Source organism: Micromys minutus, assembly GCF_963924665.1.
Source record: "Micromys minutus genome assembly, chromosome: 13".
NCBI classification, from domain to species: domain Eukaryota; kingdom Metazoa; phylum Chordata; class Mammalia; order Rodentia; family Muridae; genus Micromys; species Micromys minutus.
Genome location: NC_137982.1, coordinates 59,356,329 through 59,428,417, shown reverse-complemented (window position 1 = coordinate 59,428,417; position 72,089 = coordinate 59,356,329). Strand labels below are relative to the sequence as shown.

At 35.2% G+C, this 72,089-nt stretch overlaps 1 protein-coding gene across 2 annotated transcripts; it reads left to right on the top strand.

Annotated features, from left to right (window-relative positions):
• Positions 1-35,655: 35,655 nt before the first annotated feature.
• On the top strand, positions 35,656-63,337 carry LOC308429025 (olfactory receptor 4C15-like; the record flags this gene model as incomplete). Of its 2 annotated transcripts, XM_080927672.1 has the most annotated exons (2): positions 35,656-35,938; positions 62,685-63,337. In XM_080927672.1, 2 exons carry the CDS (start codon positions 35,656-35,658, stop codon positions 63,335-63,337), a joined length of 936 nt encoding a protein of 311 aa, XP_080783798.1. The 2 variants fall into 2 exon arrangements, with proteins under 2 accessions (XP_080783798.1, XP_080783797.1); XM_080927671.1 differs by lacking the exon at positions 62,685-63,337 and having other exon boundaries at positions 35,656-36,591.
• Positions 63,338-72,089: the final 8,752 nt, after the last annotated feature.

Here is a 72,089-nt window from a genome sequence, read left to right as displayed (position 1 = left end):
ACCAAGCTCAACTGCTAGTGGATCAAAGACATTCACATTAAACCAGATACACTAAAACTATTAGATGACAATTTAGGAAAACCTTAGAACTCATAGGCACAGGAGAAAATTTCCTGAATAGAACACCAATGGCTGAAGCTCTAAGGTCAAAAGTTGACAAATGGGAATTAATGAGACTGCAAAGTTTATGTAAGGCTAAAGACACTGCCAAGAAAACAAAAGGGCAGCCAACAGAGTGGGAAAAGATCTTTACCAACCCCAGATCTGATAGAGGATCTAATATCTAAGCTATATAAATAACTCAAAACGCTAGACACCTTAGAATTAAACAACCCTATTAAAAATTGTGTACAGGGCTAAACAAAACGTTCTCAATTGAGGAATATCGAATGGCTGAGAAACATCTAAGGAACTGCTCAACATTCTTAGCCATCAGGGAAATGCAAATCAAAACAACCCTGTGATTCCACTTCTCACGAGTCAGATTGGCCAAGATCCAAAACTCAGGTCACAACAGATGCTGGAGAGGATGTGGAGAAAGAAGTACACTTCTCCACTGCTAGTTGGGTTGTAAACTGATACAACTACTCTGGAAATCAGTCTGTCAGTTCCTCAGAGAAATGAACATGGTACTATCTGAAGACCCACTTCTTCCACTTTTTGGCATTTGTCCCAGAGACGCTCCTATATACAACAAAGATACATGCACCACAATATTTATTGCAGCTCTATTTTTAATAGCCAGAAGCTGGAAAGAAACCAGATGTCCTTCAGTAGATGAATGGATACAAACATTGTGGTACATTTACACAATGGAGTATACCCAGCTATCAGAAACAATGTCTTTACAAAATTCTTAAGAAAATGGATGCATCTAGAGAATATCATCCTGAGTGAGATAACCCAGTCTCAAAAGAACAGACATAATATGCAATCATTGATAATGGGATACTAAACCCAGAAAGCTCTGAACACCACAGAAACAACTCACAGACTATGTAAAGTTCAACAAAAAGAAAAGAATATATTTTAATTAAAATAGAACTGTATCACATCCCCCTTTCCTCCCTACAGCCCCTCCTAGTCTCTGTCTTATCCCCTAAAGTAATAGCCTCTTTTCCTATATTATTGTTACATATATACATATGTGTATTTATATGTACCCACATATACTTAATTACAACCTTAAAAATGTATTTGAAAAAAAAATTAAAAAAAGGAGCCCAACCTATCCAGAGACAACACTTCCTATCTTCAAGGAAGCAAATTCTAGTCAGAGATATCCAGACCAGTTAACAACAAAGATAACCAGATGGCTAGTGGCAAACAGAATACCAGAAGCAACAGAACCAATGCAATCGGTACCACCACAACCTAGTTTTCCCACTACAGGAAGTCCAGGATACACAAACATTTCTGAAAAGCAAGATTATGACCTTAATTTGCAACTCGTGAGGATGATAGAGGCCATTTAGGAAGATATAAAGAACTCCCTCAAAGAAACACAGTACAATACATGTAAACAGGTAGAAGCCCTGAAAGAGGAAACAAACCCCTTAAACAAATACCAGAAAACACAACAAAGCAGGTGAAAGACTTGAACAAAATGGTCCAAGAATTAAAAAATGGAAATAAAAACAAAACAAAAAAACAAAAACAAAGGGAGAATATCACAGAAATAGATATCCTAGGAAGGAAATCAAGAGCTACAGAAGTAGGTATCACCAATACAAGAGATGGAAGGGAGAATCTCAGGCATAGAAGATACCAGAGAAAATATTGACACATCAGTCAAAGGAAATACAAAGTACAAAAACACGCTTACCCAAAATATACAAGAAATTTAAGATACAATCAAAAGATCAAACCCAAGAATAATAGGAAGAGAAGAGGTGGAGTATCCCAGATCAAAGGGACAGAAAACATCTTCAATAGAATCATAGAAGAAAACTTACCGAACTCAAAAAAAAGATGGTCATCAATGTATAAAAGTCTACAGAATCTTAAGTGGAGTGTACCAGAAATAAAACCCTCCCATCACACAGTAATCAAAACACTAAATATGCAGAACAAAGAATGAATGTTAAAGGCTGTATTATGAATGAAAAAGGCCAAGTATTATATGAAGACAGACCTATCAGAGTTACAGTAGACTTCTCATCAGAGACTCAAAAAGGCAAAAGAACCTGGGCAGATGTCATTCAGACTTTAAGAGAACACAAACACTAGCCCAGGATACTAATTCCACCAAAACTCACAATCATTGCAGATGGAGAAACCAAGATATTCCATGACATTAAAGTTAAACACTATCTTTTTACTAATTCAGGTACTAATTTATATAAAAGATACGGGAATAAAATCTCTAATACAAGAAGTGTAACTACAGCCAAGAAAACAGGAAATAAAGCATCTTATAACAAACAAAAAAAGAGATAATAATACACATATACTAACATCTCCAACAACAAACCTAACAGAAAATAACAATCATCTGTCTTTACTATCTCTCAACATAAATGCACCCAATTCCCTAATAAAAAGACATAAGCTAAAAGAATGGACACACAAGCAGGATACAACATTTGCTGTATACAGTAACATACTTCAATGGCATAGATAGATACTACCTTAAAGGAAAAGATGGAAAAAAAGCATCACCGAGCAAAGAGTAGAAAGAAACAAATAAGAGTTGCCATTCTAATGCACAATAAATATATTTTCAACCAAAAGTTATCAAACAAATGGGGAAGGACACTTTATATTCATTAAAGGAAAAAAAAATTACCAGAAGGAACTCTGGATTCTGAACATCTATGTTCCAAGTACAAGGGCACCTACATTCATAAAAGAAACTTTACTAAGGCTCAGAACACACATTGAACCTCACAAAATAATAGTGGGTAACCTCAACACCACAATGTCATAAAAGAAAAGATATTGGAAACAGAAACTAAACAGAAACACAGTGAAAGAAATAGAAGTTTGAAACAAAATGATTTAACAGATATATGCAGAAAATTCCAAACTAAAACAAAAGAATGTACCTTCTTCTCAGCACCTCATGGTACCTTCTTTAAAATTGATTGTTTAATCAGTAACAAAATAAGTCTCAACAGACTCAAGAAGATTAAAATAATTCCATGAATTCTATAAGATCATCATGAACCAAGGCTAGACTTCATCAACAACAAAAATCCAAGAAATCTCAATTATGTACCCATGGAAACTCAACAACTCTCTTTTCATTGATAGATTTGTCAAAAAAGAAATTAATAACTACTTATAATTCAGTGAAAATGAAGACAGTGCATACTCAACTTATGAGACACAACAAAGTAGTGCTAGGTTCTAATTCATAGCAGCATGTAACCATGTAAACAAATGGTAAAGATTCTACCCAAGCAACTGAACAATACAACTGAAAGCACTAGAATAAAAAGAAGCAAACATACCCAGGAGGAGTAGGGGGCAGAAATTAATCAGAATCACTGTGGAAATTATAATTATGGATCATGGAATGATACAAGAAATCAACAAAACTAAAAGCTTATTCTTTGAGAAAATAAAAAAAAATAGGTAAGCCCTTAGACAAAATAACTAAGGCTCACAGAGACAAAATCCATATTTAAAAAGTCAGAAATGCAAAGGAAGAAATAACAATAGAAACTGAGAAAATTAAAAAAACAAAAAATCAGATCAAACAACAAAGACCTATGCTCCACAAAACTGGAAAATATGGATGAAATTGATATCTTTCTAGACAGATTCCTTATACCAACGTTAAATCAAAGACAGATAATATATCTAAACTGTTCCATATTCCCTAAGGAAAAAGAAGTCATTAAAAATATCACAACCAGAAAAAGCCCAGATCCAGATGACTTTAGTGCAGAATTCTACCAGACCTTCTAAGAAATGATGAGACCAATACTATTTAAACTATCCCACATTATACAAATCAAAGAAAAACTTTGTAAAGCCACTCTGACCACACAAAGAACCAACAATATAAATAATTTCAGACCAATTTTGGTTATGAATATTGTTAAAAACATAAGTAAAAATTTTAGCAAACTGAATCCAAGAATCACTCAGAACAATCATTCACCCTGATCACATAGGCTGCATCTTAGGGATGCAGGGATGGTTCAATATAGAAAAATTCATTACAAGGAATAGCGGAGATCCAGGCACACAGTCCTGGTGAGACTGCATTATGAGTAGCCCGGCTAAGAGATCTCTGGGTCGAACATCCTAAATAAACAACACACTCTGATTGGTTCAGGGGAGCAGGAACCCTGCCGTAAGGTCTCAGTTTTCACACGGGGGGGGGGCATGCATGCAGAACAGGCACTCAGGTGATCTGCCACCAGGAACAGAAGAGATTCAGGGACATGGGACAGGTACACAGGAGAGAAGGGAACCAGTCACAGAGAACCAGACCACATATAATCACAGACAACAAGATGGCTAAAGGAAAGCAAAAAACTTATCCCAGGGAAACCAAGACATTCTGGCAACAGAATAAAACAGCTCTCCCATCACAGCAAAGAGCAGAAAGCCAAACACTCCAGAAAAAGAAGACTCAGACCCGAAATCATACATTAAGATGATAATAGAGATCCTTAAACAAGAACTGGAGGAAAAGCATAAAGAAATAGGAGCTGTTAAAGAGGAAACAAGAAAAACACTCAAAGAACTCAAAGAACTAGAGAAAAACAGAAACAAAGCGATGAAGGAATGGAAGAAGGAATTTAAAATGAAAATGGAAACAATAAAAAAAAAAACACGAAAAGAGAAATCCCTACAGGTAGAAAACCTAAAAAATAAATCAGGAGTCACAGATGCAAGCTATTCAAACAGACTAAAAGCAATGGAAGAGAGAATCTCAGCGGTCCAAAGAAAACATTGAAAACATAGACAAAACAGTCAGAGAAAATGCAAATACCAAAAAGATCTTAACCCAAAATGTCCAGGAGATTCAGGACACAATGAGAAGATCAAATCTAAGGATAATAGGAATAGAAAAGGGCAAAGAATTTCAACTAAGTGGCACAATAAATAACTTCAACAAAATTGTAGAAGAAAATTTCCCTACACTTAAGGAGGAGATGACCATGAACATTAAAGAAGCCTACAGAACTCCACATAGGTTGGATCAGAAAAGAAATTTCTCCTGACACATAATAGTCAAAACACCAAGTGCCCAAAGCAAAGAAAGAATATTAAAAACAGTAAGGGAGAAAGATTATGTAACATATAAAGGCAGACCAATCAGAATCACACCTGATTTCTCAACAGAGACTATGAAACCTAGAAGAGCCTGGACAGATATCATGCTGACACTAAGAGAACACAAGTGTGCACCCAAGCTGCTATACTCAGCAAAACTCTCAATTACCATAAATGGAGAGACCAAGATATTCCAAGAAAACACTAAATTTACACAATATCTGACCACAAACACAGTACTACAAAGAACTATGGGTAGAAAACCCATTACAAGGAGGGAAAATACAGTCTTGTAAGAACAAGAAAACTCCTAAGCAAGAAAACCAAAAGAAGAAAGACACAAGAGACCATCTGCTACCTGGAATAGTGGAGATCCAGGGACACAGGCCTGGTGAGAAGGTATTCTGAGCCCCTGGGGTGCAGAGAGATCTCTGCCAAGCACATAGAAAGTTCCCCTCCCACCCCACCCCCCACTTGGTTCAGGGAACCTGTAACCTGGCATTGGGCTGTTCCCAGCTGAGTACTGTGAGTGCAGAACAGGTGCTCAGACTATCCATCACCAGGAACAGAGGAAATCCAGGGACACAGGCCTGGTGAAAAGGCGTTCTGAGTAGCCAGGGTACAGAGAGATCTCTGCTGACATGCGGAAAGTGACCCCCCCCCCCACTGTTTGGATCAGGGAACCAGTAACCCAGCATTGGACTGTTCCCAGCTGCAGTACTGTGAGTGCAGAATGGGCACTCAGATCATCTGCCACCAGGAAGAGCAGAGATCCAAGGACATAGGCATGGTGAGAAGGTGTTCCGACTAGCCAGGGAGCAGGTGATCCAGGAACACAGGCCTGGTACAAGGGAGAGGGGAGAAACAATCAGTGACAACAAGACCATGTATAAACACTGACAACAGGATAGCAAGGGGAAAGTGAAAGAACTTATCCAAGGGTAACCAAGATACCCTTACAACACCAGAACCTACCTATTCGATCACAGCAAACAGATGAAAGCCAAACACTCCAGAAAAAGAAGAGTCAGACCTGAAATCATACCACAAGATGATGCTTGAAATCTTTAAACAAGGACAGAAAGAAAAGCATAAAAATTAGAAGCTTTTAAAGAGGTAAAAGAAAAACACTCAAAGCATTCAAAGAACTAGAAGAAAACAGAACCAAAGAGATGAAGGAAGGGAAGAAGGAATTTGAAACGTAAATGGACACAATAAAGAAAACACTAAAAGAGACAACCCTAAAGGTAGAAAACCTAAAAAGGAAATCAGGAGTCACAGATGCAAGCAATTCCAACAGACTACAAGCTATGCAAGAGAGAATCTCAGGGTTCAAAGACAAGATTGAAAACATAGACAAAACAGTCAGAGAAGATGCAAAAACCAAAAAGCTCCTAACCCAAAATGGCCAGGAGATCCAGGACACAATGAGAAGATCAAACCGAAGGATAATAGGAATAGAAGAGGGCGAAGAATATCAACTAAGAGGCACAATAAAGAACTTCAACAAAATTGTAGAAGAAAACTTCCCTACCCTTTAGAAGGAGATGACTATGAGATTAAACAAGCCTACAGAACTCCAAATAGGTTGAATCAGAAAAGAAATTCCTCCCGACACTTAATAGTCAAAACACCAACTGCCCAAAGCAAAGAAAGAGTACTATAAGCAGAAAAGGAGAAAGGTCATGTAACATATAAAGGTAGATCAATCAGAGTCATACCCAATTTCTCAACAGAGAATATGAAATCTAAAAGAGTCTGGAACAGACATTATGCAGACCCTAAGAGAGCACAAGTGTCAGGCCAAGCTGCTATACCCAGCAAAACTCTCAATTACCATAGATGGAGAGACTAAGATATTCCAACACAAAATTAAATTTACACAATATCTGAACACAAACACAGCAGTACAATGAATTATAGATGGAAAACCCAATAGAACGAGGGTAACTACATCCTAATAAAAACAAGAAAACTTCTAAGCAAGAAAACCAAAAGAAGAAAGACATACAGGCAATATTCAACTTCCAAAAACAAAAATAGCAGGAAAAAACAACCACTATTCATTGATATCTGTTAAAATAAATGGACTCAATTCCCCAATAAAAATATATAGGCTATCAGACTGGATACATAAACAAAACCTAGCATTTTGCTGCATACAGGATTCATCTCAGAGAAAAAGTCAGACCATATATCAGAGGAAAAGGTTGGGAAAAAAACTTGCAAGCAAATGGTCCCCAAATCAATCTAAGTGGCCATTCTAATATCAAATAACATAGATTTTCAACCAAATGTTATCAAAAAATATATATAAGGAAGGATACTTTTTTTACTCATTACAGGAGAAATTTGTCAGAAGGAACTCTCAATCCTTAACATATATGCTACAAATACAAAATCAACCATATTCATTAAATAAATGCTAGTTAAGCTCAAAAAATACATTGTTACCTACACAATAAGAGTTCGAGACCTCAATAACCCACTCTCATCAATAGACAGATCATGGAAACAAAAACTGAACAAGGACACTGTAAAACTAGCAGAAGTTATGAACCAACAGGAATTACTAGATATCTACAGACCATATCATCCTAAAGCAAAATAATACATATTCTTCTCAGCACCTCATGGCACCTTCTGAAAATTTGACAAAATAATTCGTCCAAAATGAGCCTCAATAGATATAAGAATATTGAAATACTTCCAGGCATCCTTTCAGTTCACGATGGGCTAAGGCTGGTCCTTAATAACAACAAAAGCAATAAAAAGCCCATATGCACATGGAAACTAAACAATGTTCTATTAACTAATAGCAGGGTCAAATAAGACATAAAGAAAGAAATTAAGGATTTTCTAGAATTCAATGAAAACAAAAACAAAATTCCCATACTTATGAGATGCAAAGAAAGCAGTACTGAGAGGAAAACTCATAGCTCTGAATGCTTCAAAAAGAAACTGGACAGATCATACACCAGTAACTTGACAGCACAGCTAAAAGCTCTAGAACAAAGGAAGCAAATACAACCAAGAGGAGTAGATGGCAAGAAATAATCAAACTTAGGGCAGAAATAGACCAAATAAAAACAAAACGAACAATTTCAGACATCTATTGATAACTTAATACCAATACTCTCCAAACTATTGCACAAAATAGCATCAGATGGAACACTACCTATCTCTTTCTTTGAGGCTACAATAACCCTCCTTCCTAAACAACTCAATGACCCTACAAGGAAAGAGAACTTAAGACCAATATCACTTATGAACATTGGTGCAAAAATACTCAACAAAATCCTTGCAAACCAATTCCAAGAACATATCAAAACAATCATTCACCATGATCAAGTAGGCTTCATCCCTTGGATGCAGGGATGGTTTAATATATGGAAATCCATCAATGTAATCCACCATAAAAGCAAACTCAAAGAAAAAAAAAACCCATGGTCATCTCACTCGATGCTGAGAAAGCATTTGACAAAATTCAACATGCCTTCATGTTAAAAGTTTAGGAAAGACAAATTATCCAAGACCCATACCTATACATAATCAAAGGAATATACAGAAAACAAACAGGCTTCATAAAACTTAATGGTGAAAAGTTTAAAGCAATACACTAAAATTAGAGACTCAACAAGACTTCCCACTATCCCCTTACCTATGCAAGATAGTACTGGAAATCCTGGCTAGAGAAATTAGACAGCAAAAGAAAATCAGAGGGATACAAATTGGAAAAGAAGAAGTAAAATATCACTATTTGCTGAAGACTTTATACTGTACTTAAGTGACCCCACAAATTACACCAGTGACCTCCGACAATTAATAAACAAGTTAAGCAAAGTAGCTGGATATAAATTAATTCAAACAAATCAGTAGCCTTCCTCCACTCAAAGGACAAACATGTGGAGAAAGAAATTAGAGAAAAGATACCCTACACAATAGTCACAAAAAATATTTAATTCCTTGTTGTGACTCTAAGCAAGTGAAGGACCTGTATGTCAAGAACTTCAATCCTCCAAAGAAGGAAATCAAGGAAGATCTCAGAAAATGGAAAGATCTCCCATGCTTATGGATTTGAAGGATCAACATGTTAAAAATACCAAAAGCAATCTACTGATTCAATGCAATTCCCATCAAAATTCCAACAAAGTTCTTCATTGAGTTGGAAAGATCAATGTGCAATTTCATCAGGAATAAAAAAAGACCTAGAATAGAGAAATCCCTCCTTAACAACAAGAAAATGTCTTCAGAAATGTCTATTCCTGACCTAAAACAAGGCAATATTACAAGCCAATTTTGCTAAAATCTGCATGATACTGGTACACAAATAGGCATGTGGATCAATGGAATATAATAGAAGATCCAGAAATGAACCCTCACAGATATGGTCACCTGAATTTTGACAAAGGAGCTATAAACATTTAATGGAAAAAGAACAGTCTGTTCAACCAATGATGTTGGTCCAACTGGCAATCAGCATGCAAAAGAATGAAAATAGAACCTTTCTTATCTCCTTGTACTAAGCTCAACTACTAGTGGATCAAAGATCTCCACATTAAACCAGGGACACTGAAACTACTATATAAGAAATTAGGGAAAATGTTAGAACACATAGGCACCGGAGAAAAATTTCTGAACAGAACACCAATTGCTCCTGCTCTAAGGTCAAAGGATGACAAATGGGAATAATGAGGATGCAAAGCTTCGGTAAGGCTAAGGACACTGTCAAAAAAACAGAATGGCAGCCTTGAGACTTGTAGAATATCTTTATTAACCCCACATCAAATCGAGGCCTAATATTCAAGGTATACAATGGACTCAAAAAGCTAGACACCAGAGAACCAAACAAACCTATTAAGAATGGGGTACACACCTAAACAAAATATGCTCAATTGAGGAATATCAAATGTTTGGGAAGGTTCTAGTAAGTGCTCAAGATCCTGATGGTTACATCAGGAAAATGCAATTCAAAACAACCCTGAAATTCCAACTCACACCAGTCTAATTGGCCAAGATCAAAAATTCAGAAGACAGCAGATGCTGACAAGAATGTGGAGAAAGATGAATACTACTGCATTGTTGGTGGTGTTTTAAACTAGTACAACCACTCTGGAAATCACTCTGGCGATTCCTCAGAAAATTTGATATAGTACAACCTGAAGACCAAGTTATTCCATTTCTGGCCATTAACCCCAGAGACGCTTCAACAAACAACAAAGACACATCCACCACAATGTTCATAGCAGCTCTATTTATTGTAGCTAGAAGCTGGACCGAACCCAGATATCCTTCAGTAGATGAATGGATACAAAAATTGTGGTACATTTATACAATGGAGTACTACCATTGAAACAATGACTTAACCAAATGCTTAAGAAAATGGTTGCATCTAGAGAATATCATCCTGAAGGAGATAACCCTGTCACAAAAGAACAGAAATAAAATGCAGTCACTAATTATTGGATACTAACCCTAAAAAGCTCTGAACAGTCTAGAAACAACTCACAGACTATGTAAAGTTAAAAAAGAAAAGAAAAGAAATGAAAAAACCATTAAGTTTAGTCCTTACACACCAATAAAACACTAATTCCAGGTTACTTCTTGTTTTACATGTACTTTATGCTCTTTGAAACTAGTAAGATCTTAATGCACAGTATCAAACCTTAAAAAAGAAGAAAAAGCCAAACAATGACAAAAATGTATTTGTATACTTTCATGCAAAAATGCTTAAGATTTGTAAATTTATGTTTTTTTAAAAAATAAAGTTCTTCAATATAAAAAAGAGTAAAACAAAAATAGAAAAAGAAGAAAGACACAGGGGCATAATTCTACCTCTAAAAGCAAAAATAGCAGGAAACAGCAACCACTATTCCTTAATATCTTTTAACATAAATAGACTCAATTCCCCACTATAAAGATATAGGATAACATACTAAATACATAAACAGAATTCAGAATTTTGCTGTATACAGGAAACTCATCTCAGAGACAAGACAGACACTATCTCAGAGTGGAAGTTTGGGAAAAATTCTTCCAAGCAAATGGCCCCAAGAAGCAAGCTTTAGTGGCCATTCTAATATTGAAAAAAAGTAGTTTCAACAAAAAGTTATTAAAAAAGATAAGGAAGGTCACATTTTACACATTATAGGAAAAATTTGTTAGGAGGAATACTGAATCCTTAATATATATTCTCCAAATACATGAGCACCAATATTCATTTAAAAAAACCCTACTAAAGCTCAAAAAATGCATTGCACAGCACACAATAATAGTGGGAAACCAGAACAACCCAATCTCATCAGTGGACCTATCTTGGAAACAGAAACAGAACAAGGACATAGTGTAACTAGCAGAGGTTATGAAACAATTGGAAGTAATAGATATCTAGATAACACATCATCCTAAAACAAATGAGTATACCTTCTTCTCAGCACCTCATTCCACCTTCTACAAAACTGACCATATAATTGGTCACAAATCAAGCCTCAATATATATAAGAAGATTCAAATACTCCAATGTATCCTTTCATATCATAGTGTTCTAATGCTGGTCTTTAATAACAGCAAAGACAGCAAAAAGCTCATATACACATGGAAACTAAGCAATGCTCTATTAAACTATAGCATGATCAAGGAAGAAATATAAAAATAAATTAAGGATTTTTTAGAAATTAATGAAAATGAAAGCACAACATACCCAAACCTATGGGATGCAATGAATGCAGTACTGAGAGGAAAACTCATAGCTCTAAGTGCTTCCAAAGAGAAACTAGAGAGAGCATACTCTAGCAACTTAACAGCACAATTGAAAGCTCTAGAACAAAAGGAAGCAGATACACCTAAGGAGAGTAGAAGGCAAGAACTAATCAAACTCAGAGTAGAATTGACAAAATATCAACAGAAACAACCATGCAAAGAATCAACAAAACCAAAAGCTGGTTTTTTGAGAATAATAACAAGATTGATATAACCTTAGCCAGAATAGCTACAGGGCAAAGAGAGAGTATCTAAATTAACAAAATCAGAAATGAATGCATAGACATTACAACTGAAACTGAGGTAATTCAAGAAATCATGAGATCCTGCTACAAAAGCCTATACTCAACAAAGCTGGAAAATCTGGAGGAAATGGATGAATTCCTATAGAGATACAAGATACTAAATTTAAACCTGTATCAGGTAAACCATCTAAATAATCCCATAACACATAAAGAAATAGAAGCAGTCATCAAAACCTTTCAACCAAAAAAGCCTAGGTCCAGAAAGGTTCAGTGCAGAATTCTATCAGACATTTATTACCGACCTAATAACAATACTCTCCAAAGTATTCCACAAAATAGAACCAGTGTTATTAAACCACACAAAGACACTACAAGGAAAGAGAACCTCAGACCAATTTCACTTATGAATATTGATGCCAAAATACTCAACAAATTCCTTGCAAACAGATTCTAAGAACACATCAAAACGACCATTCACCATGATCAAGTAGGCTTCATCCCTTGGGATCCAGGGATGGTTTAATATTGGAAAATCCATCAAAGTAATCCAACATATAAATTACCTGAAAGAAAAAAACCACATGGTCGTATCACTAGATGCTGAAAAAGCATTTGACAAAATTTAACCCTCTCATGTTGAAACTCTTGGAAAGAACAGAAATCCAAGGCCCATACCTAAACATTAAAAAGCAATATACAGCAAATCAATAGCCAACATCAAACTTGGGAAACTTCAAGCAATCTCACAAAATCAGGGATTAGACAAGGCTGCCCACTCTCCCCCTACCTAATCAACATAGTACTAGAAGTCCTGGCCTGAGCAATTAGACAACAAAAGGAAATCAAAGGGGCACAAACTGGAAAGGAAGAAGTAAAAACATCACTGTTTACAGGTGAAATGATACTGTTCATAACTGACCCCAATAATTCCACCAGAAGACTTCTAGAGCTGATAAACAAGTTTAGCAAAGTGGCTGGATATAAAATTACCTCAAACAAATCAGTAGCCTTCCTCTACTCAAAGAACAGACATGTAGAGAAATTAGGGAAATTATGGCCTTTACATTAGTCAGAAAAACTATGAAATACCTTGGTGTGACTCTAACTAAGGAAGTGAAAGACTTGTATTACAAGAACTTCAAATCTTTAAAGAAGGAGACCTGCCACCCGGAACGGCAGCTTGTAGAGGCTGAGCAACTGGTGAGTGGGAGACCTAGGCTGCTGGGGAGCAGAGGGATCACTGCGGAGTGCACACAGAAAGGGCACCTCCTGCCTTGATCTGCCCTGTCCTCCCCGATCCAGTGACTGGGAACAGATCTTAGAAACTTCTGTTCCCACCCGGAGGCGACTTCAGGACGCAGAGCATAGCCTGGCCCACCTGCCAGCCGGAAAGGCAGCTCGTAGAGGCTGAGCAACTGGTGGGTGGGAGACCTGAGCTGCTAGGGAGCAGAGAGATCTCTGCGGAGTGCACACATAAAGTGCACCCCCTGCCTTGCCCTTCCCCATCCTGTCTGATCCAGCGACCAGGAACAGAACTTTAGAACTTCTGTTCCTACCCGGCGACTCTGAGGCATAGAACAGGGCTCGATCCATCTGCCACCTGGACCAGTGGAGATCCAGGGACACAGACCAGATACAAGGGAAAGGCAAGAACATATCACTCACAACAAAATGGCAAGAGGAAAGTGAAAGAGTATATGCCAAGGAAACCAAGACAACCTGGCAACACCAAACCCAGCTCTCCCATAACAGCGAACATCTGAATTCCAAACACTCCAGAAAAGGAAGACACAGACCTGAAATCATACCTCAAGACACTGAAAGAGATACTTAAACAAGAATGGGAGGAAAAGCAAAAAGATTCAGAAGCTTTTAAAGAGCAAACAAGAAAAACAATCAAAGAACTCAACGAACTAGAGGAAAACAGAATCAAAGAGATGAAGGAATGGAAGAGGGAATTTAAAACGGAAATTGACACAATAAAGAAAACACAAAAAGAGATAACCCTAGAGGAAGAACACCTGAAAAAAAATCAGGAATCACAGAAGCAACCATTTCCAATAGATTACAAGAGATGGAAGAGAGAATCTCGGGGGCAGAAGACAACATTGTAAACATAGACAAAACAGCCAGAGAAGATGAAAAAAACAAAAAGTAACTAACCCAAAATGTCTAGGAAATCTTGGACACAATGAGAAGACCGAACCTAAGGATAATAGGAATAGAAGAGGGAGAAGAGTATCAACTAAGAGGCACAGTAAATATCTTCAACAAAATCATAGAAGAAAACTTCCCTACCCTCAAGAATGAGATGACCACGAGCATAAAAGAAGTCTTCAGAACTCCAAATAGGTTGGACCAGAAAAGAAATACCTCCCGACACATAATAGTAAAAACATCAAGTTCCCAAAGCAAAGAACGAATATTAAAAGCAGTAAGGGAAAAAGGTCTGGTAACATATAAAGGCAGGCCAATCAGACTCACATCCGATTTCTCAACAGAGACTATGAAAGCTAGAAGAGCCTGGACAGACATCATGCACACCCTAAGAGAACACAAGTTCCAGGCGAAGCTGCTATATGCAGCAAAACTATCAATAACCATCGATGGAGAAATGAAGATATTTCAAGACAAATCAAAATTCACACAATATCTGACCACAAACCCAGCACTACAACGAATTATAGGTGGAAAACCCAATACAATGAGGGAAAATACAGCCAAGTGAAAACAAGAAAACTCCTAAACAAGAAAACTAAAAGAAGAAAAAGACACAGACACAACTCAACCTACAAAAGCAATAATGGCAGGAAACAGAAACAACTATTCCTTGATATCTATTAACATAAATGGACTCAACTCCCCAATAAAGAGACATAGACTATCAGACTGGATACAAAAACAAAATCCAGGCTTTTGCTGCATACAGGAAACTCATCTCAGAGACAAAGCCAGACACTATCTCAGAGTTAAAGGGTGGGAACAAAACTTCCAAGCAAACAGCTCCAAGAAGCAAGCTGGAGTGGCTATTCTAATATTGAATAAAGTAAATTTCCAACCAAAAGTTATCAAAAAAGATAAGGAAGGACACTTTTTACTCATTACCGGGGAAATCTGTCAGGAGAAACTCTCAATCCTTAACATATATGCTCCAAATAAAAAGCACCCAAATTCATAAAAGAAATACCACTAAAGCTCAAAAAATACATTTCACCCCACACAATAATAGTGGGAGACTTAAATAACCCAATCTCACCAATGGACAGATCATGGAAACATAAACTGAACAAGGACACTGCAAAACTAGAATAGACTTTGAACCAACTAGAATTAATAGATATATTCAGAACATATTATCCTAAAGTAAAAGAATAAACTTTCTTCTTACCACCCCATGACACCTTCTCGAAAATTGACCACATAATTGGACACAGAGCAAGCCTCCATCGTTATAAGAAGATTGAAATACTTCCATGCATCCTCTCAGATCACCATGGTCTACTGCTGGTCTTTAACAACAACAAAGACAACAAAAAGCCCACATACACATGGAAACTAAACAACGCTCTGTTAAACGATAGCAGGGTCAAAGAAGAAATAAAAAAAGGAATTAAGGATTTTCAAAAATTCAATGAAAACGAAAACACAATATACCCAAACCTATGGGATGCATAGAAAGCAGTACTGAGAGGAAAACTCATAGCCCTAAGTGCTTCCAAAAAGAAACTGGAGAGAGCTTACATCAGTATCCTGACAGCACAGGTAAAAGCCCTAGAACAGAAGGAACCAGATATACCCAAAAAGAGTAGACGGCAAGAAATAATCAAAATTAGGGCAGAAATAGACCAAATAGAATCAAAAAGAACAATTGAAAAAATCAACAAAACCAAGAGTTGGTTCTTTGAGAAAATCAACAAGATTGATAAACCCCTAGCAAGACTAAGTAGAGGGCAAAGAGAGAGTATACAAATTAACAAGATCAGAAATGAAAGTGGGAGACATAACAACTGAAACTGAGGAAATTCAAGAAATCATAACATCCTACTACAAATCTTAAACTCCACAAAATTGGAAAATCTGGAGGAAATGGATGAATTCCTAGACAGATACAACATCCTAAAGTTAAACCAGGACCAAGTAAACCATCTAAATAACCCTATAACACCTAAAGAAATAGAAGAAGCCATCAAAAGTCTCCCAACCAAAAATAGTCCAGGTCCAGACGGGTTCAGTGAAGAATTTTACCAGACATTTTTGGGGATATAACACCAATACTCTACAAACTATTTCAAAAGATAGAATCAGATGGAATAATACCTAACTCATTTTTTGAGGCTATAATAACCCTCGTACATAAACCACACAAAGACCCTACAAAAAAAGAGAACTTTAGACCAATCTCACTTATGAGCATTTATACAAAAATACTCAACAAAATCCTTGCAAACCAAATCCAAGAACACATTAAAATGATCATTCATCATGACGAAGTAGGCTTCATCCCTGGAATGCAGGGATGGTTTAATATAAGGAAATCCATCAATGTAATCCACCATATAAACAAACTCAAAGATCAAAATCACATGGTCATCTCACTAGATGCTGAAAAAGCATTTGACAAAATCCAACACCCCTTCATGTTAAAAGTCCTGGAAAGAACAGGAATCCAACGTGCATACCTAAACATAATAAAATCAATATACAGCAAACCAACAGCCAACATCAACCTTAACGGCAAGAAACTTGAAGCAATCCCACTAAAATCAGGGACTCGAAAAGGCTGCCCAGTCTCCGCCTACCTATTCAACATAGTACTGGAAGTCCTGGCTTGAGCAATTAGACAGCAAAAGGAGATCAAGGGGATACAAATCGGAAAGGAAGTGATAAAATCATCACTCTTTGCCGACGACATGATAGTTTACTTAAGTGACCCCAAAAATTCCACCAGCGAACTCCTACAGCTGATAAACAAGTTCAGCAAAGTGGCTGGATACAAAATTAACTCAAACAAATCAGTAGCCTTCCTATACTCAAAAGACAAACATGTGGAGAAAGAAATTAGGGAAAAGGTACCCTTCACAATCGTCACAAAAACTATGAAATACCTTGGTGTGACACTAACTAAGCAAGTGAAGGACCTGTATGACAAGAACTTCAAACCTCTAAAGAAGGAAATTGAGGAGGATCTCAGAAAATGGAAAAATCTTCCATGCTCATGGATTGGAAAGATCAACATCTTAAAAATGGCCATCCTACCAAATGCAATCTACAGATTCAATGCAATCCCCATCAAAATTCCAACCCAGTTCTTTAAGGAATTGGAAAGATCAATGTGCAATTATATATGGAATAACAAAAGACCTAGAATAGCGAAATCCATCCTCAACAACAAAAACATCTGCGGGAATCACTATTCCTGACCTCAAGCTATATTACAAGGCAATTGTGTTGAAAACTGCATGGTACTGGTACAGAAATAGGCATGTGGATCAATGGAATAGAATAGAAGATCCAGAATTGAGCCCTCATATATATGGTCACCTGATTTTTGACAAAGGAGCCATAAACATTCAATGAAAATAGGACAGCTTATTCAATAAATGGTGATGGTCCAACTGGCACTCAGCATGCAAAAGAATGAAAATAGACCCTTTCTTATCACCTTATACCAAACTCTAGTATAAGTGGATCAAAGATCTCCAGATTAAACCAGATACACTGAAATCATTAGATGAGAAAGTAGGGAAAACCTTAGAACACATAGGCACAGGAGAAAATTTCCTGAACAAAACACCAATGGCTCAAGCTCTAAGGTCAAAGATTAACAAATGGGACTTAATGAGATTGCAAAGTATCTGTAATACTAAGGAAATTGTCAAGAAAACAAAAAGTCAACCAACAGAATGTGAAAATATCTTTACCAACACCACATCAGATAGAGGCCTAATATCCAAAGTATAGAAGGAACTCAAAAAGCTAGACACCAGAGAATCAAATAACCCTGTTAAAAAATGTGGTACAGAGCTAACCAAACCTTCTCAGTTGAGAAACACCAAATACCCGAGAAACATCTGAGGAAATGCTCAACATCCTTAGCCATCAGAGAAATGCAAATCGAAACAACCCTGAGATTCCACCTCACACCAATCAGATTGGCCAAGATCTAAAACTCTGATGACAGCAGATGCTGGGGAGGCTGCGGAGAAAGAGGAACATTTCTCCACTGTTGGTGGGGTTGCAAACTAATACAACCACTCTGGAAATCAGTCTGGCGATACCTCAGATAATTGGATATAGTACTACCTGAAGACCCAGCTATTCCACTTCTGGGCATATACCCCAGAGACACTTTAATACACAACAAAGATATATGCACCACAATGTTCATAGCAGCTCTATTTATAATAGCCAGAAGCTGTAAAGAACCCAGATGTCCGTCAGAAGATGAATGGATACAAAAATTGTGGTACATTTACACAATGAAATACTACTCAGCCACTAGAAACAATGACTTAACCAAATTCTTAAGAAAATGGCTGCATCTAGAGAATATCATCCTGAGTGAGATAACCCAGTCACAAAAGAACAGACATAATATGCAGTCACTGATATTGGGATGCTAACCCCAGAGGCTTGCACTCACCCCAGAAACAACTCACAGACTGTATGAATTCCAAAAAATAAAGAAAACAAATATATATATATATATATATATATATATATATATATATATATATATATACAAAACAAGAAGACTTTGATTATTTCCATGTTGTGTTTTGTTTTGCATGTACTTTACGCTCATTGTAACTAGTAGGTTTTCAATGCATACTGTCAAGCCCTTGAAAAAATCAAGTACTGACTAAAAATATATATTCACAGTGTTTTATGTAAAAATTATTTTAATATCTGAAAAAACAGTACGGACAAATTGTATAATTTTAAGCAAAAAATGTTTAAAATTTGTACATTTATCTTGTTTTGTAAAATAAAGTCATTAAAAAATAAAATAAAGAAGGAAATAGAGGAAGATATCAAAAAATTGAAAGATCCCATGCTCAATATTGAAAGGATCAACACTGTAAAAATGGCCATCTTACCAAAAGAAATCTACAGATTCAATGCAATCCCCAACAAAATTCTAACCCAATTCTTCATAGAGTTGGAAAGAGTAATGTTCAATATACATTTCGCATAAAAAAAGATCTAGAATATCGAAATCCATCCTCAGTAACAAAAAAACACCCACGGGATCACTATCCCTGTCCTCAAGCTATATTGTAAGGCAAGTGTCCTAAAAAACTGCATGGTACTGATACAGAGATAGGCATGTGAATTAATAGAATAAAATAGAAGATCCAGAAATGAGCCTTGAAATTCCACCTCATGCCAACCAGAATGGCTAAGATAAAAAATTCAGATGACAGCCAATGCTGGTGAGGATGCAGAGAAAGAGGAATACTACTCCACTGTTAGTGGGGTTGTAACTGGTACAACCACTCTGAAAATCAGTCTGGTGATTCCTCTGAAAATTGGACATAGTACTACCTGAAGACCCAGTTATTCCACTTCTGGGCATATACCCCGAGAAGCTCCATCATACAACAAAGACACATACACCATAATGTTCATAGCAGCACTATTTTTAATAGGTAGAAGCTGGAAAGAACCCAGATGTTTTTCAGTAGATGAATGGATACAAAAATTGTGGTATATTTTCTCAATGGAGTACTCTTCAGCTATCAGAAACAATGATTTTGTGAAATTCTTAGGAAAATGGATGTATCTAGAGAATATCATCCTGAGGGATATTCTACAGTCACAAAATAACAGACATAATATGCAATCACTGATAATTGGATGCTAACTCCAGAAAGCTCTGAACACTTCAGAAACAACTCACAGACTATATTGAAGTTCAATTAAAAACAAAGGACAAAATAAAAAGAAAATTGAAATTAAAAAAACATAATGCTTAATCTTTTCACAGCAAGAAAAGTTTGACTATTTTCAGGTAACATCTTCTTTTAAATGTACTTTATGCTCATTATAATTAGTAAGATTTTAATGCATACTATCAAAACTTTAAAAAAAATCAAGTACTGAAAATGTATTCATATACTTTTATGCAAAAATGCTTAAAATCTGTACATTCATTTTTGTATTTTAAAATAAAATTGTTCAATTCAAAAAAATAGAATAAAAAATAAAATTGGAAATCAAAAAAGAAATAAATTTTATTAATATAATCCACTATATCAATAAACCCAAAGTACAAAAATTACAGAATCATATCATTAGATGTTACCAAAATCACTAGACAAATTACAACAATCTTCTATGTTAAAAGTATTGGAGTCATCACTTATTCATGGTCCATACCTAAACATAATAAAAAGCATCATACAACAAACCTTCAGCCATTATCAAATCAAATGGAAAGATAGTTGAAGCAATCCCACTAAAATCAGGAACAAATAACAATGCCCTCTTTTAATACCTATTCAATCTAATACTCAAGGTTCTAACAAGAGCAATAAGACAACAAAATAAGGGCAAAGAGATACACATTACAAAAATGAAGTCAAAGCATCACTTTTTACATATACTACAATAGTATACATAAGTGACCACAACATTTCTCACAAAGAACTTGCAGAGTTGATAAATAACTTGAGCAAAGTGGCTAGATAGAAAATTAAGTCAACCAAATCAGTAGCCTTCTTTTATACAAATGATAAATGATGGTTTGAGAAAGAAAGATGGGCAATAGGATCCTTAACAATTTTCTCAAATGATATAAAATATCTTTGGGTAACTATAAGCAAAGAAGTAAAAGATCTCTATGACAAGAACATTAAGTCTCCTAAAAAAAAAAAAAAGAAATAAAAAGACCGCAGAAAAAATGAGAAATCTCCTGTAGTAATGGGTTGGTAAGATTAACATTGTTAAAATGGTTATCCTAACAAAAGGAATTTATACATACAAAGTAATCCCCATCAAAATCCCAACATAATTCTTCTAAGACATTGAGAAAATCTAAATTTCATATAGAACATAAAAAAATCTTAGTATAGCAAAAACAATTCTTAACAATGCAAGAACTACTGGGAGAGACACCATCCCTGACCTTAAGTCATACAACAGAGCTATAGTGATAAAATCTCTATGATATTAGTACAGGGACAGGTTGATCAATGGAATAGAATTGAAAACACAGAATAAAACCCACATACGTATGAACACTTAATCTTTGAAAAAGATGCAAAAAATATACAATGAAAAGAAAGTATCTCCAATAAATGATGTTAGTCTAATAGGCAGATTACATGTAGAAAAATTAAAATATATCCATATTTATCACTTTGCACAAAGCTCATGTCCAAGTACATTAAGGACCTCAATGTAAGACCAGATACATGGAATCTTACAGAAAAGGAAGTGGGTAAGAGATTCAATCTAATTAGCACAGGGGGAATATCCTAGGCAGATTTGCAATGGCTTAGATTCTATGATCAACAACTGAAAAATGGGAACACATGAAACCAAAAAGTTTCTGAAAGAAAAATTGCATTCAATGGGACAAATTGGCAACCTACAGATTGGGGAAAAATAAACAAACAACTTAACTCCACATCATATATATATATATATATATATATATATATATATATATATATATATATATACATATATATATATATATATATATATATATATATATATGCCAACCTCCAAGAAATAATCATTCTCTAGTAAAAGTAAGAAAGAAGCTATCAGAATATAGAAATGTCAATTAAAAATAACCTTGAATGGCTGAGAAGCACTTAAAGAAACGTTCAAAGTCCTTAGCCATCAGGGAAATGAAAATCAAAATGATCCAAATATTCTGCCTCACATCAATTAGAATGGCTAAAATTATAAATTCCAGGAACAACACACCATGGTGAGGATGTGGAGGTAGAACATCTCTCCATTGCTGATGGGATTACAAAGTGAAACAACCACTCTGGATGTTCCTCAGATAATTGGAAATATATTTACCTGATGACCCAGCTAGGTCACTCTTGGAGGTATACCCAAAAGATGCCCCATCATGCCATAGAAACACACGTTCATAGCAGCCTTACTTGTAATTACCAGAAGCTGAAAACAACCCAGAAGTCCCACAATGAAAGAATGGATACAGAAAAATATGTTTACTTACACAATAGGATACTATTCAGCTATTAAAAACAAGAACATTATGAATTTTCAGGCAAATGGATAGAAATAGAAACTATCATCCTGAGTGAAGTAACCCAGATCTAAAATGTCATGCCATGGTTTATAACCACTAGGATGTGGATATTATACAAAAAATATAGAATATCTAGGATACATCCCACAGAACTTAAGAGGTTTAATAAGCAGAAAGACCCAAGTAAGGATGCTTGGGCCTTACTTAGAAAGAGGAAAAAAATTATGTGAGGAAGATGGAGGGAGGGATCTGTAAGAGAGAAGTAGGAGAAGGAAAAGGGAACAGGACTAGTTAATAGAGGCAAGCAAGAGATAAGCCCAGATATCCAGCAGAATGAATGGAAATATGCAGCCTTGTTTGTGTGTGAGAGGTCCTTCTGCACAAGAGACCTTAGAGGTGAGAGACACCTAGGACTCCAAGAAAGTGACCCTAGATGAAATGCCCAACACTGGGGAGAAGAAACTCAGAGTGTCCACCTCCAATAGGTATACAAAGCCTCAAGTAGAGGGATGAGGTGCCAACTGATAGTCAAAATTTCTGACCCAGAATTTTTCCTGTGTAAAAGAACTACAGGAACTAAAATGAAGAAGAGACTCAAGGAATGGCAATCCAGTAACTTGCCCAACTTAGGATCCCTATCATGGGGAGTCACCAAGACCTAAGACTATTACTTATGCCAACTATAGTGTGCTTGCAGACAGGAACCTAGGATAGCTGTACTCTGAGAGACCTAATTAGCAGCTGACTGAAACTGAAGCAGATAATTACACCCAACCATTGGACTGAAGTTGGGGACCCCTTTAGTTTAATTAAGGGAAACATAGAAGAACTGAATAGGATTGTGACCCCATCCACCCAGGCAGCCTCTACAAGTGGTGTGACACCCCCTTTCTACAGGGCTGAGGCCTGCCTCGGCTTGCCTTTTTTCTTGCCTGGGAAAAGATGTGGCTAATCCTGTAGATTATGAAGCCCCAGGGAGTTGTGAGGCCTGGTTGGGGTGTGCAACTTCTTTGAGACAGGGAAGAGAGGAGTGGAATGAGGAATTGGGAAAGGTGTGACTGGTAAATGGGGCAATGGCTGGATTGAAAATACATAAAACATGATAACAATAATAACCTAATAACAATAACAACAGCAACAACAACAAAATCAAAACAAAACAAAACAAAACAAAACAAAGGCCTATTTGATTACCAAAGCAACAACCAAACAAGAAATACTTTATACTGCATTTTAATAACAGCGGGTATGATTCAATGACAAAACTCAACCAATCAAAGAATTCAATTTGTGATATGTGAAGTTATCCAAATGGATAAAAATGTTAACTTAAAATGAAATAGAAGGAAAAGTATAAGTTTATCTCATTGGAAACAACTGCTAGAAACGAGCTAAAGGTGGTTACAACCCCATAGTAAGAACAACAGTATCAACCAAGTAGATCCCTGGAGCTCCCAAGGACTAAACCACTAACCAAAGAGTACACATAGAGGGACCCAAGACTCCAGTGGCATATATAGCAGAGGATGGTCTCATTAGGCATCACTTGAAGGTATAGCCCTTGGTCCTGTGAAAGCCTGATGCTCCAGCATAGGAGAGAACTAGGGTTTGTGGGTGGAAGTAGGTAGGTGGGTTTGGAGCACCCTCATGGAAGCAGGGATTAGGTGATGGAATGGGATGATTTGAAGGGAAAAATACTAAAGGGGATAGCATTTAAATTGTAAATAACCAAAAATCAATAAAATTTAAAAAATAAAAATAAAAATCAATAAAATTGATTTTAAGTAAATAATTAAAATTATTAAATTAAAAAAAAGGAAGAGGCTTCCCTGTGATTATTACACAGAAGACAAGAATATAGTCAGCATGTCAGGCTACACTGTCAACTCCAGATGGAGGAATAGCTGTAAGCATTATATTTTTGGGTTTGGTTTTGTGGGAATGAAAAATATGAGATTGTAGGAGAGGGTTAATCCATGTATGTCATCACGGTTCCTCATAACAATTCACAGAAAGTAACTACTTGAAGCTGTTAAGGGGTTATTCAAACTGTAGTATAGACCTAGGGGTATTCTATGCCAATGTCATGGGGAATTCTCTAGTTATCTACCTTCAGAGACTGGAGCCAATTCCTGGTACAGGTTGTTTGTTATTGACAACAGATGTGAAGAGTTGGGGATGGGGTCATATATTATATGCTCCGAATGCTACAGCACTTGTTTTGCTCTGCTGAGCTCTCATTGTTCATTAGTCCTCTCATTCCTATGTTTGACATCAGATAATACTTGTAGAATGAGAATATATACTCTATATAACTTTGTGTGTGGAATTTGTAAGTGCATTTTAATTTTGTAGAATCTTAAAGTAAGATTCATTTGAGCATTCCTTTTTGTTTGATGTTCATAGTCTACATAGTCCCCAAATAGCATTTTTGCTCCTGGGGGAGAAAACTCATCACATGTTATACTTGTCTCAGGTCATTCAGAGTTAAAATATGGAACTACCAGATACAATTTGCCGTCTGATGCATTAGTGACATCAGTTTGTATGATAACCAGTCACTTTCATATCTGATTAGAAACATGCTCAAATACATATAACTAATATTATAACCTTTAGCTAAAGTCTGTGGTTAGTGAGGTACAGACATTAGTGAGACCATTTTGTTTGGTTGTTTGGGTTTGCTTCTTTTGTATTTGTTTTTTTAATAATAAGTTAACAAGATGTTAAATTGCATCTTAAATAATCATAATTTTCTCACCATAATCTAGTTTTTTTTCTTTTTTTTGAAAAACATTATTTTAAAAAACAAAGATAAATGTAAAAAATTTTCAGCATTTTTTGCATAAAAGTATACAAGTACATTCTTTAAAGGTTGTAATTAAGTATTTGTGTGTACATATACATACACATATGTATATATGTAACAATAATATAGAAAAAGAGGCTATTAATTTGAGGGGATAGGAAAGAAACTAGTAAGGGCTGTAGGGAGGAAAAGGGGATGTGATACAGTTCTATTTTAATTAACACATATTCTTTTTTTGTTGAACTTCACAGAGTCTGTGAGTTGTTTCTAAGGTGTTCAGAGCTTTCTGGGGTTAGTATCCCTATCAGTGACTGCATATTATGTCTGTTCTTTTGTGACTGGGTTATCTCACTCAGGATGATATTCCTTAGATGCATCCATTTTCTTAAGAATTTCGTTAACTCATTGTTTCTGATAGCTGAGTAGTACTCCATGATGTAAATGTACCACAATTTTTGTATCCATTCATCTATTGAACAACATCTGGGTTCTTTCGAGCTTCTGGCTATTATAAGTAGAGTTTCAATGAGCATTGTAGTGCATGTACCTTTGTTGTATGTTGGAGCGTCTCTGGGGAAAATGCCCAGAGGTGGAATAACCAGGTCTTTAGGAAGTACTATGTCCATTTTTCAGAGGAACCGCAAGACTGATTTCCAGAGTGGTTGTATCAGTTTACAACCCCACCAGCAGTGGAGAAATGTTCCTCTTTCTCCACAACCTCGCAAGCCTGTGTTGTCATCTGAGTTTTGAATCTTGGCCAATCTAACTGGTATGAGGTGGAATCACAGAGTTGTTTTGATTTGCATTTCCCTGATGGCTAAAGATGGTGAGCACTTCCTTAGATGTTTCTCAGCCATTCAATATTCCTCGATTGAGAAATTTTTGGTTAAGTTTGTACCTCAATTTTTAATAGGGTTGTTTGCTTCCCTGTTGTCTAGCTTTTTGAGTTCTTTGTATACCTTGGATATTAGGCCTCTATCTGATGTGGGGTTGTTAAAGATCTTTTCCCACTCTGTTGGCTGTTGTTTTGTTTTTTTGACAGTGTCTAGCATTACAGAAACTTTGCAATCTCATTAATTCCCATTTGTCAATATTTGACCTTAGAGCTTGAGCCATTGGTGTTCTGTTCAGGTAATTTTCTCCTGTGCCTATGAGTTCTAAGGTTTTCCCTTCTTTTTAATCTAATAGTTTCAGTGTATATGGTTTAATGTGGAGTACATTGATCTACTCACACTTGAGCTTTCCACAAGGAGATAAGAAAAGGTTTATTTTCATTCTTCTGCATGCTGAGTGCCAGTTGGACCAACACCATTTGTTGAATAAGCTGTCCTTTTTCCACTGAATGTTTACAGCTCCTTTGTCAAAAATCATGTGACCATATTTGTGAAGGCTCATTTCTGGATCTTCTATTCTATTTTTTTGATCCACGTACCTATTTCTTTACCAGTACCATGTAGTTTTCAGCAAAATTGCCTTGTAATATAGCTTGAGGTCAGGGATAGTGATTCCCACAGATGTTTTCTTGTTGTTGAGCATAGATTTCACTATGCTAGGTCTTTTGTTATTATAGATGAAATTGCATATTACTCTTTTCAACTCAATGAAGAACTGGGTTATAATTTTGATGGGAAATTGCATTGAATCTGTAGGTTGCTTTTGGTAAGATGGCCATTTTTAAAATGTTGATCCTTCCAATCCATGAGTATGGGAGCTCTTTCCATTTTCTGAGATCTTCCTTGATTTCCTTCTTTCGAGGGTTGAAGTTCTTGTCATGTAGGTCCTTCACTTGCTTAGTTAGAGTCACACCAAGGTATTTCATAGTTTTTTTGACTATTGTGAAAAATATCTTTCCCTTATTTCTTTCTCCACATGTTTGTCCTTTGAATATAGGAAGGCTACTGATTTGTTTGAGTTAATTTTTTATCCAGCCACTTTACTTAAACTGTTTATCAGCTGTAGGAGTTCTCTGGTGGAAGTTGTGATGTCACTTAATTACACTATCATGTCATCTGCAAATAGTGGCATTTTACTTCTTCCTTTCCAATTTTTATCCCTTTGATTTCCTTTTGCTGTCTAATTGCTCCAGCCAGGATTTCCAGTACTATGTTGAATAGGTAGAGGGAGATTGGGCAGTCTTGTCGAGTCCCTGATTTTAGTGGGTTTGCTACAAGTTTCTCACCATTATGTTTGATGTTGTCTGTTAGTTTTCTGTATATTACTTTTATTATGTTTAGGTATGGGCCTTGGATTCCTGTTCTTTTCTAATTTTTAACATGAAGTGGTATTGGATCTTGTCAAATGCTTTCTCAGCATCTAGTGAGATAACCATGTGTTTTTTGTTTTTTTTGTTTTTTTTTTTTTTTTTTTGTTGTTTGAGTTTGTTTGTATGGTGGATTACATTGATGGATTTCCTTATATTAAACCATCCCTGCATTCCAGGGATGAATCCTACTTGATCCTGGTGAATGATTGTTTTGATGTGTGCTTGGAATCGGTTATCAAGTCTTTTGTTGAGTATTTTTGCATCAATGTTCATAAGTGAGATTGGTCTGAAGTTCTCTATCCTTGTACGGCACCATAATCTATTTAAACTTTCAGCTGCTTTTAGAATTTTGTAAATGTTGATTCAGAGACTTTTAGTTTTTTTAAATACTGAAAATAAGTAATGATGGATGCTGCTCATCTCTTAATGGGGCAACTACAATAGCCCTTTCAATACTGGGAAGTATGTCAGCATAGAAAACAAAATGTAATATAAAACATGAAGAATCTGGAAGTGTGTCATGAAGCATTGTATGGAAGATATGTAATTTACTTTGCACTAAGAATAAACATCAAGTGTGGACACCTGAAGATAAACAAATAAACAACATGCCCCTAAAACTATTATTTGATTAGATCCTTCAGCATTGTAACATGAGGCCTTACTTTTTACTAAGGAAGTATTGACATTTAAAAGGATAGATGTTTAGTATTTTTTCAGGTGAGTTCTTCATGGTTTAGTAATTAGCCACATATGTGTCCTCATTTAGGCAACTCTAATTAAATTTAGTAGCTAAACAAATGACATTAATATAAAGAAGAGAGTGGTTAATAATAAAGGGATGTGAAAAATTAAAAAAGAGGGAAGAAATTATTATTAATAGTCAATATGGTTATAGAACATTGTATACATTCATAAAATTGTCAAAATCAAGTAAAAGATAAAGAAAATACTCTTAGATAAAATAAACAGTGTTCCTATGCATGTACATATTTCAGTTATTTATACATAGAATGATTTTTCTTGGCAAAGAAATGTTGATAATGTTTCCCAAAACAATTTATATTTTATATATTCATTAATATATATCATTGACAGAAACATTTTGTCTAAATATTGCACAGATACTGCTTTTTTTCTATTGTAAAATGGTGTACTTATTTATTTATCAAATAAATTCTTAAATCAAATAAAAACACAGCATGATTTTTGATAGTCAAAAACACTATAAATACACAACAATTAAGTGAAAAGATATACAGATGGTGTGTTGGATTCTCATGGGACCAGAAATTTTACAAATCCTGAGAGAATTAAGAATTAGTTTTACAAACTCATAATCCCTGGCTGAAACCTCTTTAAATTCCAGAAGCAGTCTAAAAGGAATTTTGGGTACTTCAGTTTTGTTTGATCTGCAACCATGTCGATTAGACCACTCAATTAGCAGAGGTGACATCTTCCACCCTCACTGCCAGAGCTTCTATACTGATGCCCTTAAATGTGGAAGGAGAAGCTGGAAAGAAACTGGCAATCCTGACTACCACTAACTGGATATTTCACCACAGATAATAAAGGGTGCCTCTCTTCAAAATTTTCCCACGTTTGTCATATGGTGAGGCTTATAAAGCACATTATTTCACTTTCAGAGATAATTTTTAAATTGTGATAGAGTAGCATAAACCCCGCTGCTCATATTGCTTCCATAACATAGATTGTATCACCAATGTCTGCGGTTCTGAAGAGAATAAAATGACACACAAGGAGACCATAGAAAAGTACTTTACAATGAATAGTTGCTTAAGTAATCACAGTGCTCAAATAGCTGTTATTATAGTACAAACTGCCGTCCTTCTCTCCTTCTTCTTTTATTCTATTCTTTCCTCCTGGCCAGAAAAGTTCTATTTCATTCTGATGATATTTCTCAAATTTGATAATATTAAACATAGTTTAAATGTTTTATCTTCAAGTTGGAAACAAACATCTCAGAAATATGATGCAAGTCTTATTCTTATCTATTCAAAAATCTTTCTTTTCTTAAATACATGTTGATTTATGCGTTACAAGACTCATAAATACTACATTTACATACATATAATTTACTGTTATTTGTAAGACATTATTTATTTGTATGCAATATATTTTAACCAGTTGCTTATATTGTTACCATGCTACTCTACCGTCCGACAACTTTGAGTGTTATGTCACAGTTAACAAAAACAACCAATCTGCAGGTAAATTATTGATATAATTAACTTTTTTGTTAATATGAATGGAAAGAGTTAGTAGGCAATGTACACAGAGAAGCTAGCATCTTCCCAAGGTTGTGAATGACTCAAGGTCACCGCTCAGGAGATGTTTCAGTGGTCACAGTTTTTGCTGTAAGGATACCCTGAAACAGAGCAGGAATAGTTCTATCATTTTTAAATTTATGGATTTTTGATCAATACTTAAGGAAAACATAGAGACACGGAGAGTTGGTTCCTATATAAGAATATGTATTTTAAATCAAAGAGCACTGGAAGTGAGAAAGTGTTGAGTTTTTCATAAGACAATTCATAAAAAGATGATACCAGATAAAAATAGTCTATGTGAGTTGCCTTGTTAAGTAAATTCATTGCTTCAACTTTTTAGTAACCTCGTGAATGGCTTGCAAGCCTCAGGCTGTTTTCAGAATTTTAAAAGCAATTTGATTCTGTGGGTTTTAATCTTTGTGTTTAATTTTAAGTAATTTGCTAAAATTAACAACATGTCAATTACAAGCAAAGTCTGTGATTTTATGTTTATTTCAATTTTATAAAATATCTTTAAAACATTATAAATGAATTTTCACTTTGTTCTGCTTAACAGAATGTTAGAGTATTTTACTGCTGATAGGTTCATATTATTAGCTTTATTTATAGTGTCATATGGTAGTAATTTGTAATGGTATTGTTTATATATAATATCCTTTAAGGATGATTTATATGTTTCTCATTTTTTAATATTTAGTTACTACATTATATTCTGTTGTAAATTTCCCTCATCTTATTTTATTTTTAGAATAACTTTTGGGGCTAAAGTGCTACCTCAGTGTATTAAACACACAGGGTTCTGCTATGCTTGTCTAAACTGTGCTCTGAAATCATTGCATAACTGAAAATGTGTCATTTAATTGAATATATTTTAAAATGTGATCATAAAAGATTTTTTGACTGATTCTACACTTTATCTCAGTTTATATGGACAAACATTGTTTAAACAACATTGACCTCACTATTCACAAGTTCTTTTTGAAATATTGTTTGCAGAATATGATAACAACTATGGACTTGGCTGAATGTACTAGCATAAGTTAATAATTCCTGGATTTGGAGGTAAATGCAGGAATATCAGGAGTTCAAAGTCATGCTATCCTGTATGGTGAATTTGAGTACAACCTGGACTACATTAAATCTTGTCAACTCAGACTAAAATAAGAACGAATCACTTGCTTTTCATGGACCCTACAGCCTGAGGTATATAAGTCCATTCAATTCCAAATCAGTATTATACATAAAGGTGTTTGTTACTTACTATAAAATGTATTTTTATTTATTTTTTAAGAATTTAATACATATAAACAATATTTTATCATCACAGTTACCCTTAATCCTCTCATACAATTTTCTCACAATAGAAAATAAAATAAAATAAAACATTTTCTACTTAATACTTATGAACTCTAAAATTAGATTAAGAAAAAGAAAATCAATCAGGATGCTCCAGAACATCACTAGGGTATAGTGACTTGATAATGCCACGTGATTCTCTGAGAATGCATTTGACAAGATAATGAAAAACATTTGTAGATGTTTATCATATATATCTGTATATATATGTGATTTAGTTTCAAAATATTTAGAATAATTTTCCAATGTTAGCATTGTAAATAATTAAATTTAGGCTATACCTTGGGTTTGGGTCAGTTATCTTCTACAATATATAAAATCATAACACCCCCTGATCATAAATTATTAGAATGTAGCCTCTATTATAGATATTTTAACACAAATTTTGGTATTTGTGTTACTGTAAAAAATGATTATATTGTTTTGTTTGGTGTAACTGGGCCAGAGAACTAGAATATTAAAAATATTAATATTTACTTTGCATGGGGTCTTGTTTTTCTTGGAGTCCCAAATCCTATTGGTTTTCTTTGGCTAATGAGGCTATCTGAAACAGAATTGTTAGTGTGTTTGAAGACCTTAATATACCAACATTGATTATTAAGAACATTAGGAAGCACCGTGTACTGAAGAAATCATTTCTTATTACAGCTTATAAAGTAAAAATTATTACTTCAAAAATAAATATAAAGAAAAGCACTTAGCAATGGTAGCTTCATAAAAGTAGGGAAATAATCTAAAATTAACTTTCTGCTCTGTATTATTCTCTGAGACAAACTGATTTTAATATTTGACATCTTCTACATTACAGTTTAGATGATAATTTTTGTATTATTTTTAACAAAAGAACTTTGAAAAAATCTGTCCTAGTGTATCATTTTCACAAATAAAACCTAAGGCTTTGAAAAGTTTTCAGAATCATGCAGTAGCTTGAGTCATGCCATTGAAAACTATGAGTGTTTAGATCTGAGTGCAGTCTCAAGATTTGGAAGTAGATTTTTGTTTTTCTGTTTTCTATTTTAAACAACATAAGAAATGCGAGGCTTCATTTGGATGCTTGATTCATGCACAAAGACCTGTCATGTCCTTGTTCATCACAATTCTTTATTTATCTTCATTTTGTCCTGAATGATAGCTGGTAAATTATTTAGTGAACATCTTAGTCTATCTTAAATGGGTTCTGCCTGATCTGGTGACCTGTACTGTTTGGTTTTATTAATATTTCCTAGGGTTTAGCTTATAAGAAGATAAAGACTTCATATTTTAGATGTGAATTAGAAAATTTTTGTAGAATGTCATGAAAATGGCTTGTTTTAATCAAATATATGTGATGTCAGAAAAAAGATTTACTAACAAGTCAAAGTTTTTTATTCTTATTACATGATAGTTATTTAAATAATCATAGTTTTCCTTTTAGTACAAATATGTTATTTTAAATTATGTTTTTATACTAATAAAACAAATAAAAATGTATAATAAAATAACAATATATGTATATATACACACTGTTATATATATTCACATAATATATGTATACATATAGCAATATGTATATATACACTGCTTGATATATATACATATGTATATATTAATTATATATTAATTTTATGTATATATACACACACACATACACACACACACACACACACACACACACACACACACACACATATATATATATATATATGTATGTATATATTCATGAAATGAATGCTTGTCAGGCAATCTCTAATAACTGAGCTACAGTACTAGTCCCATCCCAGTGAGTTTCATTAAACTTGTTTACAGGAACATGAACACCTCAGTAGTGGTTAAACAACTGAAGAAAATGTTACTTCTCTCTCACTACAACCATTAAATATATGCATACTTGCATACATTGATATGCATGAATTCATATATGTATATGTACATGTACATGTGTTTATGTGTATGAGTGTATGTGCATGTATATAAATAAATATTTTACATAAGATTTTTATTAAACTTTTGTGCTGTTAATACATGAGAAAACAGAAAACTTATAAATTATTTTTTTCTCTCTTAAAACTTTATTTTTTAAAAAGAGGGATACATATACAGATTTAAAAGGCATTTTGGCATAACACTATATGGACATATTTTTGTCAGTACTTAATTCTTTTAGAGTTATGATAGCATGCATTGAAAACCCACTAGTTACGATAAGCATAGAGTACATATAGGACAGAACATAACATGAAAACAGTCAGTTTTCTTGGTGAATATAGATTAAGCATAATGATATTAGAATACCAAAAATTGCCACAAGGCTATACTCTTAGCTATTGGATTATTAATAATTTAAGGTCCAGGTGTACAACACTCTGAGAGGGTGCTATACATTTATTTTTTCCTAAAAAGGACTGAGGCATTTTATTACATTATTTTCCCTTTCCATTTTTTTATTTCAGTTCTTTCCAAACAGCCCTTGGTTCTTTCTTAAATTTATTGCCCCTTTTACTTAACTTTTGCTTTACAAACATTAACACACACATACACACACAAACAAGCATTCCTAAATACATAAATACAACTTGATCTGTCCATATATTGTTATTTGTATGTATATGGTTTCATGCTTGATCACTTGTTATTAGAAAAGCAATTGGAGGCTCCTTCCCTGGGGACAACTATTTTTTCCCATTCTCAGAATTGCTTATTTGTTTATAGTTTTTGTCTTGGGTTGAGGCCCATAATATTTTTCCTTCTCCATTAGAATGTCTATTAGTGTCATCATTGTTTGTATTTTGTTCTGTCAGTCATTCTAGTGGGATGTCTTAGGTATAGCTTCAATAATATAATTTGAATATAAATTTGACAGAAAACTTCCAGTTCTATAAAATCTTAAAAAATTTTTTTGGCCCCTTATGCCTACTCAAGAAGAGAAAAGTCATGCCAGCTACCAAAACTAAGCCAACTATTTAGAGCTCATGAAGTAATGGATCTTGAAGGAGAAATTACAACCTGTAGTCTCCTAACTACATTTCTAATATTTGTCTTTATATCCATATATAAGTATAGGTTTAATCACTCATCAAAAAATGTCTCCCTGAAATATAAAAAAGACCTTAGCAGAAAATCACAGGTATACTGTGAATTTGATTTTATGTAGAAAGAAATTAATTTGAGATCTGGAATATTTACCCAGATGGTTCCTGGAGGTTTCTGTGGGTTTTCATCAGGTTTCAGATGTTTTCATCTGGCTTTAAAAGTGAATCATTTCCCCCAATAGTTTTACTGCCAATATTTGGTATGTTCAAGTTAAACCTTATAGAATTGGCAGGTAAGCTGTTTATAAACAAGTTTTATAGAATTTTTATGCAAATTGCAAATCATACATTTCAAAGAGTTATGTTTTCTGAGAAAAGTTGTAATGTATAAATAATAGGCAAATAATTGTGTCTCAAGAGTCTAAATTACATTCAGCAAATATTTTTTGATCATCATGTATGTGTTGCTACTAGTTTTCTCAACACTCCTTCTGATTCTTGACTGTTTTCTCTCTTGCTGTTATCAAGATGTATTATTAATGCACCAAATAATGAGATTCTTTAAACTTTACAGAAACTGGGAAATAACAATTATTCTGAAGTTCTCACTGAAAAAATTAAATCTCCAATTCCATGCTACTGATACCTTCCTAGAAGTGCTCATGTGTATTCCAGTCAGTATCTTCAAAAACCCAAGGTTAATTGTCTTTTTTGTAAAAACCTCAACTATTTAGTTATAACTTGTGTATGATTAAAAAAATCAATGACTTTTCTTCATAATGTTGCCTAGAAAGCTGAGTCCTAATAATACTTATTTTGTTTGTTTATGTTGCTGTTTTTTAACTAATTTCATTTAGTTGTCATGGAGACATAATTTTAAAAAGTTCTACTCACATTTAAAATGCTCAATTAAATGTGAATTTTTAATACTTTCAACTGATGTATCATGAAAATTGCTGAGTATTTCTCATGGAGTTCTCTGTTCCAGGATGAATAAGTTCTTTTATGATTTGTACACTTAAATAATTTCATTTGTAGTCAAGATTTTCAAATGCACCCAATGTGTATGTTGCCTCTTTAGATAGATGTAGTGTGCCAATTAGGTATTACAAACCTAATAATAAAGATGGCAAACATACTACTAATCTTGACATTTTGCTATATCTAAAATATGGTTTCAAAATGCCCTTTGATGTTTCAATCTTAAAATTTTCTATAGATTGATAAAAGCTATTTATTAAGTAAAATACCATTTCTCTTCTATCATAGGGAGTTGTTTCAATCACCAATACTCTAAATGTAGCTCTTTAAAAAATACTTTTACCTTTAACATAATTCTACATATCAAATAATTTAAACTATCCTGTTCCCAATTGTAATAAAGAATATTTTTCCCATTACTGCAGATTTTCATGAACATATTTTACATTTACCTTCTTCTTAAGAACCATGCAAAATCAGACCTTTGTCAATGAGTTCATACTCCTGGGGCTTTCTCAGAACCCAAAAGTTGAAAAAATACTATTTGTTGTATTTTTATTGGTCTATATTGCAACTATTGGGGGCAACATGATTATTGTGGTAACCATCATCTACAGCCCTGGACTACTGGGTTCCCCCATGTATTTCTTCTTGATATTTCTCTCCTTCCTTGATGCCTGCACTTCTACTACTGTCACCCCCAAGATGATTGTAGACTTGTTCTATGAGAGGAAAATCATCTCCTTTGAATGTTGCATTACACAACTCTTTACTAGCCACTTCTTTGCAGGAGCTGAGGTGATTATCTTGGCATCTATGGCCTATGATCGTTATGTGGCCATCTGCAAGCCTCTTCACTATTCTTCAATCATGACTCGGAGACTCTGTGGCATTCTAGTAGGGGTGGCCTGGACAGGAGGATTCTTACATTCTATTACACAAGTCATCTTTACATTGCAGCTGCCCTTCTGTGGACCCAATTTTATTGATCATTTCATATGTGACTTGTTCCCATTACTGCAGCTGGCCTGCACTGACACACACATTTTTGTCATTTTGGTGTTTGCTAACAGTGGGTTTTTCTGCATCATTATCTTCTCCTTGTTGATTGTCTCCTATTGTATCATCCTTTTCTCTCTAAGGGGTCACAGCTCAGAAGGAAGAAAAAAAGCCCTCTCAACCTGTGGATCACACATTACTGTTATGATTTTGTTCTTTGTCCCATGCATGCTAATATATGCACGACCTTCATCTGCTTTTTCCTTTGAGAAAAACACACTTATATTTGCCTCTGTCCTGACACCATTACTCAATCCTATGGTTTACACTTTCAGAAATAAAGAAATAAAGAATGCCATCAGGAAGATGTATAGAAAATTGATAGTGGCTTCTGATAAATTTTAAAATATTATTTTTTATGGTGGAGAGATGGATCAATGTGGAGGGAACTGAATAGTAACATCAAATCCTCAGTCTCAGAACCCATGTGAGAAGCCAGACAGTGGGAAGATTACACGCTATACAAACAGAAATTCCTGTATCCCAGCAGCCATGTCTGAAACCATATCTGAAGCCAGGTACAGGAGCAAAGCTTTAACCCAGTGTTAATGAAGAGAAAATGGGTGGATTTTAAAAGCTCAGAGGATTGCTCATCTAGTAGAAGAATAGTGTTTAAGGCTCAGTGATGATCTGCCACCAGGAAGAGCAGAGGTCCAGACACACAGGACTGGCGAGAACCTGGTGAAAAGAGATTCCAACTAGCCAGGGGGCAGAGAGATCACAGCAGAGCACTCAGAAAGTGTGTGCTTGCCTGCCCAGCTTGATCCAGGGATTGAGGAACCCTGCAGCATGGGGCACTCTGTTCCCAGCCAGTGGCTTCCAGGGTGCACAACAGGCACTCAGAACATCTGAACCAGGAAGAGTGGAGGCCCAGACACACAGGACTGGTGAGAACTAAGTGAGAACAGATTCTGACTGGTCAGGGGGCAGAGAGATCTCAACAGAGCACACTGAGAGTGTGCACTTGCCTGCCAAGCTTGATCCAGGAATCCAGAAACCCTGCAGCATGGGGAACTCTGTTCCCAGCCTGCAGCTTCTCAGGTGCACAGCAGATATCCAGGGACACAGGCCAGGTACAAGGGAAAGGCTAGAACCAATCACTGACAACAAGATGGCAAGAGGAAAGCAAAAGAATGCACCCCAGGGAAACCAAGAAAACATGGCAACAATAAAACCCAGCTCTCTGATCACAACAAACAGCAGAATGCCAAACACTCAAGAAAAAGAAGACTCAGACACGAAATGCTACCTCAAAATTAGGACAGAGATCCTTAAACAAGAACTGGAGGAAAAGCATAAAAAACTAGAAGCTTTTTAAGAAGATACAAGAAAAACACTCAAAGAACTAGAAGGAAAAAGAAACAAAGAAATGAAAGAATAGAAAAAGGAATTTAAAACGGAAATAGACACAATGAAGGAAACACTAAAAGAGACAACCCTAGAGGTAGAAATTTTAAAAAAGAAATCAGGAGTCACAGATGCAAGCATTTCTAACAGAATACAAGATATGGAAGAAATAACCTTAGGGGCTGAAGACAACATTGAAAACAGACAAAGCAGTCAGAGAAGATGCAAAAACCTAAAAGCTCCTAACCCAAAATGTGCAGGAGATCTAGGACACAATGAGAAGTACAACCTAAGAATAATAGAAATAGAAGAGGGCAAAGAATATCAACTAAGAACTACAGTACATATTTTCAACAAAATCCTGGAAGAAAACTTCCATACCCTATAAAATGAGATGACTACAAGCACAAAAGTAGCCTACAGAACTCCAAATAGGTTGGAACAGAAAAGAAATACCTTCTGATATATAATAGTCAAGACAGGCACTATCTCAGAATAAGAGGTGGGGAAAAAGCCTTCCAAGCAAATGGCCCCAAGAAGCAAGCTGTAGTGGCCATTCTAATATCAAATAAAGTATATTTTCAACCAAAAGTTATCAAAAAAGATAAGGAAGGACACTTTTAACTCATTATAGGGGAAATCTGTCAGGAGGAACTCTCAATCCTTAACATATATGCTCCAAATAAAACAGCACCCATATTCATAAAAGAAACCCTACTAAAACTCAAAAAATACATTTTACCCCGCACAATAATAGTGGGAGACTTTAATACACCACTCACACCAATGGACAGATCATGGAAACAGAAACTGAACAAGGACACTATAAAACTAACAGAGACTATGAATCAACTGGAATTAATAGATACCTAAAGAACATCTCATCCTATAACTAAAGAATACAACTTCTCAGCACCTCACAGCATTTTCTCAAAAATTAAGCACATAATTGGACACAGAACAATCCTCTATCGATACACAAAGATCAAAATACTCCCCTGCACCCTTTCGAATCACCATGGTCTCAGGCTGGTCTTTAATAAAAACAAAGACAACAAAAGTCCATATACACATGGAAAATAAATATTTCTCTATTAAACAATAGCAGGATTAAAGAAGAAATAAAGAAAGAAATTAGGGATTCTTGAGAATTCAATGAAAATGAAAACACGACATACCTAAACTTATGGAATGCAATGAAAGCAGTACTAAAAGGGAAACTCATAGCTCTGAGTGCTTTCAAAAAGAAACTGGAGAGAGCATACACTAGCATCCTGACAGCACAGTTGAAAGCTCTCAAACAAAAAGAAGCAGACACACCCAAGCAATGTAGACAGCAGGAAATAATCAAACTTATGGCAGAAATAGACAAATAGAAACAAAAAGAACCATTGAAAGAATCAACAAAACCAAGAGCTGGTTCTCTGAAAAAAATTAGCAAGATTGATAAACCCTTAACCAGAATAGCTAGAGGGCAAAGAGAAATTATCCAAATTAATAAAATCAGAAAGGAAAGTGGAGAAATAACAACCTAAACTGAGGATATTCAAGAAATCATCAGATTCTACTACAAAAGCCTGTACTCAACAAAGCTGGATAATCTGGAGGAAATGGATAAATTCTTAGACAGATACAAGATACCAAAGTTAAAACAGGGCCAGGTAAACCATCTAAATAATCCCATAACACCTAAAGAAATTAAAAGCAATCATCAAAAGCCTCCCAACCAAAAAAGTCCAGGTCCAGATGGATTCAGTGCAGAGTTTTATCGGAGATTTATTGTTGACATAATACCAATACTCTCCAAACTATTCCACAAAACAGAATCTGATGAAACACTACCTAACTCATTTTTTGAGGCTGCAATAACACTCATTCCTAAACCACACAAAGATCCTACAAAGATAGAAAACTTCAGACCATTTTCACTTATATTGATGCAAAAATACTCAACAAAATCCTTGCAAACTTAATTCAAGAACACATCAAAACAATCATTCACCATGATCAAGTAGGCTTCATTTCTGGGATGCAGGTATGGTTTAATATAATTAAATCCGTCATTTTAATCCACCATATAAACAAACTCAAAGAAAACAACCACATGGCTATCTCACTAGATGCTGGGAAAGCATTTGAAAAAATCCAACACCCCTTCATGTTAAAAGTCTTGAAAAGAACAAGAATCCAAGGCCCATACCTAAACATAATAAATGCAATATACAGCAAACTACCAGCCAACATCAACCTAAACGGTAGGAAACTTGAAGCAATTCCATTAAAATCAGGGACTTGACAAGGCTACCCACTCTAAGCCTACCTATTCAACATAGTACGGAAAGTCCTGGCCATAGATATTAGACAGCAAAAGGGAATTAAAGGGATACAAATTTAAAAGGAAGAAGAAAAACATCACTATTTGCAGATGACATGATAATGCACATAAACGACCCCATAACTTCTACCAGAGAACTTCTACAATGGAGAAACAAGTTCAGCAAAGTGGTTGGATATATAATTAACTCAAACAAATCAGTAGCCTTCCTATATTTAAAGGACAAATATGTGGAGAAAAAAATTATGGAAATAATACCCTTCACAATAGTCACAAATCTATGAAATATCTTGGTGTAACTCTAACTAAGCAAGTGAAGGCCGTGTGTGACAAGAACTTCAAACCTCTAAAGAAGGAAATTGAGGAAGATCCCAGAAAAAGAAGAGATCTCTCATGCTCAAGGATTGGAAGGATCAACATTTAAAAGTGGTAATCCTACCAAAAGCAATATAGGGATTCGATGCAATCCCCATCAAAATTCGAACCCAGTAATTCACTGAGTTGGAAGGATCAGTGTGCAATTTCATCTTGAATAACAAAAGAACTAGAATAGTGAACTTCATCTTTAACAACAAGAAAACATCTGGGGAATCACTACCCCTGACCTCAAGCTATATTACAAGTCAATTGCGTTAAAAACTGCATTGTGCTGGTACAGATATTGGCATGTGGATCAATGGAATAGAATAGAAGATACAGAAATAAACCCTCACATATATGGCCACCAGATTTTTGACAAAGTAGGCATAAACATTCAATGGAAAATGTACAGCCTAGTCAACAAATGGTGTTGCTCCAACTGGCACTCAGCTTCCAGAAGAATGAAAATATATTCTTTCTTATCTTTCTGTACAAAACTCAAGTGCAAGTGGATCAATGATCTCCACATTATATAAGGTACTCTGAAGCTATTAGATGAGAAAGTAGGGAAAACCTTAGAACTCATAGCACAGGAGAAAATTTCCTGAACAGAAAACAAATGACTCGAACTCTAAGGTAAAAGATTGATAAATGTGACATAATGACAACTCTCCACTGTTGGTGGGGTTGCAAACTAATACAACCACTCTGGAAATCAGTCTGGTGATACCTCAGAAAATTGGACATAATACTACCAGAAGACCCAGCTATTAAACTTCTGGGCATATACCTCAGAGACACCTTAGTACACAACAAAGATATATACACCACAATGTTCAGAGCAGCTCTATTTTTAATAGCCAGAAGCTGGAAAGGACCCAGATGTCCTTCAGAAGATGAATGGATACAAAAATTTTGGTACATTTACACAATGGAATACTACTCAGCCACCAGAAACAATCACTTAACCAAATTCTTAAGAAAATGGCTGCATCTAGAGAATATCATCCTGAGTGAGATAACCCAGTCACAAAAGAACAGACATAATATGCAGTCACTGATAGTGGGATGCTAACCCCAGAGGCTCGCACTGACCCAGAAACAACTCACAGACTGTATGAAGTCCAAGAAATAAAGAAAACAAAACAAAAAAAAAGAGTCATGCTCAATCCTTACCCACCAAGAACACATTGACAAATTCTGGGTTGTACCCTGTATTACATGTACTGTCTGCTCATTGTAAAAAAAATGAAAAATCTTTACACACTGAAGAAACTTTGACTATTTCCAGGTTGCATCTTGTTTTACATGTACTTTATGCTCATTGTTACTCGTGGGATCTTTATCACACTATCAAACATTTTTTAAAAAAGTACTGACAAAAATGTATTGTATAATTTTATGCAAAAAATGCTTAAAATTTGTACATTTATCTTTGTTTTGTAAAATAAAGTTGTTAAAAAAAGAAAACAGAATTCAACAAAGAAAAATATTGGAGAGAACTCAAGCTGAAATTAAAATGGAGTTGTAAATAAGCAAACACACCAAGCAAATAAAATAATTCAACTAGAAAAAAAAAAGAATAGATACTACTGAGTGGCAGTTGAGGACTGGGTAGCTTCAGATATTGATGGACTGACATTGCTTTAATTAACTGTTTTATTGAATATTTAAGCAAATTTCAACTGTTTTTGAAAAGTGTCATTATAAACAGGTCATGTGACATGAGTTATTTATAGAACTAGAGGATCATATATGGGGCTCAGGCCATTAAATAGATACCAACCTCATTATGACTGTCTAACCACAGACTTAACAACTGGTAAGAGGATATGTTTTTTGGTTTTTGTTTTGTTTTGTTTTGTTTTTTGGCCATTAATGGTTTTTTTTTTTATATATCTGATGGATTTTGTTCTCTGTTTGTTTTTGTGATATCTTATGCAGATCCCTATGGAATTCTGTATGTTTTATTTTGTTCCCTGAAGTTAATGTTTCCATTACTATTGTTTAGGTTGTATCTGCATCTTTATATTTGCAAGTGCTACATAAAAATTTATGTCTGTTAATCAATAAATGAGGCCTTTGCCCTGAACAGGAAAAAAAAATGTGATATAATAAAATAGCAAAGTTTATGTAAGGCTAAAGACACTGTCACAAAAACAAAATGGCAGTCAACAGAGTTGGAAAAGATCTTTACCAACCCCACATCAGATAGAGGCCTAATATCTAAGGTATAGAAAGAACACCAAAAGCTAGACACCAGAAAATTAAACAACCCTATTTAAAAATGGGGTAAAGACTTAAAATTTTCTCAATCTTGGAATATCGAATGGCTGAGAAGCATCTAAGAAAGTGCTCAACATCCTTAGCCATCAAGGAAATGCAAATCAAAACAACCCTGAGATTCCACCTCACACCAGTCTGATTGGCCAAGATCCAAAACTCAGAAGACAACAGATGCTGGTGAGGATGTGGAGAAAGAGGAACATTTCTCCACTGCTGGTGGGGTTGTAAACTGATACAACCACACTGGAAATCAGTCTGGAGGTTCTTCAAAAAATATACATAGTACTACCTTAAGACCCAATATTTCCAGTTCTGTGCATTTACCCCATAGTTGCTCCAACATACAACAAAGGGACATCCACCACAATGTTCATTGTGGCTGTATTTATAATAGCCAGAATCCGGAAAGAAACCAGATGTCCTTAAGTAGCTGAATGTATACAAAAATTGTGGTACATTTACACAATGGAGTACTAACAAGCTATCAGAAACAATAGCTTAACATAATTCTTAAGAAAATGGATTCATCTGGAGAATATCATCCCGAGTGAGATAACCAAGTCACAAAAGAACAGACATAATATGCAGTCACGGATAATGGGATACTAACCCCAGAAAGCTCTGACACCCCAGAAACAACTCACAGACTATGTGACGTTCAACAAAAAAATAAAAGAATATATTTTCATTAAAATAGAACTGTATCACACCCTCCTCTCCTCCCTACAGCCCCTCCATGTCTCTTGCCTTGTAATATAGCTTGAGGTCTGGGATAGTGATTCCCGCAGATGTTTTCTTGTTGTTAAGGATGGATTTTGCTATTCTAGTTCTTTTGTTATTCCATATGAAATTGCACATTTATCTTTCCAATTCCATGAAAAACTGGGTTTGAATTTTGATGGAAATTGTGTTGAATCTGTAGATTGCTTTTGGTAGGATGGCCATTTTTAAAATGTTGATTTTTCCAATCTATGAGCATGGGAGATCTTTCCATTTCCTGAGATCCTCCTCAATTTCCTTCTTTAGAGGTTTGAAGTTCTTGTTGTACAGGTCTTTCACTTGCTTAGTTAGAGTCACACAAAGGTATTTCTTAGTATTCGTGAGTATTGTGAAGAGTACCTTTTCCCTAATTTCTTTCTCCACATGTTTGTCCTTAGAGTATAGGAAGGATACTAATTTGTTTTAGTTAATTTTGTATCCAGCCACTTTGTTGAACTTGTTTATAGGTTTAGGAGTTCTCTGGTGGAATTTTTGGGGTCACTTAAGTAAACTATCATGTCATCAGCCAAGAGTGAAATTTTATCTCTTCCTTTCCGAATTGTATAACCTTGATCTCTTTTGCTGTCTAATTGCTCCAGCCAGGACTTCAGTACTATGTTGAATAGGTAGGGGAGAGTGGGCAGCCTTTTCGAGTCCCTGATTTAGTGGGATTGCTTCAAGTTTCCCACAATTAAGTTTGATGATGGCCGTTGGTTTGCTGTATATTGCTTTTATTATGTTTAATTATGGACCTTGGTTTCCTGTTCTTTCCAGGACATTTAACATGAAGGGGTGTTGAATTTTGTCAAATTCTTTCTCAGTGTCTAGTGAGATGATCATGTGATTTTGTTCTTTGAGTTTGTTTATATGGTGGATTACGTTGATGGATTTCTTTATATTAACCCATCCCTGCATCCCAGGGATGAAGCTTTCTTGTTCATGATGAATGATCATTTTGATGTGTTCTTGGATTTGGTTTGCATGGATTTTTTGAGTATTTTTGCATCAATGTTCATAAGTGAGATTGGTCTGAAGTTCTATTTCCTTGTAGGGTCTCTGTGTGGTTAATGATGAGAATTATTTTAGCCTTAGAAAATTAGTTAAGTAGTATGGCACCTGATTCTATATTTTGGAATAGTTTGGAGAGTATTGGTGTTATATCCACAGTAAATGTCTGGTCATATTCTGGACTGAACCTTTCTGGACCTAGGCTTTTTTTGGTTGGGAGGCTTTTGATGACTTCTTCTATTTCTTTAGGTGTTATAGTGTTATTTAGATGGTTTACTTGGTCCTGGTTTAACTTTAGGATATTGTATTTGTCTAGGAATTCATCCATTTCCTCCAGATTTTCCAGTTTTTCAAGTATAAGTTTTGTAGGAAGATCTCATGGTTTCTTGAATTTCCTCAGCTTCAGTTGTTAAGTCTCCACTTTCCTTTCTGATTTTGTTAATTTGTATACTCTCTCTTTGCCCTCTAGTTAGTCTGGCTAGTGGTTTATCAATCTTGTTGATTTTCTCAAAGAATCAACTCTTGGTTTTGTTGATTTTTTCAATGGTTCTATTTGTTTCTATTTGGTCTATTTCTGCCCTAATTTTGATTATTTCTTGCCTTTAACTCTTCTTGGTTATATCTGATTCCTTTATTCTTAGGGCTTTTAGCTGTGCTGTCAGGTTGCTGACGTAAGCTGTCTCCAGTTACTTTTTGGAAACACTTAATGCTATGAGTTTTCCTCTCAGTACTGCTTTCATTGCATTCCATTGGTTTGGGTATGTTGTGTTTTCATTTTCGTTGAATTCTAGAAAATACTTAATTTCTTTCTTTATTCCTTCTTTGACCCTGCTATCGTTTAACAGGGCATTGTTCAGTTTCTATGTGTATATAGGATTTTGTTCTGTTTGTTGTTGTTAAAGACCAGCTGTAGACCATGGTGATCTGAGAGGATGCATGGGAGTATTTCAATCTTCTTATGTCGATTGAGGCTCATTCTGTGTCCAATTAAGTGGTCAATTTTCGAGAATGTGTCATGGGGTGGTGAGAAGAATTTGTATTCTTTTACTTTAGGATGATATGTTCTGTATATATCTATTAATTCTAGTTGGTTCAAAGTCTCTGCTATTTTTGCAGTGTCTTTGTTCAGTTTCTGTTTCCATGATCTGTCCATTGGAGAGAGTGGGTTATTAAATTCTCTCACTATTATTGTGTGGGGTGAAATGTATTGTTTGAGATTTAGTAAGGTTTCTTTTATGAATATGGTTGCTTTTTTATTTGGAACATATATGTTAAGGATTGTGAGTTCCTCCTGACAGATTTTCCCTGTAATGATTAAAAAGTGTCCTTCCTTATCTTTTTTTGATAACTTTTGGTTGGAAATTTACTTTATTCGATATTGGAATAGCCACTCCAGCTTGCTTCTTGGGGCTGTTTGCTTGGAAGTTTTTTTTCCCACCCTTTTACTCTGAGATAGTGTCTGTCTTTGTCTCTGAGATGAGTTTCCTGTATGCAGCAAAAGGCTGGATTTTGTTTATGTATCCAGTCTGATAGCCTATATCTCTTTATTGGGGAGTTGAGTCCATTTATGTTAATAGATATGAAGGAATAGTTGTTTCTCTTTCCTGCAATTATTGCTTTTGTGGGTTGAGTTGTGTCTGTGTCTCTTTCTTCTTTTGGTTTTCTTGTTTATGAGTTATATTGTTTTTACTAGGCTGTATTTTCCCTCATTGTATTGTGTTTTCCTCCTATAATTCATTGTAGTGCTGGGTTTGTGGTCAGATATTGTGTAAATTTTGATTTTTCTTGAAATATCTCCATCTCTCCATCTATGGTGATTGATAGTTTTGCTGGGTATAGAAGCTTTGGCTGGCACTTGTGCTCTCTTAGGGTCTGCATGATGTCTGTCCAGGCTCTTCTAGCTTTCATAGTCTCTGTTGAGAAATCGGGTGTGAGTCTGATTGGCCTGCCTTTTATGTTACCTGACCTTTTTCCCTTACTGCTTTTAGTATTCTTTCTTTGCTTTGGGCACTTGGTGTTTTTACTATTATGTGTTGGGTGGTATTTCTTTTCAGGTCCAACCTATTTGGAGTTCTGAAGGCTTCTTTTATGCTCATGGTCATCTCATTCTCGAGGGTAGGGAAGTTTTCTTCTATGATTTTGTTGAAGATATTTACTGTGCCTGTTAGTTGATATTCTTCTCCCTCTTCTATTCCTATTATCCTTAGGTTCAGTTTTCTCATTGTGTCCTGGATTTCCTGGACATTTTTGGTTAAGAGCTTTTTGTTTTTTGCGTCTTCTCTGGCTGTTTTGTCTATGTTTACAATGTTGTCTTCTGCTCCCGATATTATCTCTTCCATCTCTTGTAATCTATTGGAAATGCTTGCTTCTCTGTCTCCTGATTTCTTTTTTAGGTGTTCTACCTCTAGGGTTATCTCTTTTAGTGTTTTCTTTATTGTGTCAATTTCCATTTTAAATTCCTTCTTCCATTCCTTCATCTCTTTGGTTCTGTTTTCCTCTAGTTCTTTGAGTTCTTTGAGTGTGTTTCTTGTTTCCTCTTTAAAAGCTTCTAGATCTTTTTGCTTTTCCTCCCTTTCTTGTTTAAGTATCTCTATCTGCATCTTGAGGTATGATTTCAGGTCTGCCTCTTCTTTTTCTGTAGTGTTTGTCATTCCCATATTTGCTGTTATGGGAGAGCTGCGTTCTGGTGTTGCCAGGTTGTCTTCATTTCCTTGGGATATATTCTTTCCCTTTCCTCTTGCCATTTTGTTGTCAATGATATGTTCTCGCCTTTCCCTTATATCTGGTCTGTGTCTCTGGATCTCTACTGGTCCAGGTTGCAGATGGGCCGAGCCCTGTTCTATGCCTCAGAGTCGCCGGGTGGGAACAGAATTTCCAAAGTTCTGTTTTTGGTCTTTGCATCAGGCAGGTCGAAGGGTGAGCTTTTCGTGCGCACTCCGCAGAAATCTCTCTGCTCCCTGACTGGCTAGATCTCCTACTCACCAGTTTCTCAACCTTTAGGAGCTGCTGGTCTGAGCGGCAGATGGGCGGGTCTCTGTTCTGCCCCCTCCTTTTTCTATATCCAGGTGCACATGCATAAATCCTTCTATCTAAGATATGTGCATTCACTTTTATATTATACACAGATAGATTCAGAGACAAAAACATAAACAGGAAAGTACACTTGGAAAATAATGTTAAATTTGAGGATTTACTGTTTATTTAAATGAATACTATGATCGCTTGTTATATAGAAAAGAATGATATCATTAAATAAAACATATCAATTGATTAATAACTAATGTCACATGAAAATTAAATTCTGTACAATTTTATGTTCATGAAAATGCAATTGTATATTAGGTGATGCTTAAGTATTAAAATGACAGCCCTTAACCCTATATTTTAATTTTAAAATGGTTGAAGGGGTGGAAGTGAGAGCTTGGAATTCAAGAGTATTTGCTTTTATTCCATAGGTCTTGGCCTTAATCTTCAGCACCCACATGGTGGGTTTCAACTCTTTGTTCTTTAGTGTGTACTATTTTTAATAATCTATAATATTTTTATTTTTAAGGTGTATACTATATTTTTACTGGGTTTCAAAAGCAGCAGTCACCTATGTGGCATACAGACATACATGCAAGTAAAAATGATTGGCAATTATTAATGTACATATGGCATTAGAAATCTACTGAAATAATTTTAAGAATAAAAGATTGCTAAGTGACATTATAAGACGTTAAAATCTACAAATATAGAAATACATGGACAAACAGAAACCAAACTTTATGCCTCTGTCATTTCATTTTTTGTTTAATGTGGGTTCATTATTTTCTGGAAGAAATTTTGAGTTAGCGCTTGAATTTCATGACAGAGTACAAGATGAGTAGGTATTCTTTTATTTTGGGGGTGTATGAATTGAACACCCCAATTTAATGAGCCTTGCGATCCAGTTCAGTAAGACAATACTTATAAGCACTTTCTTTTTTTTCATGTTTTACATTTTATTATTTACTTTTAATACTTAGAGATAAGAGATAATGAATCAACGCAAGAAATTCCAGAATTAACCCACAGTATCCTGAGATGTTGATTCCATTTATTTTATTATTATTATTATTATTATTATTATTATTATTATTATTATTATTATTATTATTATTAATTGTTGTTGTTGTATTTATTGTTGTTTTTTAAACAACTTTATTTTACAAAACAAAGATAAATGTACAGATTCTAAACATTTTTTGCTTAAAATTATACATTTTTTTGTCAGTACTTTTTTTCAGATTTTAACATAAGTTTTACATAAAACTATATGAATATATTTTTTAGTCAGTACTTGATTTTTTTCAAGGTTTGATTGTATGCCTTGAAAAATTAATAGTTACAATGAGCTAAAGTAAAACAAAATGTAACATGGAAATAGTTAATGTTTTCTTCTTTTGTCAATATTTTTTTTTGTTTTGTTTTGTGTTCTTTATTTCTTGGACTTCATACAGTCTATGAGTTGTTTCTGGAGGAGTGCAAGCCTCTGGGGTTAGCATCCCACTATCAGTGACTGCATATTATGTCTGTTCTTTTGTGACTGGGTTATCTCACTCAGGATGATATTCTCTAGATGCAGCCATTTTCTTAAGAATTTGGTTAAGTCACTGTTTCTGGTGGCTGAGTAATATTCCATTGTGTAAATGTACCACAATTTTTGTATCCGTTCATCTTCTGAAGGACATCTGAGTTCTTTCCAGCTTCTGGCTATTATAAATAGAGCCGCTATGAACATTGTGGTGCATATATCTTTGTTGTGTATTAAAGTGTCTCTGGGGTATATGCCCAGAAGTGGAATAGCTGGGTCTTCAGATAGTACTATATCCAATTTTCTGAGGTATCGCCAGACTGATTTCCAGAGTGGTTGTATTAGCTTGCAACCCCACAAACAGTGGAGAAGTGTTCCTCTTTCTCCGCAGCCTGGCCAGCATCTGCTGTCATCTGAGTTTTGGATCTTGGCCAATCTGACTGGTGTGAGGTGGAATCTCAGGGTTGTTTTGATTTGCATTTCCCTGATGGCTAAGGATGTCTAGCACTTCCTCAGTAGTTTCTCGGCCATTCGATGTTACTCAACTGAAAACGTTTTGTTTAGCTCTGTACCCCATTTTTTAATAGGGTTATTTGATTCTCTGGTGTCTAGCTTTTTGAGTTCCTTGTACACCTTGGATATTAGGCCTCTATCTTATGTGGTGTTGGTAAAAATCTTTTTCCATTCTGTTGGTTGCCGTTTTGTTTTCTTGACGATGTACTTAGCCTTACAGAAACTTTGCAATCTCATTAAGTGCTATTTGTTAAACTTTGACCTTAGAGCTTGAGACATTGGTGTTTTGTTCAGGAAATTTTCTCCTGTGCCTATGTGTTCTAAGGTTTTCCCTACTTTCTCATCTAATAGTTTCAGTGTATCTGGTTTAATGTGGAGATCTTTGATCCACTTACACTTGAGCTTGGTACAAAGAGATAAGAAAGGGTCTATTTTCATTCTTTTGCATGCTGAGTGCCAGATGAACCAGCACCATTTGTTGAATAGGCTGTCCTTTTTCCATTGAAAGTTTACTGCTCCTATGTCCAAAATCAGGTGACCATATACATGAGGACTCATTTCTGGATCTTCTATTCTATTCCATTGATCCACATGCCTATTTCTGTACCAGTACCATGCAGTTTTCAGCATAATTGCCTTGTAATTCAGCTTGAGGTCAGGGATAGTGAATCCCGCAGATGTTTTTTTGTTGCTGAGGATGGATTTCGTTATTATAGTTCTTTTGTTATTCCAAATTAAATTGCACATTGATTTTTCAAATTCCATGAAGAACTGGGTTGGAATTTAGATGGGGATTGCATTGAGTCTGTAGATTGCATTTGGTAGGATGGCCATTTTTAAGATGTTGATTTTTCCAATCAATGAGCATGGGAGATCTTTCCATTTTCTGAGATCCTCCTCAATTTCTTTCTTTAGAGGTTTGAAGTTCTTTTCATACAGGTCTTTCACTTGCTTAGTTAGAGTCACACCAAGGTATTTCATAGTTTTTGTGACGATTGTGAAGGTTACCTTTTCCCTAATTTCTTTCTCTACATGTTTGTCCTTTAAGTATTGTAAGGCTACTGATTTGTTTGAGTTAATTTTGTATCCAGCCACTTTGATGAACTTGTTTATCAGCTGTAGGAGTTCTCTGGTGGAATTTTTGGGTCACTCAAGTACACTATCATATCATCGGCAAAGAGTGATGTTCTTACCTTTTCCTTTCCGATTTGTACCCCCTTGATCTCCTTTTGCAGTCTAATTGCTCCAGACAGGACTTCCAGTACTATGTTGAATAGGTAGGGGAAGATTGGACAGCATTGTCGCGTCCCTGATTTCAGTGGGATTGCTTCAAGTTTCTCTCCATTAAGTTTGATGTTGGCTGTTAGTTTGCTGTATATTGCTTTTATTATGTTTAAGTATGGGACTTGGATTCCTGTTTTTTCCAGGACTTTTAACATGAAGGGGTGTTGGATTTTGTCGAATGCTTTCTCAGCATCTACTGAGATGACCATGTGATTTTGGTCTTTGAGTTTGTTTATATGGTGGATTACCTTGATGGATTTCCTTATGTTGAACTATCTCTGCTTCCAAGGATGAAGCCTACTTGGTCATGGTGAATGATCGTTTTGATGTGTTCTTGGATTCGGTTTGCAAGGATTTTGTTGAGTATTTTTGCATCAATGTTCATAAGTGAGATTGGTCTGAAGTTCTCTTTCCTTGTAGGGTCTTTGTGTGGTTTAGGTATGAGGGTTATTATAGCCTCAAAAAATGAGTTGGGTAATATTCCATCTGATTCTATCTTTTGGAATAGTTTGGTGAGTATTGGTGTTATATCCACAGTAAATGTCTGATAAAATTCTGCACTGAACCCGTCTAGACCTGGGCTTTTTTTGGTTTGGAGGCTTTTGATGACTTCTTCTATTTCTTTAGGTGTTATATGGTTATTTAGATGTTTACTTGGTCCTGGTTTAACTTTGGGACCTTATATCTGTCTAGGAATTCGTCCATTTTCTCCAGATTTTCTAATATTGTGGAGTATAAGTTTTTGTAGTAGGATCTGATGATTTCTTGAATTTCCTCAGTTTCAGTTGTTATGTCACCACTTTCCTTTCTGATTTTGTTAATTTTGATACTCTCTCTCTGCCCTCTAGTTAGTCTGGCTAGGGGTTTATCAATCTTGTTGATTTTCTCAATGAACCAACTCTTTGTTTTGTTGATTTTTTTAATGGTTCTTTTTGTTTCTATTTGGTCTATTTCTGCCCTAATTTTGGTTATTTCTTGCCGTCTACTCTTTTTGTGTATATCTGCTTCCTTTTGTTTTAGGGCTTTTAGCTGTGCTGTCAGGTTGCTGATGTGAGCTCTCTCCAGTTTCTTTTTGGAAGCACTTAGGGCTATGAGTTTTCCTCTCAATAATGCTTTCATTGCATCCCATAGGTTTGGGTATGTTGTGTTTTCATTTTCATTGAATTCTAGAATATTTCATTTCCTTTTTTTATTTCTTCTTTGACCCTGCTATCCTTTAACGGAGTGTTGTTTAGTTACCATGTGTATATGGGCTTTTTGTTGTCTTTGTTGTTGTTAAAAACCAGCCATAGGCCATGGTGATCTGAGAGGATGCATGGGAGTATTTCAATCTTCCTATATCGATGGAGGCTCATTCTGTGTCCAATAATGTGGTCAATTTTTGAGAAGGTGCCATTGGGTGGTGAGAAGTAGGTGCATTCTTTTACTTTAGGATAGTATGTTCTGTATATATTTATTAATTTTAGTTGGTTCAAGTCTCTGCAAGTTTTGCAGTGTCCTTGTTCAGTTTCTGTTTCCCTGATCTGTCCACTGGTGAGAGTGGGGTATTAAAGTCTCCCACTCTTATTGTGTGGGGTTAAATGTATTTTTTGAGCTTTAGTAGGGTTTCTTTTATGAATGTGGGTGATTTTTTATTTGGAGCATATGTGTTAAGGATTGAAAGTTCCTCCTGACAGATTTTCTCTGTAATGATTAAAAAGTGTCCTTCCTTATCTTTTTTGATAACTTTTTGTTGGAAATTTACTTTATTCGATAGTAGAATAGCCACTCCAGCTTGCTTCTTGGAGCTGTTTGCTTGGAATTCCCCCCCCCCTTTTACTCTGAGATAGCGTCTGTCTCTATCTCTGAGATGAGTTTCCTGTGTGCAGCAAAAGGCTGGATTTTGTTTATGTATCCAGTCTGATAGTCTATGTCTCTTTATTGGGGAGTTGAGACCATTTATGTTAATAGATATGAAGGAATAGTTGTTTCTGTTTCCTGCCTTTTTTGCTTTTTTGGGTTGAGTTGTGTCTTTGTTTTTTTCTTCTTTTAGTTTTCTTGTTTAGGAGTTTTCTTGTTTTTACTAGGCTGTATTTTCCTTCATTGTATTGGGTTTTCCACCTATAATTTGTTGAAATGCAGAGTTTGTGGTTAGATATTGTGTGAATTTTTATTTGTCTTGAAATATCTTAATTTCTCCATTGATGGTGATTGATAGTTTTGCTGGGTATAGCAGCTTGGGCTGGTACTTGTGCTCTCTTAAGGAGTGACTGATGTCTTTCCAGGCTCTTCTAGCTTTCATAGTCTCTGTTGAGAAATCGGGTGTGAGTCTGATTGGCCTGCCTTTATATGTTACCTGACCTTTTTCCCTTACTGCTTTTAGTATTCTTTCTTTGTTTTGGGCACTTGATGTTTTTACTATTATATGTCGGGAGGTATTTCTTTTCGGGTCCAACCTATTTGGAGTTCTGAAGGCTTTTTTTATGCTCGTGGTCATCTCATTCCTGAGGGTAAGGAAGTTTTCTTCTATGATTTTGTTGAAGATATTTACTGTGCCTGTTAGTTGATATTCTTCTCCCTCTTCTATTTCTATTATCCTTAGGTTCGGTCTTCTCATTGTGTCTTGGATTTCTTGGACATTTTGGGTTAGGAGCTTTTTGTTCTTTGCATCTTCTCTGGCTGTTTTGTCTATGTTTGCAATGTTGTCTTCTGCCCCCAAGATTCTCTCTTCGATCTCTTGTAATTTATTAGAAATGCTTGCTTCTGTGACTCCTGATTTCTTTTTTTGGTGTTCTGACTCTAGGGTTATCTCTTTTAGCGTTTTCTTTATTGTGTCAATTTCTGTTTTAATTTCCCTCTTCCATTCCTTTATTTCTTTGGTTCTGTTTTCTTCTAGTTTTCTGAGTTCTTTGAGTGTTTTTCTTGTTTCTTCTTTAAAAGATTCTGAATATTTTTGCTTTTCTTCCCTTTCTTGTTTAAGTATCTATATCAGCGTCTTGAGGTATGATTTCAGGTTTGTGTCTTCTTTTTCTGGAGTGTTTGGAATTCCGATGTTGTTGTTATGGTTGAGCTGGGTTCTGGTGTTGCTAGATTTTCTTGGTTTCCTTGGGATATACCCTTTCGCTTTCCTCTTGCCATTTTGTTGTCAGTGATATGTTCTTGCCTTTCCATTGTATCTGGTCTGTGTCCCTGGTTCTCCACTTGTCCAGGTGTCAGATGGGCCAAGCCCTGTTTTATGGCTCAGAGTCGTCGGGTGTGAGCAGAAGTTCCAACATTCTGTTTCTGGTTGCTGGATCAGGCATGGCAGGGCAGGGCAAGTTAGGGGTTTCACTTTCCGTGTGCACTCCGCAGAGATCTCTCTGCTCCCCAGCAGCCCAGGACTCCCAACCACCAGTTGCTCAGTCTCTATGAGCCACCATTCTGGTGGCAGATGGGCCATGCTCCGCTCTACGTCCTGAAGTCGCCTTCGGGAGGAAACAGAAGTTCTAATTTTCTGTTCCCAATGGCTGGATCTGGCCAGGCAGGGCTGGGCAAGTTTGGGTGTGTTCTTTCCGTGTGCACTCCGCAGAGATCTCTCTGCTCACCTGCAGCCTAGGTCTCCCACTCACCAGTTGCCCAGCCTCTATGAGCCACCGTTACGGGTGGCAGATGGGCCAGGCTCCGCTCTGCATCAGGAAGTCGCCAGTTGCTCAGCCTCTATGAGTCGCCATTCCTGGTGGCAGATGGGCCAGGCTCTGCTCTGCGTCCTGAAGTCGCCTCCGGGTGGAAACAGAAGTTCTAATTTTCTGTTCCCAATCGCAGTTGCTCAGCCTCTATGAGCCGCCGTTCCAAGTGGCCGATGGGCCAGGCTCCGCTCTGCGTCCTGAAGTCTTATAAGCACTTTCTAATGCAGCATAACCAATGACAGGTAGCCGGCACATGATGATAGAATTAGTCTTGCTGAAAGAAATAGGACTCTATGAGCTGCATTCAATGTTTGGTTTTGAATCTCTGAAACTATTTCAGTTAGCTGTTAGGTAAAACTTTCAGCAGGCAGTTGTTCTAGACTCCTCTCTGCAAGCATAACTATGTTTTTTTTCTCTTTATTTTTAGATAACAGAACAAATGTACAAGAGCCTACAAAGGATACATGAGGTTGTATGATTACCCACTTAAAATTGAATGAAGAATTAAGACCACAATTACAACAGTATTTTCACAACATATCTAAAGCACATTTGCTAAGGAGATTTGTCCACTTCTCTGTGCCTGTCCTGAATTCTTGATGACCCTTCCCTATATGCAGAAGTTTCTGATGATGAGTTGTTCATTTGTCCCTAAGAATTAGCTTAAAACATGAAGCTCTAACATAAGTTGTTCAATCAATAGCTTTATCAAGTTGTGAATCAAATGCTTAAAATGAACCCATTTAATAAAACATTATTCTGACTCTAGGTAATGACCAAGACTATTTTTGGTTAATTATATAGAATTCAAATATTACTTTAATACTCCAGTTATAATTCAGAACTCTAGATTTTATGTAACAGTAAGAAAATAAAATTCAATTTTCAATAAAAAACTGAAGACACTTATTTTCTGTTATTCATACTAACTTGACTAATAATTTGCAGAGATTGTCCTAACAGCTGTTTTTCACTATTCTGTTCTATTTTCTGTGTTGATTTTGTTTAGGTTCGTTAAAATTCCTTAAATTATGATAGTTTTGATGTTCTATACATTGTATCAATTCTCTGTTCACTTATTTTAGCAATTGCAATAATTTTAAAATAATTTTTATTTGTTTTATTAGTTTTTTTAATATTTAATATCTTGATTCCCGCAGATGTTTTCTTGTTGTTGAGGATGGATTTCGCTATTCTGGGTCTTTTGCTGTTCCATATGAAATTGCACATTGATCTTTCAAATTCCATGAAGAACTGTGTTGGAATTTTGATGGGGATTGCATTGAATCTGTAGATTACTTTTGGTAGGATGTCCATTTTTAAAATTGATCTTTCCAATCCATGAGCAAGGGAGATCTTTCTATTTTCTGAGATCCTCCTCAATTTCCTTCTTTAGATGTTTGAAGTTCTTGTCGTACAGGTCCTTCACTTGCTTAGTTAGAGTCACACCAAGGTATTTCATAGTTTTTGTGACGATTGTGAAGGGTACCTTTTCCCTAATTTCTTTCTCCACATGTTTGTCCTTTGAGTATAGGAAGGCTACTGATTTGTTTGAGTTAATTTTGTATCCAGCCATTTTGCTGAACTTGTTCAGCTGTAGGAGTTCTCTGGTGGAATTTTTGGGGTCACTTATGTACACTATCATGTCATCAGCAAAGAGTGATGTTTTTATCTCTTCCTTTCCAATTTGTATCCCCTTGATCTCCTTTTGCTGTCTAATTGCTCCAGCCAAGACTTCCAGTACTATATTGAATAGGTAGGGGGAGAGTGGGCAGCCTTGTAAAGTCCCTAATTTTAGTGGGATTGCTTCAAGTTTCTCGCCATTAAGTTTGATGTTGGCTGTTGGTTTGCTGTATATTGCTTTTATTATGTTTAGGTATGCACGTTGGATTCCTGTTCTTTCCAGGACTTTTAACATGAAGGGGTGCTGAATTTTGTCAAATGCTTTCTCAGCATCTAGTGAGATGACCATGTGATTTTATTCTTTGAGTTTGTTTGTATGGTGAATTACATTTATAAATTTCCTTATATTAAACCACTGTGTTATCTCACTCAGAGTGATATTCTCTAGATGCAGCCATTTTCTTAAGAATTTGGTCAAGTCATTGTTTCTGGTGGCTGAGTAGTATTCCATTGTGTAAATGTACCACAATTTTTGTATCCATTCATCTTCTAAAGGGCATTGGGTTCTTTCCAGTCTGGCTATTATAAATAGAGCTGCTATGAACATTGTGGTGCATATATATCTTTGTTGTGTACTAAGGTGTCTCTGGGGTATATTCCCAGAAGTGGAATATCTGGGTCTTCAGTTAGTACTATGTCCAATTTTCTGAGGAACCACCATACTGGTTTTCAGAGTAGTTGTACTAGCTTGCATTCTCAACAACAATGGAGAAGTGTTCCTCTTTCTCCAAATTATCTTCAGCATCTGGTGTTACCTGTGCATTTGATCTTAGCCATTCTGACTGGTGAGAGGTGGAATCTCAGGGTTGTTTTGATTTGTATTTCTCTGATGAGTATGGATGGTTATGTACAAACATGCTCAGTGTTATTCTGAACACACATTTTGACTAAGAATTTGTGTACACCCATTGTCTAGTGTACTTCTTAAATATTTTTAAAGTAACTCTTTTTTTTTTTTGCAGTGGATGAGAGCTTAATGAATAAATTCATGAATCTGACATTCAAAAATTGTCACTGTTGAATGCTCATTTATAAATGAAAAATCTATATTAGTCTCTCTTAAATCTAGGAAATTCTGTGAAAGAGAGAACAGAAAGAATGTAGGAGTTGGGTTATGGAAAGAAATATTATAAAGTATTGTATTTGACAAAACCATTGTGATTATAAACAAATAGCACATTAGATAACTGAACAGCAATAATACAATTTAAAATAATAATAACTGTTCATTTCAACAGTGCTGAATGGGTGGGGAGACACAAATGAGTCCCAGTGCTTCACTGAAGAGCTTTTGAAAAAATAAAATTTGATTGAGAGAGGTATCATTTTCTTTAGGCAAGAAGCTACAGGCAAGTTTCTAGTTTTTACTACACATTTTTAGAATTAACTTTGGGCTCAAATATTATACACACTGCAGCAATTGCAAAAGTGCACACAATTAAATCTTTGAAACTCCTGGGGCCAGAAATTTTCCAAACCTTTGGGGAGCTAAGAATAATTCTCATGGGTAGATGACCTAAACTATATTAAATTCCACTTGCTATTACAAAAGAATTCTGACTCCTTTATTTTTCCTTTATTCTTAAACCACACTAAAGGGAAACACTTAAACAGTTAATACTTTAAAATCATTTACTTTCATTGCCAATCATTTTTCTCTTTTAAATGTAGAAGGAAGAATACAGTCAACATTTTGGGTAACATTAATGGATTGATCTCTAGAAAATAAGAGACAGCTTTTCTCAGATTTTCAACACACTGACACATGGTGAGGATTCTAAACCATATATTTTCGGAGATGATTTTACATTATGATGAAACACTTTTAAATTTTGGGTTTGTGGTCATGGAATTACATTTACTGTAAATACTTATTTTTTATTTTACTGCTGTACTCTGTTATTTAATGTCTGGTGCTTTTAATGAGGATTTTATGGCTAAAACAGGGCATAAAGCAGTGAATAAAATGATGTTCAAAGAGCCCAGAAAGTAGGACCTCAAAGTAGGAATTGTTCAAGTGCCCAATAAATAGCAACTGTTGCAATATAAATATTTCTCCTTTATATTTACTTTCTTTTTTTTCTTCCTTCCTTTCTTCTTCCCTTTCTTTCTTTTGTGTTTTGTTCTTTCCTTCCTTCCTTCATTTCTTTATTCTTCTTTCATTGATCTCTTTCTTTAGTTCCCTTTCTTCTCTCTAGGCACTTGTTTTCCTTTGTTTAATTAAATTAAACGTATTTTCAAATTCATATTTAAAACATGTTTTAGTTTTTGTTTTCTAATACGTCTTAATTTACATACTAGTACCCACACTATTTTTTATATTTACCTAAAGTTGAGGTTGTTTAGAGAATGCTGACATAGGGTCACAACATATTAAAATGTTGCCAAAATTTCTATAGTATGAATTATGACTATAAATGTTCTATTTTCATGCTATCTCATAGTACAGAGAGAGAAAACTTTATTTTCTAAGTGACTTAATTTACAAAGTAAATTGTGATAATTTATATCACCTATATTTCCCTATGTATTAAGGTTCTGCCTCTGAACTCAAGAAAAACTAAATTGAAGTTTTGAACTGCTCCAGTTTAGCTAATCTTCCATCTTGTCTTATCTCATAAAATGAGCTGAATTATTAAGACATGAAAAGAGAAACAGACAAGAAGAAACAGAAAAGTCCTCTTGTATACATTTCAAAATAGGAAAATGGGTAAATTTGAGATCTTATGGGGACTCAGGAGAAAAACAAAGAGAGAGATAAAAAAATTAGTAATCTGAGGGAAATATATTTCTTAGAGAGTAGTGGAAAGGGACTCTTATAGCTACTCAATAATATTTCTTTGATAGGTAATAATCTTAAATAAAATATCATAGACTTATGCAATTTAATATAAAAACAGTTTCAAATAAGATTTTAACTTATTAAGCTCATTGCAATAATATTTACATACTTATTTGAAATAAATTTAAAATTAATTGCTTAGAATGTCAACCCTTCTGTTCATCCCTGACAGTTTTAAATGGTATACACAGTTTACACAGTGTTATAATTAGTTTTGTTGCTATGATTAATGAAAAAATTTGGAAAATATGGACAGTTGGGCACATGGAAATATATTTCCCAAGATCATGCCTCAAGGAGATGGTCAAAATGAGTGTCAGATCTTCAATATTTAACTATGTAGCTCTTATTAAAAACATGTTGAAGGAAGATAATATGCTGACTTTACTGTTATGATGAATGATCTAGAGCTTCACAACCCTTTCCACAATCTTAAAGTAAATATGATTTTGTTTTTTTTTAATTTGTAAGTTTTATTTTAATGTTTGATTTAAAATATTTTGATCACAGTTTCAATATATATTGCCAATAAATTCTAATGTTTTAGTCAGAATATCACTATGTAGCTCTATATATAGCCCTAGATGAACTTGAACTCACTTTGTAGACTAGGCTTTCTTCAAATTCACAAAGATCCACTTTCTGAGTATTAGGATTAAATTTATATGCCATGTGCTATCTTATATAATGTTATATAATAAGGATTTAAGTTTCCTATCATTTTGTCACTTAACACACATGAAAACTGTCTCATGAATCAAGTCTTCCTATTGGTGTTTAGCTTATAGTACAATTTGATTGTAATTTGTTATAGTCTTATGTACATCATATATAATATAAATATCATATATAATATAAATATGTAAGAGCATTTATAATACACTGAATCAAACAATATTCTAATGTAAAATTTTATTTCATTTTTATAAAATAATCTGAACACTGGTTTCATCAGGACAAGAATTTAAAAATACTTATGGAGGTTATTTTAATATAATTTTAATACAATAAATATGTATAATTTTTTTAAATATGACTTTAAAAAGTTTTTGACTTATTCAGTTTTTACATTAATGTGTATGTAAATACTGTTTAAACCAATAGTGACACATACACATATATTTATATAAAGTTCTTTTTTATATTGCTAAGTATATCTTTAAATAAATTTTAGATTTGACCAGGTATAAACACACAAGATTGGAGGTAGAGGAAATGAGATCTGGACTTTAATCTTTTCTAGGCTAAACAGTGAGTGGGAGTCTAACATGAACTATACCAGAACTGGTTAGGCCTCCACAAAAATGAGAAATGATTAATGTGACCTTCTGGGACCAAAACCTTGAAGTATACAAGTTCTTATTACATGTAAAAATATTTTTACAATTTTAATGTAGGATTGTGTGTGCATGTGTGTTTAAAGTTTGCTGTCTTATTCTCTGCACATTGTGCTATAATTGTAGATTATATATTGTAGATTAATATAAATTATATAGAACAGACACTCCAGAAAAACATATACAAGGTGTTTGCTTAATACTGACAAATTGTTTTATTATGCATCCGTGTATCATGATTATGCAGAAAGCATAAATACATTTGCCTTATCTAAATAACAATGTTTCCTGATATGTAAACTAAATTTCAACTGTTGCACTTATTATGATATAGGATTCAATTCAGAGTATACCTGGTATTGGTGTCAATCATCTTTTAAATAATATAAGACCATCAACCATGTGACCATAATCCACAATTACCCTATTCTCCATTGTAAATATCTGAACAGAAAATTACATACTGTTCTAATGGACATATGAGAGCACCAATGTTTTTGGAACTACTGAGCATTTAAAGAAGAACATAAAGGAGGAAGCTAAGATTTACTCAATTTTAAAATTAACATTGGGTCTTGTTTCCTTTAGGACTTCTCCCTCTGTTTCGTTTTCTTTGTAAAAGAAAGGTATCTGAATCAGATGTCTTTCTGAGCATGTTCCAATTACAAGTAAATGACATACCTCTAGAGTTTTAAGGTTTCTTAACACTTTGGATATTTTCAAAGAGACTCTCCTAAAATTCTTGTAGATGAGTGGATAAACTGTTTACAAATATGTTTTATAGTTTCATTAATTAATGTCAATTTAAAATAATACATTTTGTAGAATTATTTATTTTTTAGCATTGGATAAGTTATCACTGTACAATAAGTAGTAAATAATAAAGTATCAAAATTGATATTTTTATTCAATGAATTGTTTCACTTCTTCAGCTTCTCATTCCCACAAAGTAACATAGCTGATTGTCCCATGGTCTCTGAATCATCATCCTTTTACTGTTGCCTTTTTCTTTTATTTTATTTTCTATGCAAGGAAGCCTTATTTATTTTATATTATTTTATTGTTTTTGTTTAATTGTTAACACCTGTATGTAATGCCTAAATATTTATGTGGAATACTTTTTGACCTCTGAGCTTCTCTCAAAATCGCTGTAAATTTGTCAGCTGCAAAGCAAATATGCCATAACATTTGGTTAAAATGTCTGTCATGACTTTACTGATTTTGATTTTTGTGTTTGTTTTCATTACAAGAAGAATTACTATAGTTTTGTTTTTTTTCCTTCAGATATGTCATTCAAGCAGTAACTAAGAAGCTTTGATGTTGAAAAGGAAGACACAGAAAGATAGCCCACACACTGAAATTCTTAATATAAAAACGTCCCATCATTTCTGATCTTTATATCTTGAGCAGCTCAAGTTAAGCTCCTTTCATTTATAATATAATATCTACAGTAACCCCTAATATTTACTAGTGAAGTGAACCTTTAGAGATGAGCAGTGGCTTTTTTTAGGAATTATTGTGCTTTGTCACTTGATAACAGCATGGTTTTAGTAAGTTTCTAGTAATGTATTCAATTAATCATTTCAAAGCAAAATTTTCACACCTAAAACACATGACATGCACCATGTACAGAGTTAAACTCTATCTAGACCAAATTTCTTGTTTAGAAATATAAATTTATTTGAGGATTAAATACACGCTGTATTGTCAAGATATTGAAGATGTAGCTGTGGTTTTTATATGTTTCTAAGAAACTTTTGTTTTTCTTGTAGTCAACAGAAGAGGCAGGGCCACAGCCAGTCACTCATTGCAAGCTGCGCAGCCCTGCCCCACCCTATACTGATGGCAGGCATGCTCCATGATCTCTGCTTTTTTGTTAATATCTAGGTTTAATGGCAAAAGACATATTAATATCTTACTTCAAAATTCCTGTGGAGGTTGTTAAAAGCTGACCTTTCAGAGATAAAATGTGGCAATTTTACAATATCCCATAATTTGCCACAATTTCCACTCTACATTCTATATAACTAAATGAATCAAAACATTTGTAATATCTCATTTCCAATGGTAACAAAGTCAATTATTATAATTTAGCATAAAGATGAAACAACTTGATGGTAATTTTAAAATAACATGAAGCTTTTCTCCCCTTAATATTGTAGAATTACTTGAACATATTTTGCTTCTGTCTTCTTGAGAATCATGCAAAATCAAAGCCTTGTCAATGAGTTTATACTCCTGGGTCTTTCTCAGAACACAAAAGTTGAGAAAGTATTGTTTCTTTTATTTTTGTTGATCTACCTTGCAACTATTGGTGGCAACATGATAATTGTGGCAACCATCATCTGCAGCCCTGCACTGCTGAGCTCCCCCATGTACTTCTTCTTGATATTCCTGTCCTTACTGGATGCCTGCACTTCTTCTTCTGTAACCCCCAAGATGATCTTAGGCTTCTTCTATGAGAGGAAGACCATCTCCTTTGAAGGCTGCATGACACAACTGTTTGCCATACACTTTTTTACTGCAGTAGAGGTGATTGTACTGTCAGCTATGGCTTATGACTGTTATGTGGCTATTTGCAAACCCTTGCACTATTCATCCATTATGAGCAGGAAGCTCTGTGGTGTTTTGGTAGGCATAGCATGGGTTGGGGGATTAGTACATTCTATCATACAAATTGTCTTTACTTTGCAGTTACCCTTTTGTGGACCCAATGTTATTGATCATTATATGTGTGACTTATTCCCATTACTCAAGCTTGCTTGCACTGATACACACATTTTTGTCATTTTGGTCTTTGCCAATAGTGGTTCTATCTGCATCATTATCTTTTCCTTGCTGCTTGTTTCCTACAGTGTCATCTTGTTCTCTTTGAGAGTTCGTAGTTCTGAAGGTCGATATAAAGCTCTCTCCACCTGTGGATCTCATATTACAGTTGTACTTTTGTTTTTTGTCCCATGCATATTAATATATGCACGACCATCATCCCCATTCTCCTTCGAAAAAAACACACTTATATTTGCCAATGTCCTGACACCACTGCTTAATCCTATCGTTTATACATTCAGGAATAAGGAAATGAAGAATGCCATCAGAAAAATGTGGAAGAGATTGATAGTAGTTTCTGATAAATATTAAAGAATACTTTTATAGTGCTGGAGAGATAAATCAGTAACTATAAGTATTTGGTGTACAGCCAAGAGGACATGAGCTCAGTACAAGTGCTCATGAAAAAAGCTGGATATGGTAACACATGTTTAAAACAACAGCCATAATCTTGGTTAGCTGCATTTTATCTGACAAACAGCAAGTTCAATGCTCAGTCCAGTCTTTACTAAAGAAAATTGAGCACAATAGATGAACAGACATATATGATGTCCATTTAGATCTCTACATCCATAAGCACAGCACAAACACTTTCTCCTAATCATGTATAAAAAACATGTGTACATAAACTCAACAACCTCCGTGCATAAGGAGACAAAAATAGTGTGATTACTTAAAATAATTAATGTGAATTTACTCAAGCAAGCATCTCATTGTTTATGCATAAAAAAAGCATGACATACATCAGTAGAAAGTCAGCATCAATACAGGGCTTGAGAAATCTCTTTCAGAGATGACATGTTCAGTGTGAATTGACTACTTAGTATTGTTCCATAAAAATAAAACCAATTCTGCTTCATCTTCTCCTCAATGTAAGAGAATATTTGAAGAAAATTAACAATTACAATGTGTATCATTACTACTCTGTTTTATATAAAATGGTTAAAAATAAAACATTTGTGGACCTGAAACTGGGAAAGCAACATATAATACTATCCCAAGATGAAATGGGTTTCTGAGTGATACTGTGGAAATTCAGAACCTGGAAATGCAGAGAATGGAGCAAATGCAGAGCCAGAAATATAGGTCTTCTGCCATCATTTGACTTGATTTTTAAGGTGGGTACCTTTATTTCTAATAAAAGTATAAGTGCTTTTTTTTCTTTTCTGTGGTGTCACTGTCCCATCCTTATAAATTCAATCACCTGCTTTTATATAGAAATACCTGAAAGGCACCCTGTCTTCTAGGTCAAAGAAAGGCATGTATTGGGCTCCACTTACTGTCAAGACTAAGACTAACATCCTCACATAGTGGGTACATTTCCTCTATTATATACAGAGGGAATTGAGTCCATAAGACCTAAATTTAAAACTAGTATTAAAACAACTAACTAATTGAGTTTGTTTGGTGATTAAAGATTCTTATTTTATGTATACATATGAAAATTATTACATTCAAATAGGTATTTTTAAAGATCACTAAAATTAACATATGTGTTATGTCACTTCATGGTTTTGGTTTTATAAAGCCAAGCTGTCAATTAAAATGTTTAGAAAACTAATTTAATTACAATTTTTCTTTATTACCAAGAGCACTTACAAGCCAAATTTTATGGGCAAAATAACTCAAAACCCAGTGTCTTTTTCCTTTTATTTACCAGAGCTAAAGTATATAATTTTGTAGAGGATGTGTGATAAAATATTGATTTCTCATTAGAGAGTTTTTAAAGAATTAAGGTATGGGTGAAACAATATCTGAATAAAGTGTTTTGATAAAACCAAATGAATAAAAAAAAGCATATATGTGTTAGGGTGATTTTTACATCTAATCTCTGTGACTGTCATGTGTCTGACTCATGTCAGATGTGACTTCTTTTTTTTAAACTTTATTTATTGCCAAAATAGGATCCTCTTCAGCACACACTTTTAATTTATTTTATTTTATTTGGCACAGTAAAATGCACTACCCATTTTATTACTAAGTTGGGAACACCAATATCTGCCCACAAAATATCCTCTATGGGCAGCTTGGGAGAATTCTACACCAACCACTACCTTGATAAGGTAGGGGAGGAAGTTGAGTTTCTCCAGGGAGTTCACAAGTACTTCTGTCTGCTCATAGGTCAACATCAAAACTGTGAACAGCTCCCTCTGGACATGGCCTCCAAGTAATGCTTAGAACTCCTGGTAAGGGCCTTCAGCCCAGCCACCAATGGGCTGAAATCTAATCCCTGAGCCCAAGAATTTGGCCTCAGAAGGAGACACAGGATCGAAGGGTGTATGTTGGTAAAGATTGAAAGGACTGGGCACAGAGTTCCAGCTACTCTAACAGTCTGCAACTTACTATCATGTGTAAGCTTAAAGTATTTTTTTTTTATTTTCAGGGGGTGGAAAAATTGCTAAAAACAACAAAAAATGTCTTTCAATATTTACAACCTTAAAATTATATCCAAGAAGACAAAGGATCGATATTTTTTATAAAAATAATTACTTCTCAAAACACTTCACAATAGAACTACTCAAAACATTCCTTCTGACTCATCCAAAATTTGAAGCCCTTCTTTTTTTTTTAAATTATAGACTGAGGATAACCTAAATGAAAGAATGTGCCATTAAATTAAAAGATACAATCCAGGAACAAGAAACCCAGCATTGGGACCTCTGTTCCCACCCAGTGACTTTGCGGCACAGAACAGGGCTCAGACAATCTGCCACATGGACCAGCAGTTCCCAAAGGTTAAGGCCTGGTGAGAAGGAGATCCAAGCTCCAGGGGGCAGAGAGATTTATGCCAAGAGCAAAGTGAAAGCCCGCCCCTGCCCTGCCTTATCCAGGGACCAGGAATTCAGCATTGGGACCTCTGTTCCCACCAGGAAGCTTGGAGGCACAGGACAGGGCTCAGCCCATCTGCCACCTGGACCAGTAGTTCCCAAAGTTTAAGGCATGGTGAGAAGAAGATCTGAGCAGCCAGGGAGCAGAGAGATCTCTGCTGAGTGCACACGGAAAATGCGCCCCTGTCCTGCCTTACCCAGGGACCAGGTACTCAGCATTGGGAATTTTGTTCTCACCCGGTGGGTTTGGGCGCAGAACAGGGTTCAGACCATCCACCAGCTGGACCAGTGGAGATCCAGGGACATAGACCAGGTAAAGGGAAAAGGCAAGAAAATATCACTGACAACAAGATGGCAAGAATAAAATGAAAGAGCACATTCCAAGAATACCAAGACAACCTGGCAACAAGAGTACAAGGCTCTCCCATCACAGCAAACATTGGACTGACAAAAACTCCAGAAAAAAATACACAGACTTAAAATCAAACCTCAAGACGATGATAGAGATCCTTAAACAAGAACGGGAGGAAAAGTGAAAAGAATCAGTAGCTCTTAAAAGGAAACAAGAAAAACACTCAAAGAACTCAAAGAAATAAAGGAAAAAGGAACCAAAGAGATGAAGGAATGGAAGAAGGAATTTAAAACAGAAATTGACACAATAAGGAAAACAGTAATAATCATAGAGGTAAAACACCAAAACCTAAAAAAGAAATAAGAAGTCACAGAAGCAAGCATTTCAAATAGACTACAAGCGATGGAAGAGAGAATCTCAGGGGCCGAAGACAACATTCTAAACATAGACAAAACAGCCAGAGAAGATGCAAAAACCAAAAAGCTCCTAACACAAAATGTCCAGGAGATCCAGAACACAATGAGAAGACCAAACCTAAGGATAATAGAAATAGAAGAGAGAGAAGAATATCAACTAAGAGGCACAGTAAATATCTTCACCAAAATTGTAGACGAAAACTTCTCTATCCTTAAGAATGAGATGACCACTAGCATAAAAGAAGCCTTCAGAACTGCAAATAGGTTGGACAGAAAAGAAATTCCTCCGAACACATAATAGTCAAAACACAAAGTGCCCAAAGCAAAGAAAGAATACTAAAAGCAGAAAGGGAAAATGGTCAGGTAACAGATAAAGGCAGAACAATCAGAATCACAACCGATTTCTCAACAGAGACTATGAAAGCTAGAAGAGCCTGGACAGACATCATGCACACCTTAAGAGAGCACAAGTGCCAGCCCAAGCGGTATACCCAGAAAAACTAAAAATCAGCATACATGGAGAGAAGAAGATATTTCAAGTCAAATCTAAATTTACACAATATCTGACCACAAACCCACCACTACAATGAATTATAGGTGGAAAACCCAATACAATGAGGGGAACTACATCCTAGTAAAAACAAGGAAAATCCTAAGGAAGAAAACCAAAAGAAGAAAGAGACACAGACACAACTCAACTTGCAAAAGCAATAATAGCAAAAAACAGAAACCACTATTCCTTGATATCTATTAGCGTAAATGGACTCAACTCCCCATAAAGAGATATAGGCTATCAGACTGGATACATAAACAAAATCCAGAATTTTGCTGAATACAAGAAAGTAATCTCAGAGACCAAGTCAGACACTATCTCAGAGTAAAAGGGTGGGAAAAAAACTTCCAAGCAAACAGCCCCAAGAAGCAAGCTGGATTGGCTATTCTAATATTAAATAAATTAAATTTTCAACAAAAAATTATCAAAAAATATAAGGAAGGACAATTTTTACTCATTAGAGAGGAAATCTGTCAGGAGGAACTCTCAATCCTTAACATATATGCTCCAAATACAAGAACATCACATTCATAAAGGAAACCCTAATAAAGCTCAAAAATACATTTCAAACCACACAATAAGAGTATGAGACTTTAATACCCCACTCTCACTAATGAACAAATCATGGAAACAGAAACTGAACAAGGACACTGTAAAACTAGTAGAGACTCTGAATCAACTCGATTTAATAGATAACTACTGAACATATCACCCTAAAGTAAGAGAATAAAACTTCTTCTCAGCACACCATGGAACATTCTCAAAAATTTACCACATAATTGGACACAGAAGGAGCCTCAATCAATATAAAAAAATTGAAATACTACCATGCAATTTTTCAGATCACCATGGTATAAAGCTGGTCTTTAAATACAACAAAGACAACAAAAAGCCCACATAAAAAGAAAACTATACAATGCTTTGTTAAACAATAGCAGGGTCCGAGAAGACATAAGGAAAGAAATTAAGGATTTTCTAGAATTCAATGAAAATGAAAACACAATATACTCAAAACTATGGGATTCAATGAAAGCAGTACTGAGAGGAAAACACATAGCCCTAAGTGCTTCCAAAAAGAAACTGGAGAGAGCATACACCGGCAACTTTACAGCACAGGTAAAAGCTTTAGAACAAAAGGAACCAGATACACCCAAGAGGAGTAAACAGCAAGAAATAATCAAAATTAAGGCAGAAATAGACCAAATAGAAACAAAAAGAACCATCGAAAATCAACAAAACCAAGAGCTGGTACTTTGAGAAAATTAACAAGATTGATAAACCCCTAGCCAGACTAAATAGAGGGCAAAGAGACAGTGTACAAATTAACAAAATCAGAAAGGAAAGTGGATACATAACAACAGAAACTGAGGAAATTCAAGAAAATCAGATCCTACTACAAAAACCTATACTCCACAAAGTTGGAAAATCTGGAGGAAATGGATGAATTCCTAGAATGATACAAGATGCTAAAGTTAAACCAGGACCAGCTAAACAATCTAAATAATCCTGTAACACCTAAAAAATGTAGAAGTCATCTAAAGCCTCCCAACCAAAAAAAGCCCAGGTTCAGATGGGTTCGGTGCAGAATTTTATCAGACATTTATAGGGGATGTTACATCAATACTCTCCAAACTATTCTAAAGATAGAATCAGGTGGAATACCACCTAAATCATTTTTGAGGCTACAATAACCCTAATTCCTAAACCACACAAAGTCCATATAAGGAAAAATAATTTCAGACCAATCTCACTTATGAACATTGATGAAAAATACTCAACAAAATTCTTCCAAACCGAATCCAAGAACACATTAAAACAATAATTCACCATGACCAAGTAGGCTTTATCCCTGTGATGAAGGGATGGTTTAATATAAAGAAATCCATCAATGTAATCCATGATATAAACAAACTCAAAGAACAAAATCAAATGGTCATCTCACTATATGCTGAGAAAGCATTTGACAAAATTCAACACCCCTTCATGCTAAAAGTCTTGGAAAGAACAGGAATGCAAGGTCCATACATAAACATAATAAAAGCAATATACAGCAAACCAACAGCCAACATCATACTTAATGGTGGGAAACTTGAAGCAATCCCACTAAAATCAGGGACTGAACAAGGCTGCTCAATCTCCCTCTACCTATTCAACATAGTACTGGAAGTCCTAGCTGGGGCAATTAGACAGCAAAAGGTGATCAAGGGGACACAAATCGGAAAGGAATAAGTAAAAACATCACTCTTCGCAGATGATATATAGTGTACTTAAGTGACACCACAAATACCACCAGAGAACTCCTACACCTGATAAACAAGTTCAGCAAAGTGGCTGGGTACAAAATTATCTCAAACGAATCACTAGCCTTCCTATATTCAAAAGAAAAACATGTGGAGAAAGTAATTAGGAAAAAAAAATACTGTTCACAATAGTCATAAAATCTATGAAATACCTTGGTGTGACTCTAACTAAGCAAGTGAAGGACCTGTATGACAAGAACTTCAAACCTTTAAGAAGGAAATCGAGGAAGATCTCAAAAAATGGAAAGATCTTCCATACTCATGGATTGGAATGATCAACATTTTTAAAATGGCATCCTACCAAAAGCAATATACTGATTCATTGCAAACCCCATCAAAATTCCAACCCAATTCTTTATTGAGTTGGAAAGATCAATGTGCAATTTCATCTGGAATAACAAAAGACCTAGAATAGTGAAATCCATCCTCAAGAACAAGAAAATATCTGTTGGAATAACTATCTCTGACGTCAACCTATATTCAAGACAACTGTGCTGAAAACTTCATGGTACTAGTACAGAAATAGGCCGTGGATCAATGGAATAGAATAGAAGATCCAGAACTGAGCCCTCACATATATGGTCACTTGATTTTTGATAAAGGAGCTGTAAACATTCAATGGAAAAAAACAACCTATTCAGCAAATGATGCTGGACTAATTGGCACTCAGCATGCAAAAAATGAAAATAGAGCCTTTCTTATCTCCTTGTACAAAGCTCAAGTGTAAGTGGATCAAAGATCTCCACATTAAACCAGATACACAGAAACTATTAAATGAGAAATAGGAAAAATCTTAGAACATGAGAGCAACTGAGAAAATTTTCTGAACAAAAGACCAATGGCTCAAGATTAAGGTCAAAGATTAACAAATGGGAGTTAATGAGATTGCAAAGTTTCTGTAAGGATAATGGCATTGTCAAGAAAACAAAACGGCAGCCAACAGAATGGAAAAAGCTCTTTACCAACTCCACATCATATAGAGGCCTAATATCCAAGGTATACAAAGAACTCAAAAAGCTAGACACCAGAGAATCAAACAACGCTGTTAAAAAATGGGGTACAGAGCTAAAAAAAGCTTTCTCAATTGACTAATATTGAATGGCTGAGAAACATCTAAGGAAGTGCTGGACATATTTAGCCATTTGGGAAATGCAAATCAAAACAACCCTGAGATTCCACCTCAAACCAATCAGATTGGCCAAGATTCAAAACTCAGATGACAGCAGATGCTGGCAAGGTTGCAGAGAAAGAGGAAAACTTCTCCACTGTTGGTGGGGTTGTAAACTGATACAACCACTTTGGTAATCAGTCTGGTGATTCCTAAGAAAATTGGACATAGCACTACTTTAAGATCCAGCTCTTCCACTTTTGGGCATATATCCCAGAGAAAATCCAATATACAACAAAGATTCACGCACCTCAATGTTCATAGCATCTCTATTTATAATAGCCAGAAGCTGGAAAGAACTCAGATGTCCTTCAATAGATGAATGGATACAAAAAATGTGGTACAACTTACACAATGGAGTACTACTCAGCCATCGGAAACATTGACTTAACCAAATTCTTAAGATAATGGTTGCATATGCCACCAAGACCGGCAGTTCCTAAAGTTTTAAAGACTGGTGAATAGGATATCTGGGCAACCAGGGAGCAAAGAGAGCTCTGAGGAGTGTGCACGGAAAAGTTTTCCCCCGCCCTCCTTACACACGGAGGCTTTGGGGTGCAGAACAGGGTTCAGACCATCTGCCTCCTAGACCAGTTGAGATCCAGGGTCATAGACAAGAGAAAGTTAAGAACATATCACTGACAACAAGATGGCAAGAGGAAAGCGAAAGAGTATATCCCAAGGAAACCAAGGCAACCTGGCAACACCAGAACCCAGCTCTCAAATAACAGAAAACATTAGAATGCCAAACACTCTAAAAAAAAGATGCAGACCTAAAATCATACCTCAAGATGCTGATAGAGGTACTTAAACAAGAAAGGGAGAAAAAGCAAAAAGAATCAGAAGCTTTTAAAGAGGAAACAAGAAAAACACTCAAAGAACTCAAAGACCTAGAGGAAAACAGACCCAAAGAGATGAAGGAATGGAAGACGGAATCTAAAACAGAAATTGACACAATAAAGAAAGTACTAAAAGAGATAACTCTAGAGATAGAACACCTAAAAAAGAAATCAGGAGTCACAGAAGCTAGCATTTCCAATAGACTACAAGAGATGGAAGAGAGATTCTCCGGGGCAGAAGAAAACATTGTAAACAGAGACAAAACAGCCAGAGAAGATGCAAAAAACAAAAAGCTCCTAACCCAAAATGTTCAAGAGGTCCAGGACACAATGAGACAGCCAAACCTAAGGATAATAGGAATAGAAGAGGGAGAAGAGTATCAACTAAGAAGAACAGTAAATATCTTCAACATATCGTAGAAGAAAACTTTTCTACCCTTAAGAATGAGATGACCAAGAGCATAAAAGAAGACTTCAGAACGCAATATAGGATGGACCAGAAAAGAAATTCCTCCCAACAAATAATAGTCAAAACACCAAGTACCCAAAGCAAAGAAAGAATACTAAAAGCAGTAAGGGAAAAAGGTCAGGTAACATATAAAGGCAGA